The sequence below is a fragment of the Diabrotica undecimpunctata genome, chromosome 1 (assembly GCF_040954645.1).
Source record: "Diabrotica undecimpunctata isolate CICGRU chromosome 1, icDiaUnde3, whole genome shotgun sequence".
NCBI lineage: Eukaryota > Metazoa > Arthropoda > Insecta > Coleoptera > Chrysomelidae > Diabrotica > Diabrotica undecimpunctata.
In genome coordinates, this window is record NC_092803.1 from 35683932 (window position 1) to 35750517 (window position 66586).

At 32.5% G+C, this 66586-nt stretch overlaps 3 protein-coding genes across 8 annotated transcripts; all 3 read left to right on the forward strand.

Moving 5' to 3' along the window:
* The first annotated feature begins 14029 nt into the window (after positions 1 to 14029).
* Positions 14030 to 37861, forward strand: Ir11a (Ionotropic receptor 11a). Its single transcript, XM_072528032.1, has 4 exons — positions 14030 to 14313; positions 21252 to 21393; positions 26939 to 27220; positions 37634 to 37861. The coding sequence occupies exons 1-4, from the start codon at positions 14030 to 14032 to the stop codon at positions 37859 to 37861; spliced, it is 936 nt and encodes a 311-aa protein (XP_072384133.1).
* Positions 37862 to 44400: 6539 nt separating this feature from the next.
* Positions 44401 to 55529, forward strand: LOC140438572 (uncharacterized). The gene is made up of 3 exons (XM_072528235.1): positions 44401 to 44562; positions 46725 to 46945; positions 55187 to 55529. The coding sequence occupies exons 1-3, from the start codon at positions 44467 to 44469 to the stop codon at positions 55425 to 55427; spliced, it is 558 nt and encodes a 185-aa protein (XP_072384336.1). The 5' UTR covers positions 44401 to 44466; the 3' UTR covers positions 55428 to 55529.
* Positions 55530 to 56948: 1419 nt separating this feature from the next.
* On the forward strand, positions 56949 to 65282 carry LOC140447747 (uncharacterized). 6 transcript variants are annotated; one of them, XM_072540583.1, is made up of 4 exons: positions 56949 to 57184; positions 57948 to 58073; positions 58151 to 58267; positions 63223 to 65282. In XM_072540583.1, exons 1-4 carry the CDS (start codon positions 57064 to 57066, stop codon positions 64662 to 64664), a joined length of 1806 nt encoding a protein of 601 aa, XP_072396684.1. In that variant the 5' UTR covers positions 56949 to 57063; the 3' UTR covers positions 64665 to 65282. The 6 variants fall into 6 exon arrangements, with proteins under 6 accessions (XP_072396684.1, XP_072396700.1, XP_072396692.1 ...); XM_072540599.1 differs by having other exon boundaries at positions 57948 to 58058; XM_072540591.1 differs by having other exon boundaries at positions 57957 to 58073.
* The last annotated feature ends 1304 nt before the right edge of the window (positions 65283 to 66586 follow it).

Below are 66586 nucleotides of genomic sequence, written 5' to 3' on the forward strand. Positions count from 1 at the left end.
ATGTGATTAAAATATTGAAAAGATTTATTGGGCGATAGTTTTTTAGATATCATTAATCAATATTTCATATAGAATTTTATTTATTGATGTATTTCAGTTGTCGAAGAATTTTTCATTCAACACAAAAATAAGTTTGATAAATTGAAAAATTTTATTGTATACTCATATTATCCAATTATTAAAATTCTATTAACCTATATTTAAACGTCAAGAAATTGTACAATACAGATCTTTGTTGACTACTAGTAACGGAAATGGAACACCACCCATGTGATTAATACTTTAGTAAATGTAATATTTCTTATCTATTTGCAACAATTTTCGTTGCTGTTGTATTTTTATTTGACAAATTTAATACGGGAAATAATAATATTAAAGTTAAACTTTTATTTAATATTTATGCCACATTTGAGGATAAAAGCTTTCAGTATAATTGATTTATCTTCCTTGCTCGTTGGTTAGATTTTGAAATTTTATACGTAAGTACCTATTCTAAAAAAGTAAGTCGATCTGTACTCGTTTTTGTAGCTTGTTTTTTTACATCTATTTTAAGATAAAACTCAATTTCGCAAATTTTGTCTTCTTTTTTCTGCTGTACCGATTTTGCGGACTTTTATATGTTGTATACATTATAGTTAGAACTAAATAAAATCAATATTGTTCTAAAGATATATTCTTGCGACTTTTTAATGAAATTTTACTTTAAAATGAGGATTTTATATAATACCTAGCTTACCTGACGAACATCGTACCGCCCTAGAATTAAATAATTTGTCTAAAAAATTAACAGAAAATAAATCCAAAAAAAAACATTCAAACATATTATGCTGAAAAACGCTAAAAATCACTTTAATACTATCTGATAATTTTTTTTATTTTTTGCGTTGCATAAATATACAACAATGACGGTTTTCCGACACGCTTTCGACGCTATAACGATTTTTATGCGCGAAACGTTGAAAGTTAATTCCGCAAACTTCCAACGGTTGGCTTTTTGATTTATTTATTGTCATTGCAAAAGCCAAAAGTACGGGAAATTGTGAACGTTTAAAATTAAATGAAATTAACAGGAATATTTTTCCTTAATGATCGTTGCCTTAATGATATTATTTATCAGCCTTTTCACACTCAGTTTCGTTTCATTGCACAGTCGAAGTCGATTAATGTTAGGCAGAATATTGACAACTGATTCTACTTTTAATTGTAAATTGTTAGGTAAGGGTCCAGACAATTCCAATTAATTTAAAAACTCTGTAGAATAGTTGACTACGTCATCCTGATTTATAACTGTGTCAACTGATTTGAACGAAAACAACTTTCCTGGAAGAAAATTCGGAGTAGTATGATCAACCGATATAAAATTTCTAAAATAGAGAGGTAAAATTAAGCGTTTTATGTATTTTTTTAATGTCTTATGATAAAAAATTTTAAAAAAATTGTCCAAAAAATAAAAATAAATGTTTCTTCTTCTTGTAGTTCCTTCTCCTATCGGAGGTTTGCTATCATCACAGCTATCCGTACCTTATTGACAGCTGCTCTAAAAAGATCTACTGAGCTGCAACTATACCACTCTCTTAGGTTTCTCAGCCAGGAAATTCTTCGTCTTCCTATGGATCTTTTACCCTTGATTTTACCTTGCATTATGAGCCTTAATATCTCATATTTCGCACCTCTGGTAATGTGGCCTAAATATTCCAGCTTTCTTGTTTTGATGTGCTTTATGACCTCGCAATCCTTTTGTAGCTTTCTTCTGCGTTTGTGACTCGTTGGGTCCATGGTAATTTAGACTCACTTTTCCTAAATCCTAAATAAATGTTTGGGATGGACTTAATTTCGACTCACTTTTGATTTCTTTTATTTGTTTTCTGTAACCAATATTTAAGATCGTAAACTTGCGGTAAAAGCGGAGAGCAATATGAAAATCGTATGTTCAAAACCCTTTTCATCACCATCAATGGGGTCAGGGCCAGCGTCAGAGTTTCAGACGTTTTTTTATTCGGTATCCCTAGTAGGACTAATCCACGTGCCGTTGCTTTTAAGTTTTTGCGACTTCTGCCGTCTTCTTTCTTATAAAAGTTTTTTGCAAACACGACGTTTTTTCACTGTGACATTATTTTCGGTTGTAGCTTCTCCAAATATAAAATAATGCTCTATTTTGATTGCAATGTGTCTGATCCGAAGAGCGTCGATTGACAAACTGTTTATGACCTGCTGCTGATGGCATCAGCACCTAGGGTTCGTTAATCGCTTGTATCTCGTTAGGATTGTCATAGGACGTTAAATGTTGAATGTAGTACAAAAAACCAAAAGTGTATAAAATATAGTTTTCTTCATTTTTGTTTATGGACAATGTTTATGTTGTAAAATTAATAATAAACGATATAATTCATAATTTATGCTTAGTCAGTATTTTTCTCCTTTACTTAGAAAATATTGACATCACGAAAAAATTTACAAAGAAGAAATTGTAGGCAATTGCATTTGCAACAATTTCAGTCTTACCATTTTGTCGAAGAGTTGAAAATGGCGGAGATATTTGAATCGATATCAACAAAAACGTTCTGTCATGAAAACCATTTTTGTGGAAAACTGGAAAAAACTGTATAATTTTTTATTAGTCTTTTAAATAAATACCAAAAAATTTAGGAGTATTTTAACACTTTTAGATGTAATGTTTAATGTTTCTTAGTGCAAAATAATTTGTCTATATATAATACAAATATTCAAATTTTGTCGACTTAGAACTTTTTTGTTTACATTCCTAAATGTAATGACAAAAAAAACCTTCATTTTGTTCAAGAAAAATGTATTTAACCTACAAAAATACAATTTTAAGTAAAAATTTTAAATTCAAATAAACATTCAAAGCGTTATTTTTTGAACGCTTCAAAATGCCATCCTACTGGATGTCGTGTTCATCTTCTCCAGCATTGGGATTATCAGTTGTTGGTAACTTCATTAATTCGTCATAAAACTGTCTGATACTACCAGTTATATAAGGTAACAACTTACCAATATCTTGGATCTTTTTTAAGTGTTATTTTACCGTATGGATAACAAAATATTGTGAAAAATTCAATTAATTGATTGACTGTTCGTGTTCATCTTCTCCATCATTGGGATTATCAGTTGTTGGTAACTTCATTAATTCGTCATAAAACTGTCTGATACTACCAGTTATATAAGGTAACAACTTACCAATATCTTGGATCTTTTTTAAGTGTTACTTTACCGTATGGATAACAAAATATTGTGAAAAATTCAATTAATTGATTGACTGTTGACTTGAGAAAGTTTATAGGTTTGTTCCGCAAACCCATTAATAAAAGACCTATAAACAATCATGGCTTTAGCTGTTTCATAAGTAAACTACATGAAGGAACATTTCAAAAGATATCTTATCCTTAGCAGGAACACGTTTTACTCGAAGTAATAATAATTTCGGTTATCTCGTGTAAGGTGTAACCCTAACATGTCTTTTTAGTTTTCTCTTGATGATTAAAAAATCCTTGTCACAAGGTAGGTAGGAGTGTCATTTAATGGGGTAATACTGCTCAATTCGATTAAACATACCACTGTCGATAAGGGCTAAAAACACTGTTTAATGTATGGTTCCTATTTTGAGCAGTTATCTGAATAAATGTGGACTTCCGTAAACTGAGGAGGAGCAGACTTTAAATAATTATATAAAATGGAACAAACCTCATCAGGACTTTTTCTAGCGGTCCCTTCGTGGTATAGATAACTATTAGACTTATTGCTTTTTGCATCATGAATGCAAAACACATTCACCGTTAGTTGCCTCAAATAAAAGGTTCCCTGTACTGGAATCATAGACAGCGGAATATTTTGCGTATAATCGAAATCTATTGCTAGCACAGGGGGCTCTTTTGCTTTTGTTTCTTGGTCTATGAGTGTTTACATTGTTGCAGGTAATCAGTGATTGTAAAAAAATATCCTACTCGTTCTAAGTTCCAATGTTCTCAAATGAACGAATGTCTCTTCGTCTTGGTTGTGCAAGCTGTCTGTACACTTATGCTTACATCTGAAATCAAAAAAAAGTTTCGATAAAATAAGACTTAGTTTATTACGTAAAAAATCATCAATTATGCAATGCCAACATAGGCTATATTCATTGAACGTTATTTTAATACCAATGTCATAATATTTTATTATGGAGCTATACAGACTGCAAAACTTATTTTACCTGCAATCAGGGCAACAATTATAGCTAGTACAACTCTAACTTGTAATCTACGTACTCTTCATCTTTGAGTATAGCATTTCTCACGATATTTCTTTTCCATTTAGTTTCATTTTTTACTTTTCTTTCGTCGCTAGTACTGCTTTGTTCTTCATCCGTCGCAATTTTTACAAAAATACAATAAAATTTTGGTAAATACAACTTTATCCTCACAAAAACAATAAAACATGTGGTTATTTAATTTTATGAGGGACTCACAGAACACAATAATACAATACACAGATGTTGATAGTGTTGTCTATAAAAATATTCTGAGTCACTGAGTTTACAATGATATATTTCAGCTTTCTATTTAACATGCATGGAGAGTACAGACTTACTACTACTACTACTATCGGTTCACAGCGTTCTCCGACGCCTTCCGACTCCTAACCGCCATTCTTCTCTATTTAATTATAGGCCTGGGGGGATTTCTCTTTCCTCTAGTTCTTTTTCAATTCCCTCTCTCCAGCTTCTTCTCGGCCTTCCTCTTTTTCTTCTTCCTTGTGGTGTTAACGTCAAAATCTGTTTCGGAATCCTGTCATCTGGCATTCTCTGTACATGGCCGTACCATATTAACTGTTTCGTTTTTCTGTCATTAACTATTGTATGCTTGACTCCCATCATTTCTCGTATTCTCTCATTTGGTATACGATTTCTTCTTGATTTGCCTGCTGCTCGTCTCCAGACTTACAGACTTACTAAAAGATGCAATTTTATTCATAGAACAATTTTTGATCAACATGTGAAAAATGGAAAAAAAAATGACTTAAAACGTTTTTGTTTACACCGATTCATTTAGCAAAAATAGTTCTCCTTTAAATTCAAGAAGGTAACTAACGTGGAGAAGGATTTTAGTCGCAATTTTAAATTTACACTACTATTGACCCCACCACTCTAAAGTTAGGATAAGAAAATTTGGGGTAGCTCGCTATGCAAGTTTGGGCCTTTTTCTCGTGTAATCCGACTGGACTATTATTATTGTTTAAATGAATTAACTTTTTATCTATGCCCATTTCAACTGATGATTTAAACGTAGTTTTTAAATTTTCATTAGATTTGGTTTAATATTATTGACATGAAAATAATGATTTTGGGTAAATAAAATGTAAAATGGGATGTTATTCTTGTACAGACAGTAAAAATATTAATAAATATGTTATATATGGCAATAAACTATATTAAAGTTGAAATTTCAAAAATGTCATTTTTATTGCAATTTATTGAATTTTATTTTAATGCATAAAATATTTATTGAAAAACATGCCACAAGAAAATAGTTTTAAAACCATAACAAACATTATTTACTATTACCGTATTTTTTGCTATGTAAGCTTCATTTTGTTAAACATATGGCTAAGTATACACAATTTTAATATTTTTTTTAAAAACGTTTTAATTTTAGCTCAAAATAATGATAATAATTTTATTACTTGTGTCGTCGTCCTTAGCTGCTAATTGGTCAAACTTTCCTGATGTATATCCTGAACGTGAAGCTTCGACCAGGATGATAAATATAATGACAAAATTTAATAACTACGGTAAGATCTTTCTAATAGACAACTTCACTGCTGAATATTTGAATTTCTTTATGGGAGGCATATCATCCCATTTAACAAGAGGTAAGTGTTTAGCTCATACTTTAAGTAAGTAAGTCGACTGTAATTAGTACAATCCTTTTTTCACCTTTATTCTTATACACAACACTCACTGGCGCGAAAAACGGGCACCCTTATAGTTTTTGACCTTATAATTCTTGACGAAAAAACCTTAATATTTTAATTTATGTTTGGATTCTTTTATAAATCTGGCAAACAATTAATACAGTTTAGCAGGAGATAACCACTTAACGCTAATCAAAACTTGATTGTAATCAAATATTTAATCGCAATAAAATACGTCACAGCAGCTGTCAAAATTATTAAAAATTGCTTAATATTATTGATTTGTAAATAAAAACATGAAATTAACATCACAAAGAGTTTAATTATGGTTTATTTTAAATTATAACTCAAAATCATAAAATTGGATAAAATAAATCAGTCAACATAACCCCAAAATGTGACGTATTTGATTTTAAATAAATATTTGATTACAATCAAGTTTTGATTAGCGTTCGAACAATTGGCCCCTACCTTACACAACCACGCAATAAACTTAACCTTGTTGACAAATGTAATATTATCACTTGTAACCAGAGAAATAAATTCTATAAATATAAAAAAATGCAAAATACGATTATATGGAATTCACCACACAGCAGAACAACTAGTTGAGCAACCAACATTGGAAGAAACGATAAACGTCATAAAACATCTAAAAAATAACAAAGCACCTGGCACAGATGGAATAACTGCAGAACTGATAAAGAATGGTGGACATGCGCTATGGAGGCGTATCCATAAACTAATCGACCGCATATGGACACTAGAAGTCATCCCAGAAGATTGGAAAGTGGGAATCATACTTCCTATGTACAGAGGGGGAGACAAACGACTCTGCAAAAATTATAGGGGCATAACAGTTTTAAATGTCATCTACAAGATATTATCAGGAATTATATATAGCCGCCTGGAATCGTTTTCGGAGGAGATTGTTTTTGAATACCAATGTGGCTTCAGACCAAAGAGGTCAACTATAGACCAAATACATATGTTAAGAGGTATACATGAAAAATGTGTTGAATATAACATACCTATTTACAACTTGTATATCGATTTCAAACAGGCGTTTGATGGAGTAGATCGACAAAAGATGTTAAAGCAACTATCTATGTTAGGGATACCCAATAAGTTGGTTAAACTTATACGAATGACTCTGGAGGGTTCCAAAGCTATGGTGAGAATAGATGTGAGATATGACGCAGGCCTTTGATATTGAAAATGGAGTTAGACAAGGGGATGCCTTATCAACAACACTTTTTAATCTCACTTTAGAAGCTGTTGTTAGAAAACTGGATATAAACGGCTGTATTAATACAACAACACAATACAAGACAACAACAACATCAGTCAGGAAATACAAGCACGGATTCTTAGCGATAATAAGTGCTTTTATGCATACAAAGACTTAATGAAAAGTAAGTTACTGAATCGTGAGTCTAAGCTGAAAATCTACAAAACAGTAATTAGACCAGTGGTCACATATGGATGTGAAACGTTTACCCTCTCAACCACTGCTGAAAATCAACTGAGAATATTTGAGCGCAAAATACTAAGGAAGATATTTGGACCAACCCAATGCAGCGATAGTTCGTGCAGAATTAAAATGAACCACGAGCTGAATGAACTAATGCAGAGCGCAGATATTGTCAGATTTGTAAAATCACAAAGACTAAACTGGCTTGGTCACCTAGAAAGAATGCCAGATAATCGAGCTGTAAAAGTAGTCTAGAGATGGAAGCCCCAAGGAAACAGAACAAGAGGAAGTCCCCGTAAAAGATGGATAGACGACGTAGAGAGGGATCTTAAAACCATGAACATCAGGTAGTGGCGAAGGAAAGTATCCGACAGGGCAGAATGGAAGAACATTGTTAAGCAGGCCAAGACTCACAAAGGGTTGTAGCGCCATTAGAAATTAGAAGAAGAAGAAGAAGAAGGAATTGAATTAACTCCAAATGTTTATAAAAATAACGATTTGTTCCGATATTATGAAAATCAAATGTTTTAAGAATTTCAAATTATAAGAATCAAAATTATCGAATATAATTAATATCAAAATAATCACGATATTAGATTTGAATTAGCAGTAGACAAAATATTACTATTTTAAGTAAAAAGGTATGCAGAATATAAATATTTCAATTAAGTATTAACAAATATGGTTCTAAGCATTTTCTAAAGCTCCAATTTTCTCGTGTTTATACGCTGTGGAGTTTAATTGTTCTACTTGGGCTAATACGCATGTTTCCTTAAAGTTTCTTGCCTTAAACTGTATGCCTTGGTCTGTTACTATTCCTCTGGATACTCCACACATCAAAATAAATAAAATAATCATCCTTCCAGCAGACAAGGGGAATGCAACTGTGATAATGGATAAAATTCAATATGAAAACAAAATTAAAGATCTAATAATAAACGAACCTTATACAAAATTAACAAATGATCCAACAAAGACTTTGAAAAACAGAATAGATATATAGAACTTTATTCAAATTTAAAGATTGTTTAACAAGTTATCAAAGAAGATTAATTACACCTTATTACAGTAAGACCCCTCCGTTTTATGGAGCACAGAAAGTTCATACAACGAATATACCACTTAGACCCATTTGTAGTACCATGAATTCTCCTTATATAGAACTATCAAAATTTTATTAAATAATATACAACCACTTGCAAATAAAAATGACACATTTTTAAAAAATACCCATTAAATAACATTTTTTAAATAAATTATCAAAAATATTGAATTTAATTCAAATAATATTTTGGTAAGTTTTGACATAAGTAGTTTATTTACGAATGTGCCATGAGATAAAACTTTAAATATTAGTCAAGACAAAATTAGAGAGTGATGATACATTGGCAACTAGAACAAGACTAAACATATCAGCTATAATGGAGTTATTAACATTATGTACTGATAATACATATTTTCAACTAAATAATGAATTATTTAAACAAAATTTTGGTCTAGCAATGGGCTCTAGTTTATCTCCATTATTAGCCAATATATTTATGGAAGATTTTGAAACAAATATTATTTCTAAACAAAATTTAAAACCCACAGTATGGTGGAGATATGTAGATGATATATTCTCAATATGCTCTCGTAGATCAGAGTTGTTGAACACATTCCTGAATGATATAAACGATAAAGAAGAGACAATAACATTTACCATGGAAAAGGAATATAATAACACACTACCTTTCCTGGATGTTTCAATCTCTAAAAACGATACTGGATATGACTCTCAGGTGTATAGAAAACCAACACACACCAACAAATATTTAGATTTCAAATCAAATCACAATATTAATATTAAAATGGGAATCATCAAATTCTTATACGATAGAGCCAAAATTCTTGTTCTAACGAAAATTCGTTCTTGGAGGAAAAACATTTGTTAACATATGTTTTATCAAAAAATGATTATCTTTTATTGTTTATAAATAAGGAATTTTCAACAATCGACCGAATAGAACAGAACAACTAAGAACGAGATTCTACAGCATGCACATAAAAGGATTATCAGAAAAACTTAAAAGGATAGGAAATAAATTCAACATTTGAACGACATTCAAAACAACAAACACATTGAGATCTATTTTATCTAAAACCAAACCTAACAATGAACAAGCAAAGACAAAGAATTGTATTTATAATTGTAATTATAATCGTGTCGCAAATTCCTCGACAGAATGTAATAGGATCTGGTTACCATATTAAAAGAGGAAGTTATTAAAAGGAAAATATCAGTATTAGTAAGTCAGTAACATATCGAGGATACATAATTTATGTTTTTTAAATAACAAACATATAAAATCGGAATTTGGTGTTTATTGAGAGTAAACTAAATGTACAACCAAATACTTACCATGTCGGAATAGAATTATAAGATTTTTTCCTGGTTTTTCCCTCATAATTTACTATGTAATCACTAACAGGTGATTGTCTTTTTAAAGACGAATTACATGCTATGATTTTTTCTGACGGATATTCTCAAGTTAAAGTTAAATTCATGTAATTGAATGAACTATCTTACAAGTAATGTCGTCCCAGGAAAGCAGCTCAACAATATCGGCAATATCATTTAAAAGTCGTCTTCTACTTTAAAATGTATAATGTATGTCTGAATTGTCTATATAAATGAGTCAGTTAAAATTAAATTATTAGAAGAATTTTTCACCAAGTAACAAAAAACCAAATTTGTTTAATTTACTAATGTTTGTATTTTGAGAACGATTTCCGAAATGGAAATTGAAACGTCAATAAACTTACTTTAACCTTTAATTGTGGCTTATTTCCATTTAAATAGTAATTACTTTAAAATCCCATAAGAAAATAGCTTCAGAACAATATCATAATGAAATTTTTTACTAATAATAATAATATTAATTTGGTTACTGTTCGGCTTCTTTATTTTGTATTACATATGTGTATTTGCTTAACTCGCACTGTAGTGTCAATACATATGTAGTGGTCCCATTGTCATCCATATCAGATGGGCCTAGCAGGTCTATAAATATCGTATCAAATAAGATGGTGGATGTCGATATGATAGTCAGGGATTCTTTGGTCATGATAGAGTGTTTATGCCTTTGACAATTGTCGCACCTTTTCGCATATTCTTCAAGATCTCTCCGTAAACCATTACTTCTTCTTCTTCTTCCTCTTTATAAGCAATTCTGCTTGTTCATTGGCGGATTAATGCCTCTATGGAAGGTTGTCACTCCATCTTTTGCGCGGTCGTCCGATACTTCTTCTGCCAATTGATGACTTATCTCTTGCTATTTTGACGATACGGATCTCCTCCACTCTGTTTATGTAGTTATTCAATTCTTTTTTTCTATTTTGTGACCATTCATTTATACACTGTACGTTACATTTCCTTCTAATGTCTTCACTTCTCGTTCGATCTTTCAGCGTATTTCCAGTAATTCTTCTCAGTACTCTCATCTCTACCGTTTCCAGTAGCCTTTGCGTTGAAGCTGTCTCGGGTCTTGTTTCTGAGGCATATGTCATTATTAGTCTTACACTGGCTTCATAAATGCTTGACTTCATCTCAGTGTCAATGTGTCTGTTTCGCCTTATAGTATTATTTTGGCATTTTTCTACTTGATCTCTCACTTCTTTGTCCAGGTCTCCATAGCTAGACAGTGTAATTCTCAGGTATTTTATTTCCATTACTTGTTCAATACTGATGCCATCAATTTCTATTTTACATCTGGTTGGTTCTTTGCTGACTATTATTGTTTTAGTTTTCTGAAATGAGATTGTCATATTAAATTCTTTTGCTCTTATGTTAAATATGTGGACCAGTCTTTGCAAACTATCCTCATCTTGGGCTATCAATATTGCGTCGTCTACGTAACAAAGTATTTTGATTTCTTTGTTTCCCATTCTATATCCTCTTCCTTTGCTAACGGTTTTGATGATTTCATCCATGATCAAATTTAGGAGCATGGAGCTCAATGAATCTCCTTATCTTATTCCGCTGCCTATTTCTATAGGTTCTGTAAGTTGTCCATCTATTCTGATTTACATTTTGTTGTTTTGGTAGATGTTATCGATAGTTTTTATAATATTTAGAGGAACTTCTCTATTATGCACAAGATGATTACATATTTTAGTCTTACTCTGTCAAACGCTTTCTTTAGGTCAATCAGACACAGAAATGCTGGTCTATTATACTCTAATAGGGTCTATTATTGCTGCCGAAATACTTAAAACTGATCCGCATCTACCTGCTGAACTTTTCCTCCCCATAATCCGAGAGGTGTGAGAAACAAACCGCATATCAGCGGGCTGGAAAAGGGGTAACATTATTAAGCTTCCAAGAAAGGGCAACCTTACACTGTGCAAAAATTGGAGAGGAATAAATACTTACCGCAATAAATAAAATCTTCACGACCATCATACTTAAAAGATTAACAAACAAGATTGAATTTCGAGCTTTTGAAGCAAGCTTTAGACCAGAATCCTCCTGCATAGACCACATTAATACTGGGTAATATTGGAACAATCAGTTGAATGGAACACACCCGTATACATGGTTTTTGTTGACTTCGAGCTTGCCTTTGACAACTTATCTCATGCTGCTTTATGGAAAATTTTAGAGCTAAGAAACATCCCGCATAAAACAATTTCCAATATAAAGTTACTGTACACTGTAGCGAAATGCAGCGTGACACACAATGAAATCAACAGCGATGAATTTGACATACTTACTGGAGACAGACAGGGATGAATACTTTTTCCGTTTCTTTTTAACTTAGCAGTAGACTATGTTTTCTCCAAACTAGACTCCGACACAAGAGGGATACAATGGACGTTAACCACATGCCTAAGCGATCTGAAATACGCCGACAATATCTGCCTGTAAGGACAAAGGTTCCAAGATGTGGATGATCAATTGGAAACACTTTCCACTGAAGCCAATAAACTAGGTTTGAAAATCAATATTAGTAAAACCAAATCCGTAAGAGTAAATGCAAGAAGAGGTCGCCCAGTACAAACTTGCAGAAGATCCATCATGGACGAGATAAGAGGTCAAGGAAAGTCTTGGAATGAGTTAAAGGCCTTAGCGCAAAATAGAACCCGATGGCGCATTTTCACTGAAGCTCTATTCTCCATTTAGGAGTTCAAGAACCTTATATATATATGATGCTGTTTATCGGTCTTAATTTTGTTATCATAGCTAAATTGCTTCTTCTTTCTGTAAGTCTTCTTATTGCGGCTCTGGCCGTTGTTGCTTTCTGGACTGTCGCGTTTATATGTGGTGTGAATGTTAGACCTTGGTCTATTGTGACTCCTAGGTATTTAGCTTCGTTTTGCTACTCCATGGGTCTATTTTCTACTGTTAGCTGTTCTTTTGGGTTATCTCTTCTCTTTTTAAAGTTGGGTCTTTTCTGGACTTATTGCTATTTTCTATAGGATATTCCATTCTTCTATCGTATCCAGTGCTATCTGTAGATTTGTTACAGCCATATCCAGGTTACTATGTTTTGTCGCAATTGCAGTGTCGTCTACATAAAGGCTGATTAGTGTTCCGGATGTTCTTGGAACGGCTGCTGTATATATGTGATTCATAAGGGGTAATAAGACTATCCCCGTAGTACTTAAGGTTCCGGTATTCTAGAATAGATAGAACTGGTCCTATCTGGACCTTGAATCTTCGGTCGCTTAGGTACGAGGAGATGAGTTTCGTCATGGCCCCGCTGTATCTATAATCTCTCATTTTGTATGTCAGTCCTTCATGCCACACTCTGTCGAAGGCTTTGTTTACATCCAGGAAGCCTGGTCCTGCATATTTCTTGTCATTGAATCCAGCAGGTATGTATTCGGTAAGTCTGAGTACTTGTAGTTAGCTGAATTGTGCTTCTGGGATTAATCCCAGCCTGTCTGTATCTGACTGGAGTCTGGTTTGAATGACTTGCCCTACTTTCTTACGGGCTTATGGAAGTAAACTAATCGATCTGTAATTTTTCAGAAATATGTGGGTTTTTCCTGGCTTTGTCATCATGATTACATGGGCTTCCTTTCATCGGTTTGAGAAGAGCCTCTATTGCGTTTGTTATGTTTGTCAGATATACAACTGCTTTCGAAGGAAGATACCTTAGGACTCTGTTAGTGATTTCGTCTGGACTAGGTGCTTTCTTTGAATCTTTTAACTGAACTTTTTTTGATAAGTTCAATTATTTCTCTTGGTGACGTGCGATTTATTATTTCTTCTAGTTCTTTGGTCGTTTTAGTTCTGTTTCTTCGACTTCTTCAATAAAGTATATATCTTAGTCTTGCAAATATCTGACTGCTTACAAAAACAATTTAAATTCTCTTGCTTAATGATTATTTTACTAATATCATGTTTGGGATTGAACCAAATTCGAGTCGAACGCATGTAAAATAATTTAATTCGAATTTCTAAAATTTCTGTGTTTTCTTATACCATACCACGAATAGAGTAGATAAAGTATTATCCCCATTTTAGGTATAGTTATTATCAACCTAGACCATACCAATATTCCTTCGAGGCCAAAAGATAGAAGCTACATTCACATAGTCCTATTATATGAGTTTCGTGACTACGAGAAGTTTGCAAACATTTCCGGTAATTTGTTGAAAATGGATATGGCATTAATAATAATAGATACAGTATCACCAAAACATTGCAGCCTTCGAGGAACGCAGATTTTTCCTACTTTTGTTTATGATTTACAGCAAACAACTCTTTATTTCTGCGGTCATAGTAGGAAATATCTAAAAAATAGTATACGCTTCGATTCAAGAAAAGATATTCATGACGTTTACAAATTTATGAAAACGAAAATAGTCAATTATTTTCGAAACTTTGAAAATCGAAAACTAATTGTAGCTTATGATGACTCCCCTCCGTATATCTCCATAAAGTAAGTTATGTTTATTATATACACTATAACCTAAAAATATTTTCCAAATTTCACAATTTCGGTAAAACATCAAGTGCAGTATAAAGACCAGCTTAGTATATAAGGTGTCCCCCTAAAAATAAGATATAAAATAACAGAAAATTTTCTGCTTCAACATAAGACGTTCAAACAAAAGTTTTCGAAATGCAGAACGTTTAATTTGAAAATTAAATAAATATTACTGGCCCTATTTTATTTAATACTTGGTATAATTTTTTTTTTAATTTAATAAATGTTTTCTATATCCTAGTCGTGCTTGATCGACTATGAAAAGGCATTTGACAGAGTTCAACATCAAAAGATGATAAACATTTTAAAAGAAGCAGACCTGGATGACAAAGACCTCAGAATAATTTCGGAACTATACTGGAATCAGACCGCATACATGAAAATTAACGGAGAAGAAACAGATCACATAAAAATACTACGCGGAGTTAGACAGGGATGTATCCTATCGCCGTTGATATTTAATATGTACTCAGAGAAAATTTTTAACGAGGCTCTTTACGGAATAGACGAAGGCATCCTTCTAAATGGTGAAAGAGTAAACAATGTTAGATATGCCGACGACACCATGGTGATAGCAGATAGTTTAGAGGGACTTCAGAGGCTAATGGACAGAATAAACGAGTACAGTCAACAGTACGGACTAAACATTAATACCCACAAAACGAAACAAATGATTATCAGCAAGGAGAATATAAATGGGGCTCATCTTTACATTAATGGGACGCAGATAGAGCGAGTAAAACAGTATTGCTACCTGGGAACTATTATAAACGAACAGTGGGGCAATGTACAGGAAATAAAGTGCCGCATAGGAAAGGCAAGAACGGTCTTTAACAAAATGAGCGCCATCTTCAAAAGTCACAACATATCCCTAGATACAAAAATGAGACATTTGAGATGCTATGTTTTCTCTGTGTTCTTGTACGGGGCGGAGGCATGGACGCTTACAGACACCACTATTAAAAAACTTGAAGCATTTGAGATGTGGCTTTATAGAAGAATGCTGAGAATATCATGGACAGCAAGGATCACGAACAAGGAAGTTCTAGAAAAAATGAAGAAGAGATTGTGTTTACGATCAAACGCATAAAATTGCAATATCTGGGATACGTTATGAGAAATCAGCACCGTTACTCCCTGCTGCAGTCTATATTGCAAGGTAAAGTCAAAGGTAAGCGAGGACCCGGTAGAAGGAGAATATCATGGCTGCGGAATTTAATAACATGGTTTAAGAAAACCTCAACGGAGCTGTTTCGAGCCGCAGCGAGCAAGGTCATGATTGCCAATATGATTTCCAACATCCGAAACGGATAGGAACCAGAAGAAGAAGAAGAATATCCTAGGTTAAACCCTTTAGTAATAAAATTTATTATTTTTACTTTCCACGTGGAGTATAACATGGGTAAGCCAACCCCTTTGATCCTTATAAATGTTGTTCTTCTTCTTTTTCTTCTTCTTCTTCTTCTTCTTCCTCTTTATAAGCAATTCTGCTTGTTCATTGGTGGATTAATACCTCTAAGGAAGGTTGTCTCTCCATCTTTTGTGCGGTCGTCCGATACTTCTTCTGCCGATTGGTGACTGAGTTATCTCTTGCTATTTTGACGGCACGGGTCTTCTCCATTCTGCTTATGTACTTATAAATGTTACGCCATTTAAGTCACATATTTTTTTAAGGAAATTATGTAATTTATTTACAAACGACGTAAAGCGATGACTACATAAAAATCTCCATAGTAAAATAAAAGTAATAAAACAAGATACTAAAGACAATGCTCAGGAGTAATTTTGGAATTAGACTACAATATTATAACTTAAAACTGATAAAAAACTTGTAAGACGAAAATATATAAAGAAGCTATTTAAAAATGAAAACACCAATTCTACGATGACAACGAAAGGTGAGAAAGGACACACCATTACACACACAGAAGTGGATTCAGAAATAAAAAGACTGAGGATAAACTCCAGAAGAGTCAAAGTCCTAATGGACACCGGCACTTCTGAAAATTTCGTATAGAAAAGACTGATCTAGACGGGAGAATTGCAGACACGATTAGTGGTGATTCAGCTGGCCTGTACGGATAATAAGTCGCAAAGCTTAGGGACTACGACAGTCAAGATCATGGTAGATTAGAAATTTCATAGCTGAAACAAGAAGAGGCCAACGTAAACATGCCGCAAAAATGTCTGCATGTAGAGACTGTATCCATATCCACGTTATACTGGAAAATCCATGATATCCAGCAGAACCGTTCCAATCTTTGCTTTCGATGCGGTGTAATAATTAATACAGTAATACAATAACGTTTTCAGCGGCCGTCTATGCCGGCCAACTATAATGGCACTTAAAATGAAAATTGAGCAGAAAGACAACCGACCAATCAACACCAAGCCCTACAAGTGCTCCACGGCAAAGAAACAAATAATGTTTCAGGAAGTCCAGGAAATACTCACAGCAGGTGACGTCCGACCCATCAAATCACTTTACAATAGACCGGTGGTTATTGTGACCAAGAAGGATGATTAGGTTAGTTTCAATATGAGTAGGTAGTTTACCACCGTTCAACTCAGCCTAAGGGGTCTATTGCGGCTCATCTCTAGGTTAACCTTAAGTGACACTTCTACCAAGTCGTAGGGCTCGAGTTGATAATGCTTAAATGTATTAAACCTTATCCTTTCCATCCATGGGTAGAACGTTTTCCGCTGTCTCATCATTAGCCTGACAGAATCTGCAATTGGCACTTTCTACCAGCCCGATTTTCTTCCTGTGCTTCTTGAATCGACAGGGTCCTGATAGGAGACCTACGACAATGCGCATATCACACTGCGTCCTAGATCCATATCTAGTTGATCTTTGGATCTCTTCTTCGAATGTTTATGTATAAACGCCTTCTAGTATTTCAGACGAACTTGTTGGTATCAGTGGTTACGTTTCATCCATTCCACCCAGTCCGATAACGTTTTTTCCCTCTCCTGGTAAGTAGGTTCGCTTTTTCGTTGCCTTCAATACCAGTATGTTCAGATATCCAGACTAAACTTACTTTATTTCTTTTTCCAATCCGAACCAAATTCTGAAGATAATTTAAAACTAACTTGGAGTCAATTTGATTCGATTCAAGTGTCTTAAATGCCACTGTCCCTGCAGTTCCTTGGGATTAGTTCCTGTAGGCACATTTATATAGCATATATTTTTGCATAGAAGATAGTAGAGTGATTACATAGGCTTTCACTAAGGATTAGCCTTGGTTTCTCTCCATATACTCCAGCTCCAACTTCTTTATCGGTTTTAGAGCCGTTTGTGTATCAGCATTGATCTAAAATTATGAGATTTGTTTTATTTTGAGATTTTTCATTACCTCTACAGATTTGATTTTGGTATTCTTTTGCCCTACTTCCTTGCATCTTATTTGCCTTCTGTATGCTCCTATCTTCGCCTCCTTCTCCATCTATATATGTAATAGAGTGAGGTCAAGCATGACATGCATGGAGGCTGTTGGGGTGGTCGATATCGCTCATGTTATGATCAAACATGTATGTCGTTAAAGCTTATTCAGTTTCTCTTTGGTGCTTTTTTGTTGGCATTGAGACCGCCATATTAGTATTTCATACGTAATCATAGACCTAACTACAATCATATATAGCCAGTACATCAATTTTTGTTTCAAACCCCATGTTTTCCCACATATCCTTTGAAATGTCCAAAGAAAAACTTTCCTATTGGTTATTCTTATCATTCTATGTAAGCCGTTTATCTAGAATTACTCCTAGAAATTTGGAGCTTCTCCATACAGAGCCATCCAGATTATCTAGGTTTCGTCTCCTTGTGAAACTGATTACCACTGTTTTACTAACATTAACAGAGAGCGTTTCCCTGTCGCACCACATATCCTGGTAGTAAGGATATTTAATGTTCTTTGGAGTATGCTGAATCATTACCATCTTTTCCTCTTACAATAATTACTAGATTATTTACATAGGCCTGCATTTCTACCCCCTGTGCGTCAGTGTGGACGGTATATAAAACATGAAAGAACATGATCTACTTATTTTGTCCAAGACCAACAGCATACCAGTTATGGATGTTTTTACAAAAGTTCCATGTGCTTAAGATAATCATCAGTAAAAATATCTTACAAAGTTTAAATGATGGTTTCGATTTCTTTATCTTTTATGGATTTAAGGTATGTGTACATGTGTAGGTAATAACGCCAGCTTGGTAATATCGCCAACTCTTAATTTCTCAGAATGTACGTTTGCTAAATAATAAATGGCAACATGTATATGTTCCTCTTCTTCGTCTAGCCGTCACGTCCACATCTGAACATAAGCCTCTGCAAGTCTTCCTTTCCATTGTTTTTTATTGTACGCTACTTATAGCCAATTTTTCCCGGCAGTCCTTTTCAGATCATCTGTCCATCTCATAGGAGGTCTGCCTCTGGGTCTTTTGTGTTGGTATGGTCTCCAGGTTAAAATTGATCTGTGCCATTTGTTTAGATCGCTCCTAGCTACATGTCCAGCATATTCCCATTTTAACTTTATTGATTTTTGCACCACATCGGTGACTTTGGTTTTCTGTCTTATCCATGTGTTTGTTTTCTTGTCCTTAAGTGATATACCTAGCATTGCTCTTTCCATCGCGTGTTGAGTAACTCTAAGTATATTCATATTCTTTTTTGTGATTGTCCATGTTTGTGCCGCATAAGTTAATATCGGAATAATGCATGCATCAAAAACTTTAGATCTAAGATGTAATTGAATTTGTTGATTCAATCGGTGTTGGGCCGTTTAAAATACCGAAAGGTACAAATGGGTCTACTGATTAAGTAAGTAAAGTAAGTATATGTAGAACATAAAATAATTAATTAATTTGTTACTTGAACACGGAGTATGATTATGACCATAATATACTACTATGTTCTATGTACTATATTTATTGGACTTGGCGATATTACTAACATGCACAAAAATTGTTTGTAATTTGGTTTCTACATATACTTAACTGACCTTTTATGATTATACTTTAATTTTTATTTTTTTATTGTTAAATATTCCATGTTCTACATACGTATACTTAGTTAGCCTTTTATTTCAGCAGTTTGAATATGCCTAAATTCCAAAATCAAGGAATAAGAGGAAAATGAAAGGAAAAAGATAAGCGAAATGCCATCACAGCCGGTAAAGATGGTTGGTCTGTTAACAAGGCAAGCACTCACTATGTAGTTCCTCGTAGAGCACAGAGATTACTTCAAAAACGTAATACCATGGCCAAATGTACAAAGAGAATGTAGAAGGATAGTTCATTTAGCAGAGATCGGATATCCGTTAACAACTAAAGTGTTCAATTCAATGTATTCAATTTTTGTTAAATAATACCAAAAATCCAGGATTTCTACAACGAAACCAAGAAATTAGGCATCGTAGAGCACAGAACATGAATCCTGCAAGAGCGTAAAAATCAAACAAATTTAGGAAAATACTTACTGATAAGTGTTTATTGGATAAGCCTTAATGCACATATAATATGGACGAGAAAGGATGTCGCCTAACGTTACATCAACAACAAACAGCTTTTGGAAAGAAAGGTGCCAAACGAGTACACATAGTGGCAAATGAACATGCACAGAATATTACAACAGTATCCTGTGGTAACGCTATGGGTACCGCTATTCCTCCTTCATTTTACTTAAAGGCATATGACTTAAACCAGAAGGGTCAGATTCATTACCTCCTGGTGTAATTGTAATGATGACACCTAAAGACGGTATGGCATTTGAGACTTTTAAAGATTGGTTCCGCCATTTTGCAAAGTACAAATCAGCTGTCAACTGTCTATTATTGTTTGATAGTGCTTCTTCTTATCTCGCATATTCTATTGTTCAAGAAGCAGATAAGCTTGATATTACTCTATGTTGCTTTACCAGCAATACAACACATGAGCTCCAGCTCATAAATAAAGCTGTTTTTAGATGCTTCGAGCATTCCGGGGACGATGCGGTTTTAAAATACCGGACTCAAAACATAGATCGCTTAATAATAAAGCCACGTTTCGGAACCATTTTCTTCATAGTATAGGATGAGTCCGTGACACCTGATAACATCAAATCGAGAATTTTGGCAACAGGCATATACAGGCAGTACAGTAACTGATCACAATATTGGACCCTATGAACCATTATCCAGGAATTATCCACTTCGAGCACATTCTTCTCAAAGGCAGACACCCAACAGAAATTAAAAAGCGCTCTACCGCAGGGTCATCGACAAGCAACAGTGATTCTGATGATATAGAGTTCAGTGAGAAGGAACCATCAGATGAAGAAAAACATAACACTTTATTTTCAGATATGCTAACCACTCCAGATATGGCACAAAAATCTACACGAGCAAAAACAAAGCTGCTGTCAATAGTCGGTAGACAGCAAGTTGTGACAAAAGATCTGTCCGACACCGATAAAACCAGTACCACTCGTAAGAAACCCAATTTACCTAAAGTATCTAAGAAAGGTTCTTAGAGTACCAAGGAAAACTGGTATTGTAAAATATGTAACGAGGATAGAGTAGCTGATTATGCAGCGTTTGCTTGTGTTACTTACATGAGGGCTGCCTACCAAAAGAAGACACTGCTCAATCATATATTTGTCCTTATTATTCTTAAATACTTACTTATTGTTATTTTTCAGCAAATATATCATTTTTAAGTATACTGTTCTATTGTTAGACACTATTGCATTCGAAGTAATAGGTCGGCGATATTGCCAACAAGGATTGGAAACATTACCAAAGATGACTTTTTTAAATTGTCCAGTAAATTATGTTCAGAAAAATGCTTAAATATTCTAAAAGTATGATATATGAATATGTGCTAATTATATTTTAATGTATTATTGTAGAAATGAATCTGAAAAAATGGTTATGTGGGGTACCGACTACTTCCTCTTGAACATTTTGAGAAAAAAGCTTAATTTTAGGTTGGGATTTAAACAGTTCAGAGCAGAAAACCTTACTGGAGCGAAAACTCTCGGGCTCCGTGAGGTAAGTATATTTTTTTAAATTTTGTATAAACGGTTATTGAAGTTTTTTTACCCTTTGAAAGCAGACCAAAATTACCAAGCATAAATTTGACTTCGAAAATATCAAAATTTTAAAAATCGGACAAAACAAAAAAAAAGGATGAGATCGCAAAAAAAAAGAAATACCAACGCAATTATTGACAAAAAAGATATACAGAACCTAAATAAAATATATTTCAATCTGATTTAAATCATAATAAATATAACACCATAAAAGACTCTTAAAGTCATAACATATCTCCACTTTACCTTTTACGAAAACACCAACGATACGCCCATATAAAAATAATTATATACTAATAATAGTAAACCATGAGATATCAGATATCAAGTTTTACTTCTGTCAATTCATTAACGTCAGTGTCCCGTTTTACGTTTTGGTTTTTTATATATTTTACAATAACTTTTTGTTTCTAGTCTTGTACATTTTAGAACCTTGGCAAAGACATGGGTTTCCTGCCGACGTAGCTCCAATTTATTATTACTTATTGAATGTAAACCCAAGAAATACTAATTTTATAATAAATAAAGTACGGTTCAGGATGTTGACTGTTTTGGATGGGTTGGAGTCAATAAAAGGGCTATTGGTTAACTATTTTTTATCTCGAGCTTTCAATTGTGTTTACAATTATTATCAAGAGCTGCTAAAAAAGACAAAATATCTTACAAAGTTGAACTAGAAAGAAAAAACAATTTTTGTTAACTCACCAAATAAAATTAGTTTAGTAAATAAAAATTGCTGCTTTTTCCAAACGAGTCACAAGTACTTCTTTATATATATATATATATATATATATATATATATATATATATATATATATATATTGTTATGTGTTCTTTTGTTTGAATGATGAGCAATGAGTATTTTTAATAATATAATATATAGGGTTTTTATCGCGGTTCTCAAAGAATTAGCTTGTAAGTACTTTTTTAAATTATCTTTATTATAACTATTATGAAACACACATATATATCTAACCTAGCCAATGTAAATTTAAAATAAACTATCTTTAAATTGATATTCTTATAAAACTAATTAAATTCTATAGACAATGTAAAATTTAAACAAACTATCTTCAAAATTGAAATTGTTATGACACTAACTAAATTATATTAACAAAATTTTGTACCTTTCTTTCACTGAATGCCTAAATGAACTGTTTTCCACTATATAGATTCTAATCATCACTGAATGTCTTCGTACTTCGGTTATCCTTGTTTTTGTGAAATTACTTTTTCCAATTATCAGCTTCTACCAATTTAAGATATAGTTTTCTTCACCAGCATTTATACACCACCAGCAAACACCATTTATATTTATTCTTCTTTTCAATATACCAATATCCAATTATTATAAGTTGATTTATACTAATCTCCAATCATAATATAATTTTAATTCCTTCCAATGTCCATCCAATATTCTTCTAATATACTTTTATAATCTTCAATAATTATTTGTGTATTATTATAAATGTGCATTGAATCTATGTATAATTTTTAATCTTCATTTAACTCACTATATTAAACAATTTGACTATTTGTAACTGATTCACTGACTCCAACTAACTTTCATATTTCTTACTAAACTTTTCTGACTGACTTCTTGAAAATTCTGAACAATTTACTTCACTAACTAAATGTGTCTACTAACTTTCATAATTAACTGGCCTGACTTCTGACTAAAAACTGCCATCTTGAATCCAAATCACGGGTATTTATATCTTTTTGGATATTCTAGAACCATCTGGTAAGAGATCATGTTCCAATTTGTTCTATTAAATACATGTCTGAATTTTCTGGAACAAACCATTTCGCAAACATGGCCATCTCCGGTGATCCAGAGAATTCCATTCTTTTCTATTAATAATTTTGTTGACATTTAGGCTTTTCAGATCAGAATAAACATTTAAATCATTAAATATATATAAATTAAACATTTTAAACTAACATTATTATTATAACCCCATTTATATTCGTATTATGATTAATTTCTATCTGTCAATTTACTGTATAGTTGGTTGCCTATGCACATGGCTCACTTAAATATATTTACAACATTAAAATACAACTTTTTACACTTATTATATGCTAATTTATTAAAAATGCCCTCACATAAATATATTTTTATAAAATTCTCTAGTATATAATTTATTTAAAACAACCAAATATTTGTTATATCTAAAATTATCTAGTATATAACTTACAAATTAATTTTTTAAACAATACCTTTCTTTCTCCTATATCATATCAATATATATATATATATATATATATATATATATATATATATATATATATATATATATATATATATATATATATATATATATATATATAGCTTTATATATACACTTCTCCAAGAAATTAACGCACCACTTTGAAATATTAAAATATTTTATTAGCGTTAATAAAAATTTCCATTGTAATGTTATATTTGGAAGCCCCTTGTATATGCTATTCGTATACTCTATATTTATTGACTGTATTTTATCACTATAGTTTTTTTTTGCAACAAAACAAAAAGAAGCAAAAAATGTACTACTTCTATAAATATACTAATTTCCAAGTGTTCACGTATTTTATTCGGCTACTGTTTAATTGTTGATAATTTTTAATTGTTTTTATTATGGAGCGTCAATGACGTAATTTAACCTGAGATGAATGTGCTCAAGCAGTGATACTGTCGGAAGAAGGTTGGAGTTACCGAAGAATTGATCGTCGGTTTAATGTATCCCACACATCCGTCTCACGAGTGTTAGAAAGATTTCCCGAAACAGGGGATCATACTCGCAGACCAGGGCAAGGACGAAACCGGGTAACTACCCCTATTCAAGATCGATTTTTAAGAATTTCTGCCCTTCGACAACGTTTTGTAACACATCGAAGTCTACAAATTTAGCTTCGAGACGTGCATGCTATACAAATTAGTACTGAAACTGTTCGCCAGCAACTTAGGGAATACAACTTAACACCTAGGATTGCCACCCGAGGTCCTCTATTAACTGCAGAGCATCGAAGGGGGAGACTACATTTTGCCAGGGAACACGTTAATTGGTTAGAGGCTGACTGGGAACGGGTGCTATTTACTGATGAATCCCTATTTTGTTTGTACAATAACGACAGACGTGTTCGTGTGTTGCGACGACCCAACGAACGATATGCTCAATGTAACTTCTCTCATACCACATTTTTTGGTGGAGGATCCGTTATGGTGTGGGGTGATATTTCTTTGACCGCACGTACGGACCTAGTGGTCATACAAAATGGAACTGTTACAGCTGAAAGGTACATATTGGAGATCCTGGAGCAACATGTAGTACCATTCGCTCCTTATATCGGTGAAAATTTCTTACTAATGTAAGATAATGCCAGACCTCACGTTGCACAGATCGTCAGAAATTATCTAGAAGAGGTAGAAATTAACACTATTGAATGGCCAGCACATAGTCCGGATTTAAATCGCGGGTAGGCGATTAAGAGCGACACCGATCCAACCAAACAGGAAGTGGGAGAGAGGTTGATCCAGATTTGGAGAGAACTAGACCAAAATGAAATACGGCAATTAATTTTAAGTATGGGCCAACAATGTGAGGCTGTTATACGTAGTAGAGGTGGAAAAACTCATTATTAAGACTTTTTTCATATTTTAGTTTACTTTTCTTATCATTATTTTTTTAGAATTTTCCGTTTTATTTTATTTTTCTCCTGTAGTTCAACATTTTCTGATGATTAGACAAATTGTTATAATTACTAATAAAATGTAGAATAAATCTGGTAAAGTTTTATTTTTTATTCTTTGCTTGTTTAGAAATAAAATTGATATATTGAAGTGGTGCGTTAATTTCTTGGAGAAGTGTATTTTGAAAAGTTCTTAAATCTTTAAAAAGTGTTTCGTCTTAATTGTTTATTCCCGTCTGTACACTTGTTACAAAAAAAGGCTTATTTTTTACCAACTTTATTGGTCTATAAAGCAATTTAATCACTAATATATAAAAATTAAAGAAAACAGTATATTCTTGAAATAATTAATTGAAACTATTTGTTTAAAGTCAATGCTTAATTTTTTTGTCAACATAGAGTGTTCCGTTCTTCAAGAGCAGCTTGTACTAACTGTGCGGTGTTTTGTGGATTGTCCCTGTGAGATCTAATCATTATTATTTTAAGAACAGTGATATCTTCTGTTTCAAGGACGTCTGTAGGTACCTACTCGGCTGGGGGCATTATCATTCATGAAAATTAAATTTTCTCCTATTATACCTCTCTAGAGCCTAACCCCAGGTGTCTAACCAAATACATAATAACATATCTGCGAGCTGTTGTTAGCTGGTAATTAAAGGAGTTTTTTCACCCATCCTAATGCCACCCAAAAACATGACACTTCCACCAAGACACCAATTTAGGCGATCAATCTTGTGCTGCTTTAATAATTCTGGAACTCGTGAAAGTCCTTCGGCACGAAATATTTTTATTATCGTTTCAATTTAAACATTTACACATATATCTTTCAACACTGCCTTTGGAGCCACGGGTAAGAAATTGTTGGGTCTCATCTCGCTACTTGGACAATGAAACAATCGTGGCGAGCCGCTGTTACTTTTTGGCGATTTTGTCTTGGTCTATTTTTGAGCGTTTCTACTTCCTGATACCTAACAAAGTTTTTTGCTACAACGCCCTATATTATGCCTACCACTGCAGCTATATCTTTCTACGATATTTCGCAAGACCAATAATATTTCCCCATTGCACCTCACATAGGCATATTTTCGTTTTTGAACGCAAAAGTTAGTTTATTTATTTTCGTTTAATTTACAACCAACGCAAATAATCTAGAACATACCAAGCTGTGTTATCTTTTTGTTTTATCGGTTTGTTTATTTTCAATAAAAACCTTTATTCTTCACAACAATAACAAGTTTTTTCAAAAGAAATAAATATTAGTGTGAAATAGATGATGATAAATATGAGACAAATAGGTTATTTATAAAAACAATAAACAGAATAAGATCAAACCACGTACTCACTCCTGCATACAAACAGAGCATAGGTATTACTGATAACCCATATTGCTCCTGTGGTAAAGTGGGAAATCTGCAGCACTTTATATTGGAGTGTGGACAGTACAAACAAAGTATAAAAATGATGTATGAAAAACTAATTGAGCTAAATTGTTCACTGCCTGTCAATTTAAATACAATTATTTTTTTCAAATAATAAGCAGATATTAAAATGTATCTACGAATACATAACATCCTGTAAATTTAAATTATAAGTAGTTTTAGGTATTCAAATCAAAAATTGTAAATATGTCAAAAATTAAATGTGTATACGAACATACTACTTCCTGTAAATTTATATTATAAATAGGCTTAGGTAATAAAATCAAAAATTGTAACTACCACAAATAGTCTGGCTAATTGGCTATGCCAAAGCCATTATACAATAAAAAAAAATTGATGGTGATTCCAAATAAGTTTGGTTGTGTGTATATATTAATTGGGTTATTTTAGATTTCAGCAGGACGTGTTGATATACTGACAGGAGGTTCAGTGATAACGGAAAGTCGATCTGCAGTGTATGATTTTATGTGGGGTTACCGATTTGCGACCTACGTCTCCATATTTTTCGCCGAAAATGATTCTTCTTTGGGCATCAGTCAAATACTAATTAATCAGATATTAAAAACATACTATCTACCCATTTTAATAGTTTTTACGATACTCATTGGGTTTATTTTAAATATATCAACAAGATTGTATAAAAGTCAATATTCACTTCGACGTGATATAGAGGTATGTTGTTTCCTGATATATTTTAACATATTATTGATCGCTACATGTAATTTCTTAAGAATTTCTAGCGGGCCACATATGTACATATTTTGATTAATTTATATATTTATTTATTTAATTACTATTTACAGAAATTTTGAATAGATTAAGCAATAAACTTTTTAAATAACTTGTGGTTTTATATAAAAAACGAAATGGAATAAAACAAAGATGATTTTTATAAATTGACATGAAATTTACTTTTTTCGAAAGATTGTCTTTTGACATTATAATTTAAATATAATTTATGGCATATGACCGTCATGGCTGGATCTGACGTATATAGCAGTCACCATTGACTGTAAAATTGTGGCTAGCATCGTTTTTGAAGAAATACAGTCCAATGATCTCACCAGATCATAAAACATATCAAACAGTCAGTTTTTCTGGATGTAATGGTTTCTCTAAATCGCTTCTCAACTGGTAGCGACCATAGACTAGTCCGAGCCAAGCTGATCATTGATAATAGATTTGAAACAAGAAAGAAAATGAAAAATAATCAGAAATTAGACATGGAAAAACTAAAACAAGAAAAACAGACGTACGAGGAGAGAATAAAGGAAATATTGCCGACCAAGGAAGATATAGAACACAAACATATCGATGAAATAAACATGATATTTCCTGAAACTTAATGAGAATGGGTAAAGAAATAGCACAGACAACAACAAAAAAAAGAAAGTTTCATATCCCATGAAACAAAGATTCTTATAAACACAAGAAGTAAATTACTAGAACAAGGAGACAGAAATAAAATGGAATACAAAGAAATAAACAAAACTATTAGAAAAAATATCAAGGAGTGTAAACGGAGAGTACAGGAAGAACAGGTAGAGAAAACAATTGAAAAAAATAGAAACATGAAGTGCTTAAAGCAGAACCTGGGAAACATACAAATTAATAGAATAAAGAACAAAGAAGGAGTGGAGACCAACAATATAAAAGAAATTTTACAGATAACGCACGAATATTATACAAATTTCTATAAAACAGAACAAAAACCAACCCAAGAAATCCGTAATCAGTTACAACTGAAAATAAAGAACTTTAACTCTGACCTACAACCAGAAATTAGTAAAAATAGAAATAAAAAAGGCACTCAAAGAAATAAAGAATAACAAATCTCCTGGGAAAGATGGAATAACTGTGGAAATGTTAAAAATGGGGGGAAAACTACAGTGGAAGTCCTTTATGTACTAATGAATAAAATAATGAACACAAAACAAATACCCACAACATGGAACGATGCAATACCACTATTACTATTTAAGAAAGGCAATAGAAAAACTCTGAAAAACTATAGGCCCATAACGCTACTGAATGTAATGTACAAACTGTTAACTAAACTACTAACAAACAGATTAACAACTAAGTTAGATAACCAGTCAAGAGAGCAAGCCGGTTTTAGAAAAGAATTCAGTACAGGCGACTATCTGCTTACGATAAAAATATTAATTGAAAAGACCAACGAATATCAAATCCCAATGTATATGGCATTTGTAGACTTTGAAAAAGCATTCGATAAGGTGGAATATTGGGCAGTAAAGAAGTCTTTAAAAAATGGGAGAATAGACTATAGATATACGGACTTAATTTCCAATATATATATATATATATATATATATATGATCAAGCAACAACATCCATCAAAATAGTTGAACAAACGGAGCCCATTAATATACGGCGAGGAGTCAGACAGGGTGACACTATATCACCCAAACTATTCAGTCAAGCTTTGGAAGACGTTATGAGGAAATTACAATGGGAAAAACGGGGTATTAACATAAATGGCCAATACTTGAATCACTTGACATATGCAGACGACATTGTATTAATAACAGATAAAAGGGAAGAATTGCAAAATATGATGGATGAATTAAATAGCGAATCAACAAAAATAGGTCTACAAATGAATTATAATAAAACGAAAGTTATGACCAACCAACCAGAAGAATCAATAATTAAAATTGCACAAACAACTATACAACAAGTAAAAGAATATGTACATTTGAGACAACGAGTTAAATTAAATAAAGAAAATCAGACCGGAGAAATAAAGAGAAGGATACGGTTGGCTTGGTTATCCTTCGAAAAACTTTTCTATATACTGAAAAATAGAAAATACCCCCAATATTTAAAAACAGGAGTCTTCAACCAATGTATACTTCCTGTTCTCACCTACGGTTCTCAAACTTGGACGTTTACAAAGGAAATCGTGGAAAAAATAGCAAAGATCCAAAGAGCCATGGAAAGGCAAATACTGAACATATATATTAACTGAACCGATATGTATGACCGATGTATTATCGCAAATAGCTAAACTTAAGTGAAAGTTCGCTGGAAATACCATAAGATAGAAAGACGACAGATGGAATAAGACGATTATACACTGGAGACCATATAGTTACAAACGAAAAAGAGGAAGGCCACAAATGAGATGGTCAGATGACTTGAAGAAACACGCATGCCCGAAGTAGGTATAAACTGTCTACAATAGAGAGACGTGGAAGAAGGAAGAGGAGGCCTATGTCCAAAATTGGACAGAAAGGGCTGTATAGATAGAGAATAGTATGTTGCTGTATGTTTCTCAACATACATTTGAGGATTATCTTTACTTCAAATAGGGCAGTTTTGTTTGTTGGCGTAGCCATTCATCCAAAAGTGAGCTTCATCGCTAAACAAAATTCGCTTATGCAAATTAGAATCAACGGGAATATCGTTTTGGACCCACTCACCGAATCTAGGAATCTACGATTTGCTAGGTGATGATGTACCTTAACATAAATCACTTGACAGCTATCAAAATGGCCGACAATTAAAAAAGTGTTACTAACTTACACTTCTATACGTCTAAAAAACACTCTTTATATACAGACTGGACCAGCCAAATGAAATAAATTCGGTAATAGATAAATAGGGGTGTACCTACTCAAAAAACGCTCGGAAAAGTCTATTGGTATTTTAAGTTGGGTATTTTTTTGAGATAGAACCAATCCTGGAATATATCTACCTAGGCCAAATCCTGAAACTTGACAAAGAGAACCAAAAAGCGGAAATTACTAGAACAGCAAGACTAGCATGGGCAGGATTTGGAAAACTTAGTTGGATACTTAAGAACCGCAAAATACCCCAATACTTGAGGAGCAAAGTGTTCAACCAATGCATCCTTCCTATCATGACATATGGATGTCAAACCTGGACCCTAACCAAGGCAAACATGAATAAACTAGCCACAACAGAAAGAACAATGGAAAGAGCAATGTTAGGTATACGACTGTCAGATAAAAAGAGAAACGACTGGGTAAGATCCAAAACAAAAGTCGAGGACATAACAACAAAAATTGCCAAACTTAAATGGAGCTTTGCGGGCCACACTGCTAGACAAAAAGACCAACGTTGGAATACTACAATACAACATTGGAGACCTTACGAAAGTAAACGACCAAGAGGAAGACCACAGATGGGATGGGTTGATGACATTAAAAGAATAGCCGGAACAAATTGGAAATATGTTGCTCAGGATAGAAACCGATGGAAGGAGTTGGGAGAGGCCTATGTCCAAACATGGACGACAGAAGGCTAAGAAGAAGAAGAAGATGATTTTTTTGTAACAAAAACTTTTTATGCAGGGTGTGTCACCTAACAGTGGCCAATGCCGACTTTCTTATTTCAAATACAACACCTTATACCTATATTATTTAATTTTTGAATTCCTCAGTATATTCTAGATATATCTCATGATAATATTGTTTACCCATTGTTAACTGTTTTGGAAATATTAAGTGTTTTCAGATTTATTGCAAAAATAAACATTAAAAAAATTATCTTGGTTCAGAAATTTTATATTAGTTCAGTCGTCAGAGATTTGACCCCTAAAAATCATACGAACAAGCTGAATTTTGTCGAGAATATTAATTTTCGGACCTCAAAAAAGGGGCAAAAATACCGCTTTTAACCCGTATTTCCTCCTAACCCCCTCGTAGGGGGTAACAAGGCAAAAAAATCGATTTACCAAAAATTGTAAGGCCGTAAAAAAATGTTTAAAATAAAAAATGTAGCTGAGATAATTTTGAACAAAAATGTTAATACGCACTTTTTGTGTGGAATGAATCGTTCTCTCAGAAAGTCGACGGTAAAAATTCGATATCTTTTGATTAGAGTATCCTATCGACAAAAATCAAAATGCGTTTTAAAGGTAAAGAGTTTAGCTTTCGTATGAAATGTTTGTATTTTGCCGCAAGTAAACTTAGATTTTATAAAGGTATTAAATAAATACGTGACGCGATTTTTTCCATTTTTTATGATTATCATGAGGTCAATACAATACATTTTTTCTTTTATTGACTGGCCACTATAAAGTTTTGATTAATAGAGCCTAACCTTCATTACATACAGCACGAAATTTTAGTTTGTAGTTTTGCATCGAGTTAGAATATATGGAGAGGGCATCACGTGACTAAAACGACCTCACTTCGGCCATATTGTTATGATCGTTTTGACAGATCGTGTATAATTGTTTACGTTTGTTGTTTTATGTGATAGTGCATAATAATGGTTTCTTGTTCTCAACGTAGTTGCAGTAGCAGAAGCAATGTTAATCAAAAATCTTCAGGAATAACGTTCCACAGGTAAGTATACAAATATGTAAACAAAGTAATGTCCCGTACTTCAAAAAATAAATTAACAGTATTCATAAAAAAATCTTATAAGGTAGATTATGCTATTCTTGAGAATATCTTCATCCTAAATATCTAAAATTTCTCATTAACTACTGCAACATGATTCTTTTTATTTCTACACAGTATTTCCATTGTGATATTCGGCAGATATTCAATTTTGTTTTTTTAATAATAACTTTTCTAACTTTGTTAATTGAACTAAATTTTTAAGTGTCAGTTAATTTGTATTTATCAAATATATAAGTTGTAAAACGAACGTATTTCTTTTATTTCATACCGTATATTTATTTTACCCTTTAAAATATTATTTATATTATTATCTCTTTCAGATACAACTTGTTATTTGACTGTATTAATTTATCTTTATGTATAATATGTCGTGTTTTTAGTGTTTACCGAGGGATAAATAAATCATAGTTTATTAAAAATGTATTGCACTTTTTTAGATTATGATTAAATCTTCTGAATATCTACTCATATTTGTATAGTAGTTTTAATATTATTGAGTCAGGCCCTGATCCCACCGCCATATTGGTATGGACGTTAGCCACACCTACTGACGCCGTTTTTAATACACACGTTAATATGCTCATAGCTTCTCCATAGATTCTAACTCGATGGAGTTTTGGCAACAAATATGACGCATTTGAAATATGTTTAAAAAGCGCTGGAATTAAACTTTCACGTAACAAACAATGTACAACGTTTAAAACTTTTTTTCAGTAAAACTAGTACGTTTTTCAAAAAAAAAACAAAACTTCTGCTATAAACTACTTCCTAAATCATCTACTTGGAGGCATTTCCCATGCGATCGTTTGAAATGTAAAGCAGTAAATTCTTCGTTTTTTATTGATATTTCAAATACCTCATATTTGTTGCCAAAACTCACAATTAAAATTTCATGTCATAGGTTTTAAAGATTAACCAGCGGCGGCCGGCCAGGTGAAGTAGGTGAAGGTGAGGTTCACCAAAAAAATATAATTAAATTGAGACAAATAAATAAAAAATGAAAGCAACATTATTATATCTAAATTCTGAAATCAATTATTTATTCTCTTTTAATTATTCTAAAAATTAAAAAGACAACTAGCTTTATTAGCGGTACGTACTTGACGGTCAAGTCCTGACCTGTGTCACTAGCCGTGTACTGAATCTTAGTATTTAGGAATAGGTGAATATAATTTTTGACATTCGGAATGCATCTGCATGAGCGTTCACGGTTGCCATGGCAACGTGACGTCAGCCTATCCTTAGTGATAGCTGAGAAAACTGGTGAGTGCAGTTCCGACTATAAATATATTATTCGTCTTCACCCACTGTTGGATGTGTATTTGGTATTCCTATTTTTCGGAAATTTCTCTCAGCGACAATATTTTGAAATTTAGTATATTTTATAGATATTTTTTATATAGTATAGTGTATATGTAGTATAGTATTTATTAGTTTAGTTTAGTCACAGTATTAATTTTATTTGTTTAGTGCACTTTATTAATACATTTCTCTGTGGTTTGTTTCGGATTTCGGAATAAAGTGTTCTCGTGGATTTCGTTTGAACAAAAATAATTTTAGACAGACATAAATCCAATTAATGACTTCTTTTTCTTCTTCCTATGCCGTCTCCATTAACAGAGGTTGGCTACCACGTTTCTAAAAGTTTCTCTGGCTTTTGCAACGTGGAATAATTCGTCTACAGTCATGTTTGTCCAGTCTCGAATATTTCGCAGCCATGATTTCCTCTTTCTACTTATTCCCTTTTTGCCATCGACTCTATCCTGCATGATTACCTGCAGAAGACTGTATTAAATGGTGGCTAAATTAATGACTTGGTGTGTAATATATTAGAGACTCTGTTTAGGCATTGGAAAAATGAAGATAAAAGGGATGTTCTTTTACATGGTCGACCAACCAGTATTTTAAACATCTGCGTCTGATCCAGAGTGGTCGGCTGCAATCAGCATCTGACTCAGAGTGGGCGGCTGAATCGAAACTCACCAACCCGTTTAAGCAGGCGTGGTGATTTAATCGCCAAAAAACCCTCAATGAAATGTCAAGGTTCAGAACTAAAATACCCCAGGCAAGCAGAACGAATCGTATCTAGTATAAGTGGCCTAAAAAACTGTTTTCAAGTTATTAGGGCCCTAAACTCTATACATTTTTTTAACAAATTTTTAATGAGTTTTGGGCGCGACGTAGGTACCAAACCTCCTTTTGGTCCGGCAAGCTTTCCTCATCTTCACCACTTTTTTATGCCACGAGCCGCCGCTGAGATTAACCTCTAAAAATGAAAATACTACGACTGGTTAATGAGAGTGATCAATTTTATTGATCTCCAGAGAATCTCAAAAAATGTCAAAAATCGCGCCACATTTGTTTATTTAACACCTTTATTAAAACTGAGTTTATTTGCGGCCAAAAACAAAAACTGCATACAAAAGCCGCACTATTTACCTTTAAAACGCGTCTTGATTTTTTTCGATAGGACACTTGAATCAAAAGTATCGAATTTTTACCGTCGAGCTGATACAAATTTTATTGATCATTGATTTCGCGCACGTAACTGACATTCAAAATCGACGGTCGCTAAAAACGTTGCCTCTGAGAGAACTGTTCATTCTACACAAAATGTCATAATAAACATTTTTATTTAAAATTTTTTATTTAAAACAATTTTTTCTACGACGTACAGATTCTTGATAAATTGATTTTTTTGTGTTTTTACCCCCCTACTAGGATGGTTTTAGGGGGAAGTCCGGTGGTAAAAGTAGTAAACCTTTTTGCATCGATTTTGAGGTCCCAAAATTAATATTCTGGGAAAATTCAGCTTGTTCGTATGATTTTTAGGGGTCAACTCTCTGACGACTGGACTATTATATATTATAATCACATAATCGTCAATTGCGAAATTATTTTCATTCATCTCTTTATCACTTGACTTTTAGATTTCTTTCTAGTGTCTCTAATTTCTTTTCTTCTCTTTTTCGTTTTCTTTCATTTTTATTCTGCTTCAATTCTCTCATTTTCTTTTCTCAAGTAATATTCCTTCCATGAATCATATGTTTTTCCTTCCATGAACCACTGAAAATTTTTTTTCTTCTTTGTTATAGTTTATTTTTATGAACGAGAGAGTAATTAGCATAATTTTAACTGGTAGCTCCGACCACTCCATGGGCGTGCTCAAGATTAATTGAAAAATTACTTTGAATAATTGTAAAAAAAAAATGAATTATTTCAGTGTTATAAAGTGTTATGTGTATGTAAACAAAAGTGACCTCTTTTATCACACACTATATTAGAACTGACTGGCCTACATTAAAAAGGGTTTTAAAAAATTCACATTTTTTTTAATTTTTAAAAATTACAAAAGAGAAAAAGAGTTTTTAAAACCGTCTAAGGTATGTTAAATAGATGAATAAAAATATTAATATAAAACTTACAGCTACTTGTTACAAATCCAAATCAGATTCAGAAGATGAACTTTCAGAACCAAGATTTATAATAACTGGCTTGATCATTTTATTAGTAATATTGTCCAGCTTCCACATTTTTTCCTCTTCTTTAATAGTGTAATTTACTGCCTTTTCCCAGTTTTCAGGTTTTACATTATTTACGGCCTCCAAAAACAACTGTTTAACATCATGAATTTTAAAAGTGGTATTTTTTCTTGAAACTTCACTCTTTATCTGTGCCCATACCAGTTCAATCGGGTTTAATTCACAATTATATGGTGGGGATCTAAGTACTGTCATTCCACGATTTTTGGCAATTTCACCAATTTCGTATTTTTTAAATTTTTCTTTATGAAGGGCACACAACGAATAAAGTTCCTTTCTTATAGATCCGGGATGGTACGTAATATTTTTTGAACTCAGCCAATTCTGCAAGTCTTTTTTTAACCACTTGGTTGTGGGCAGTCCTTCTATAAGTCTGGAGTGATAACTTGCATTATCCATTACTATTACACAGTTCTTAGGAAGAAGATCTATCATTTGTTCGAACCATTCTTGAAAGACATCAGCGTTCATGTCTTCATGGTAGTCACCGGTACGAGTTGATTCCAAAGTTAATAAACCACCTTCAACAAAACCGTCTGAACTGCCAATGTGTACTATTATCAGCCTGCGTCCCTTTCCTGATGGTGGGTTTAAACCATTAGATAAGTTATTTACAAAAGCGTGCCTTTGACTTGTAACAGTTTCATCCTGCCAAAATTTATTTGGTGTATGACCCTCGTTGATCCATGTTTCATCAAGATAAAATATTTTTCTTTTTTGGTTTCTCATTTCCTTTATGGTTCTTAGAAAATGTCTTCTCCATATGACAATATCGCTTCTTTCTAATAAAATAGACTTTCTGGGATTCTTTTTCCAGCGGAAGCCTATTTCTTTCAAAAGTTTCCATAACGTACTTCGACTCATTTCTAGGTAATCCTTATCATCTCGAACTGAGACAAGAACTTTATCCAATGTTAGAAATTCTTGTCTAAAGAAGAATTCATGCACTTTCCGTCGAAGTCCTTCTTTAAAATGATATTCTATTTGAAATTTTGGTTTCCCTGGAGCATTACGTGGCATTTGAAAACTACCACATTTCTCTTCTTTAATAACTCTGTAAATCGTAGATTTCTCAACACCAAGTGTACTGCTAACTAACTCAACGGTCTCATCAATACTTTCACATAAACGTTTGTCTGTAAATGATTTAAAACAATTAAATATTAATGGTTTTTCATTAACTGTCAGAGGACCAATTTTTCGGCGTTTACACGGCACTTCCAAATTTTCCATAACACTAGTATACACAATAAACTGCACCTTGCAACTGAAGTACCTACTTTTAGTAAACTGTTAAGAATTTTGAATACGCCAGTTGGACCTTCCTATATACAAAATGGAAAAACCCAGTATCACATTTTCTGTGGAATAAGTTTAGAAGGTAATTATCTAGTCAATTACTGTCGTAGATTCCTGGAATTAAAGAATCAAATGTTTGATTGTTAAAACCCTGACTTCGTGGAATGCACTCATTTCAGATAAAATAAAACGTTTTATTTTATCTAAAGAATTAAACTTTATTTTGCAAATAGGCAAAGAATTAAACTTTATTTTGCAAATAGATAAAATAAAACGTTTTATTTTATCTAAAAAATTAAACTTTATTTTGCAAATAGGTAGGTACTTATTAAACTTTTATTGGTTATATATAACCAATAAAATAAACATCTTACATTTCTTGCAAATTCATTAGTACCTGTTAACCTCCATCACTCCGACACTGGCAACCTTATTTAGGGATTAGTAACCCTCACAACTATTGTATTCTATTCTGCTCCAACCTTTATACCTGGTGGTCATACTCAATTTAAAATTGTTTTTCTATATACTTCTGTAAACTTGTTGACAAATATCTGTTTTTCATTGAGTCACCCGTATCAACAGTTTAGGGATTTGCATACATAATTTATTGTTTTATTACTCTCTCATACATAAAAATACACTATAGAGGTTTTTTTTCATCGTGGTTCGGCCAAAACAATACTTATTGAAAAGGTGATGGAATTAATTTATTATAAGGATTTTCATTTAATTAAAGTCTCTATGTTGAATATTGAACTGTAAAAAGTGTGAAACTAAAATGTCTATCAAACACCATGAAGAACTGTGGCACAAAATAAAGTCAATTACATATTTGTTTTTAGGTGTCTATCGGAGTGTTAGCAGATCGACCACTCAATGCATTGGCAAACTTTAAGAAAATGCCGTATAGAGGTATAATTAAATTATTACTAGCAGCATGGCTAATAGCAAATGTTACGTCGGATGCTTACTTTAATGCGATTATTAAAACTTACCTCACTTTTGGCAAATCAACTTCTACAAAACTTGAAGATTTAATAGCCAAGGGATACTCTTTTATCGTAAGTTAATTCAGATGTTTAAGTTGTTGGGGAATCCGACACCCTGTTAGGGTAAAAGGAAGGGGAGAAAGAAAGTTGTTGGGGAGTTATTAGAAATTTTGTCATTTGAAACAGGAATTAGCAAGGTTAGAGATTGCTCCAGTTCTGCACTGGAAATAACATTGATATTGTAAATACTATCTTCTAGCCATACATATATGAACAAGAGAGTCCTAGCCATTTGGCATAATATGAAAATATGGACAGACAATCATATGAAAAAAAATGTGGAGTTTATAACGTTACTAGCCTTGCTTCAGGCCTTTGATTACTTTAATGATTCCTGATAGTTTTTTCTTTATTTTTACTTGGGACTGTTTTTTGTGGCATGTTTAAGTTAAATACTATTTTGTATGGGATTAAACCACAATTAATTGTAATTAGAATTACGTTTTACATTTGCTTTAAAATTTCGATTTCCAATTCGATTTTTCGATTATCAATCCGGTTTCTAATCTAAAAACGATTTCCGGATTATCTATTCGGAAAATAGCATTAGAAGAGCCCAATAGGAATTCTCAGTTAAAGTGCACCATGTTAGAAAATACATAACATCAAGAAAAAAATAAATGAAAGATTAAAAAGGGATAATTTTAATGTATTTGTGATATCCTTCCCTTTCATTTAACGTATCACACGCTCCAATTGAACCAACAACAAAGAAGATATGATGTAATTCCCTCTTAGTAATACCGTTTGTTCTGTCTCAACATATTTGCTACCCCTCTCTTTCCCAATGATCCATCATACGTCACGATCCGACGAAATATTCTACTCCCACCACAAAACGCTCAAAAAATGAGAAAAAAATGAGGAATAAACCTTAGCATTTTCTTATGGGATTTTACATGGGAAATGAATCAGAAACGGTATATAGCATTTTTCATATAAAAATGTTTGCACGTCATTCAAGATTTACGACATCAGAACCCCACAGCGTTGCCAAAACATCAGAATAGTTAGTAAGTGAGGAATTTTTAAAATGTCAACTATTTGTCAAACTATTATATTAACAGTAAATACACTTAGTTTTAAGACTACTGCAACACACTAAAATACATAAGAAAACATTTAAATTCAAAATTATAATAGGGCTTTAATAGTAAAAACGTCCCGCCATTATTTTTTGTTCAAAATAATCTATCTTATATAAAACCTTATCAGCTTTCTACAGACTAATTAGTTGTTTTGGCATAGCACAATCACAATACACAACAATAATTAGTTTTTAAAGCTATTAATCTAAATTTAATATGTATTTATAAATACAATTTATTAATATATATTATATTATGATCAAATTGTGTAAGAAATCAAAACATAAACAAAATTCTTACTCTAAATTTGAAGTATTCCCGTATCAGTTGCGTACAATTGTCTAATCTATTTAATTAAAATTATTATTTTGTGGAATATTAGACTTACAGAGTTATTTCATAAAATTTATAATATTAATAATAACAAATGACTTTGGTTATTTAATCAATATAATTCTAAAATTTCCATTATATGGATGATTACATTTTTCTGATTATTACACCATGTTGACGCCTATAAAAGATCGACCAGTTCTGTATGGGTTTCGTATTATTAGCTGTGTTAAGAAAATTTGAACTCTAACGTTGACGTTCCGGAAATTTTAAATATAAGTGACGTCACTTTATATAAATTGTGACGTGCAAGCATTTTTATATGAAAAATGCTATAGCAGCGTTTTTACAGACAAATTAATTTTACTAATTTTATTTAATTGTTATTTAATTTTAGGTAATTCTGTTTAACTTGATTTAATTTGATTTATTTCTATTTACCTTTATTTGATTTTATTTTATTTTATTTGATTTTATTTATTCTTATTTAGTTTTAATTTTATTTTATTTTGGTAAAGCTTTGTTAAACGTAATTTTATTTTTATAGGAAGTGTATGTTTATCTTACCCAATGAAATATAATATATATATATATATATATATATATATATATATATATACATATATATATATATATATATATATATATATATATATACATATATATATATATATATATATATATATATATATATATATATATATATATATATATATTATACGTCATTGATCTTACCTTAAAATTACAGTAACCTATATTTTTAGCAATTTAGCAATTGTACAAAAAAGGGTGTACATATGTGAAATTAATAATATAATTTCAGTGTATAAGGACTGTATTAAGTAGGGCTGGTATAAAGTAATTAGAATAGGTAGTAAAGGGTTATACGAATAATAGCCAAATCAAGTTTATAAAACGTCTTACCAATACTGCTGTCTCACACACACTCGCGGTATTTATAGGCTTTCACTTGCAATTGTTCCTCATACGGGGGGAGCTGTCTTTGTCGGTTTATAAACACGTGTCTTGCGGTGCTAATACTAAGATCAAGAGATAGAGCACATTTGTGTTTGTGTCTCTACGATTCAAAAGAGTATTCGCGGTATTTTTTGCCTAACCATCAGATAGAGAGAGAGAGAGAGAGAGAGAGAGAGAGAGAGAAAGAGAGAATGTCTGTTACTAGCGGCAGTCAACAGCCGAAATAGAGAACGTCTGTTGCTCTCGAAATTCAACAGTCAAGAGAGTGCGTCTATTGCTGGGGGCAGTCAACAGTCAAACGAGTGCGTCTGTTGCTAATTGCAGTCAACAGTCTAGAGCGAGGACGTCTGTTGCTAGCGAAAATCAACAGTCAAGATAGTACGTCTGTTGCTTGCGATAGTCAACAGCCAAAAGAGTACGTCTGTTGCTGGTGGCAGTCAACAGTCGAGAGAAAGTCTTTTTCGTTTGCTATTTTAAAACTGTCTGTATTTCTAAAGGAGTGGGGTTGAAGTGAGATTCGGAAGGGTTGAAGAAGGGTAATGATTTTAAAATTGAGGTGAAGAATGATAGGAATTAATACAGCGAAAAATATGACATGGTTTTGCGCATGTGAAAAATTGAACAGCAATTTTGCGAAAAAACTAATAACTGTAAGACTGACTGACTGAATGTTTTAACCTTGTTTAAGCTATGTGCTTCTTCAAGGATGATTTTTTTATTTATTTATTAATTGGTGCTTAATGCTTGATTGGTTCGTGCGAGGACTAAGACCGGGTGCCGCCGCTGTAGGCAGACGTGTCAGAAGAACTGTCTCCGCGACCGATGAGCAGCTGGGAGCCGCGTGACCCAAGTATAAGTTCCGTGGAAAACGGTTCCTTTCAGATTGTTGGCCATTATTTGTTTGTTTGGAAATCGCGTGGAGGATAGCTGTGGCTGTGTCCTCACCTAGGATCAGGTGTCATTGTGCAATGACATTGGGAAACCACAGAAAACCAATCTCCCCCTGTCCTTGTTATATTTATTCGACTCTTAAGGAGTGTGTGTGGTGCTCACTGTGTGTGGTGTTTGTGTTAGGGTTTGTGTATATGTATGTTAGAATGAGTTTCTATGTTTATGAATTGTGTTGGTGTGAGCGTATTAGTAAAGTGTAATGTGTAACTGATAAGTGTATGTATTCTGTTTGTGTGTGTAGGTGTGCATGTGTTTTTAGGTGCGTAGTTGGGTAAATGTTTGGTTTATGCGGTTATTGTAGTGGGAAGTGGTAATGGCATATTCGTATAGTGAATTGGATATTTGGTTAATAACTCGGATGGTTGTGCTTCTCTTTTCAGGGTTGCGCTTCTCTGTAAGAAAGTAAAATTTCTGATTAACAATATTTGAATTATCAATTTGTAGAATAAATTAGCAATAACTTAATCGTATTGTTTCAAGAACAGAATCTGATTAAAATGTCAAATGCGATAGTTCAGATTTCTTTCCTAGGTGGCGTCGTTACGTTACTGGAAAAACAGTGTGACTTGTCATCATAGCCTTTTATATAGATAGATATTCCCCAAATGTTTTTTCCGATATTTTTAACAGCATAGCTTATTTTTATTATTATTATACTTGCCGTAAAGCCGGCTTAAAACGGCGCTACCGTCAATAAACCGGCAAAATTTAAGGAAAATCGTTATTATTATCGCCATAGATTTATCATATTTCTTTTAACTAAACAGTATCTGCAGAATATTTACAAAAACTATAAAAATTTTAAATGTTATTGTGACATGTGCAATGAGTACACAAACAAAACGAAAAACTCGGGTTCGTTCGGAAAAATATTCCCATGAGATCTTTTTGCATATTCACTTTTATGAGATACCTCAAAATAAGGATCAAGAGGGCGCCCAGGTTAAATTAAAAAAAAAAATTGAAACAAACTGTAACAATAAATATTTTCAGCCCAGACAATTTTTTTTAATCTTTTTGCCAGAATAAATTCTTGTAATTTTTTGTAAACTTGATCTTTTTGCGTGATAAACAATTTAAAACTGAAAAAAACTCAAAATTACGCTTTTTAAAAAAACTTTTCTTTGTTTTCTTTAATGTAGTTTATCAACCAATAATTAACTAGATAGTTATGGATATTAATAATATCACAAGAGAATAAAAAATTGAGAATATCTGAAGCAAATTGGAACATGTATTGTAATTTAGCCAAGCAATTATACACTCTTGGATAGAGCAGAAAAAATTATATTTGTATACAGTGTGTCCGTAAAGTATGGAATAAATTCGATATTTCCTAAATGAAAAGCCTTCTTAAAAAAATCTAAAACACGTCGATTTTTAAATTTAATGTTTTTACATTTTACAATAAAATTTCATTATACAAGGTGGTACACATTACAGTGATGACGTCATCGGCTCTTTTTTTAAAAGTAACACTCTGTATTTTAGGACATTTTTAGATCGATAAAAATAAGCTGATTTCAAAAAAGTATAATACTCGATTATAGATATAATTTGAAAGATATGCGCTTAGAAAATAAATTATTTATAATTAATTGCAAAAAAGTAACGTACTTACTTCTAGTTTATGGTAAACTGTAATTATTTTTAGTAACGTTCAATAACAATTAAGTAGTACAATAATTGTATTAATTCGTGAATGTTATGTATTATTGCTTAGAATTAATTTTAAGTAGAAATGAGTTTGAGTGTAAAGCAAAGAATTCAAATACGATGATTGGGTATGGAGACAAATCGCGAACTTGGATGGAAACGAGTAATTTATTTAATGATAAATATCCAGAAATACCCATCACGCAGTCAAGAGTAAGATTAAAAAGAAATTTCGAGAAACTGGTACGCTTGAAAATGCACGCAAATCAGGTCGTTCCTCCGTAAATTATATTACATTAGATGTTCTACTTGCTTTTGAAGAAGATGCGCACACTTCTGTTCGTAAGGTTAGTAGTGATCTCGATGTTTGTAAAACAACGGTACACAAAGTACGTAAAAGTAAGAAAAGTAAGTAAAATGCACAGTTGTACAGGAATTAAATGGGGATGTTCCAGATAAAAGAATACAATTTTGCGAAATAATGATGGATAACAGCCACCGAAACACTCTCTTGGTTCAAAATATTATTTTTTCTGATGAGGCCAGATTCAAATTAAATGGCGAGGTCAACCGTCAGAATTGTAGATACTGGGCAAAAAAAACTCCAACTGGATGCGGGAACATCATACACAATACCCGCAAAAGGTAAACCTATGGGCTGACATTGTAAGAAATAAAATCATTGGACCCTACTATTTCGAAGGTAATTTAAACGGGCCAGCATACCTTCAGTTTTTAAGTGGGTATCTCGTACCTACTTTAGTTAATTTATTCCCCAGTACAATTAATCTTGGAGGTTTTGATAAAAGTTTATGGTTTCAACAGGATGGTGCGCCTCCGCATTATGCTTTAGATGTTCGAAGGTACCTAAACGAAATTTTTCGGAACAGGTGGATTGGAAGACGTGGACATATTGAATGGCCAGCAAGGTCGCCAGACCTCAATCCTTTGGATTATTTTATGTGGGGTCATTTAAAGAATGTTGTTTATAAAACGAAACCTGCAAATATTAGAGACTTAAAAACAAGAATTCGTAAAGAAATAAACAATATTTCTCAAGAAAACATAAACAAGGTTCTACAAGAATTTGTACAAGATTTGAGTTACTGTCAAATACAAGAAGGGCTTCAACTCGAACATTTAAGATTAAGTCATGTATTAATTACTGAATTACTTTCAAGCTATTTATTATAATTTATTTATAATTTATTAATATTATAAATCAATAAAAATTAATTTTCTAAGCGCATATCTTTCAAATTATATCCGTTAGACCCCCCAGTATTATGCTTTTTTGGAATCAGCTTATTTTTATCGATCTAAAAATGTCCTAAAATACAGGGTGTTACTTTTAAAAAAAGAGCCACGACGTCATCACTGTAATGTGTATCACCTTGTATACTGAAATTTTATTGTGAAATGTAAAACAATAAATTTAAAAATCGACGTGTTAGATTTTTTTAAAAAGGCTTCTCATTTAGGAAATATCGAATTTATTCCATACTTTACGGACACACTGTATGTTTAATTCGTTTAATTTAACTGTAGGTTGATCCCAACGACCATGACTTTCTTAGTTCCTACTGTGAGCATTCCAGTGCTTTATTTTGTCAAAAAATTATGAACAATATAGAATATTCGAACAATGTGTGCGAGAATTTGGCAAAACCTAAATACTCAATTGTAATGGACGGAATAATGGCACTCTTATTTACAGTAAGTAGTAAATTTAAATTGTTTATATATTTGTGTACCCTAAATTAAATTTAACAGTTTTTTCTGTTTATTTAGAGTTAACTGAAAATGCAGTCTCGTCAAAAATTTTATATTCACGAGAAATTAACATGCCACACGATTATTGGGCGTGTAATACAAAACTGGATAAGAGATTTTTGTACATATTCTGAATATGTCAAAGTACAAAAGAATATATAAATATATAAGGAGTTTTCAAGCAATTAAGAGATAATAGCATTTGTACTAAATAGTTTCTTCTAATCGAACTAACAATACTAAAAAAACTTAAAGAGCGATCAGACTACGTATTTCGAAGCAACAGTAGCTCTTTGATCCATGATGGGCATATTTGGAAAAATTATTAAAAAATTAAAGAATTGGAAACATATAATATTGTTAATAAACTATTTTCTCGCAGTATTGACCATTGCTGCATCATTCAAATTGTTTGTTTCAATTAATCATAATTGCATCATCATTCTACAATCGTATCTTCTTCTTCAAGTGCCATCTCCGCGGCGGAGGTCGGCAATCATCATAGGTATTCGGACTTTTGAGACGGCTGCTTTGAAAAGTTCACTTGATGTACATCCATACCACTCTGTCAGGTTGCGCAGCCATGACATTCTACGCCTCCCTATACTTCTCTTTCCTTGGATCTTTCCCTGCATAATCAGTTGGAGCAAGGTGTATTTCTCTCCACGTGTAATATGTCCAAGATATTTCAATTTTCTTGTTTTAATTATATTTAAAACTTCTATTTCTTTACACAACCGTATAGTAGAACCTTAACCTTTCCAATTATATTTGGCTAGTACAGCTAGCGAAGTTTCTGCATTCCAATTAATCACCATTTTCGTGTAACAGGTAATACCACGTAAGATTTGTGAAAAGTCAAAGACTGTCATGGCTGGGACATGTTCAGTGACAAGAAGACACGATAACAACAAAGATGTTACAGTGGAAGCTGGTAGGAAGGCGGAAAAAAGGAAGGCCAGGACAAATTGGTTGGATGACGTGGAAGACGACCTGAAAACCATGAATATAAGACAATGGAGGAGAAAGGCCCAAGAGAGATCTGGATGGAAGGACATAGCCAGAGAGGCAAAGACCCATTCAGTATTATGATGCCAAAATAAGAAGAAGAAGAAGAAGAAGGTAACACCACATTCCAGTACGCCACTCTTCCGGAATTTGTTTTTAAATTTCAGACTTACTAATATTCTGGTATTCTGTTTATTCTGGTATATTCTGGTATATCTAATATTCTAATATTTGGTTAGTAAGACTACTGCCCTCACAATAAATAAGTTCTACTAGTACATCATCACTTCCTGGAGATTTGTTATTTTTAGGTATTTTATGGCATCATGTACTTCTTGAATTAAAGGAGGTATTAATTCTTAGTCCTGAAAGTGTTGGATTGCAATTTTCTACTTCAGTGGAAAGTAGTCCTTTATAATGTTACACTCACCTATCGAAGGCGTCTTATTTTTTATTAAGTACATTAAAGTACTTCTAGTACTTCAACTTAAAGTAGTGAAGTACTACTAATAGAAGAGATGATTAAAAGAAGAAGAGAAAAGTAGGAGAATCAAAGAATCACGGGAAAGCCGAAATCACAGAGAAAGATATAATTGAAGTACTAAAGAAAGCCAAAAACAACAAAGCACCAGGATTATTGAACATAAAAATGGAACTGCTAATATATGGAGGCGCAAGGATAATATCATTCGTACGAGTGTTGTTCAATGAAATCCAAGCAGAGAAGAAAGGAGTGGTATCTATCATACATATCCTCATCTATCGTAGATAGAGACCTTAGAGAAGGTGACTTCGAAAATAGAATGCTGTGGAGGACGAAAACGGCGAACTCCTAATGGGAAAAATGAAAGAAGTAGAAGTACTTCTTTCTCCTTCTATTTCGTTGTTTTTACCGAGTTCTTCTTCGCTGCACAAGTTTAGAGTCATTATTAGAGAGTCATAAGTCTTTATTAGAAATCCTAAGATGCAATACCAATTACGCTACAGTTATCAGTACATTTGTGGTTAAAAATATTTTATTGAATTGAATGTTGAAACCAAAAATTTATTTTTCCCTTCAATACACAAGTGGTTAGCTAATATTTTTTATACTTTAGGCGCCGATGATAATGTACCCCCAAAATCGTTCTCATACTACCGTATACAACGACATTTCAAAATGCAGCTTTTACGAAGACACAAACATTAGAATTGGTCTTGCCCATTTACGAGCAGGAGAAGGATACAACACGTTCTTTTTTTCTAAATCTGCACCGTTTGAGCCTTCTTTTTCTTTTATTGTCTTGCGCCTTCAGGAGAGTGGTATTATTGAGTATTGGTAAATATACATTTTATTTTTTTTTTTTTTGTAGTATATTAGTATATATTTTGCACAAACTAATAAAAACAGTGTAGAAATTTAAATTTTTAAAGTAGTCATTTGGTCCCCTGGTGCAGATCCTATATCCTATATTTGTGTTTAGTTTAAGATATCTGAGCCTGTTATCCGTATCAAAAAAAAAAAATTTTGTTACGTTTCAGTTATCTAAGAGTTTCGACAAAGAACCGTTGAAGGTATTGATGGTATTAATAGATAAATGCTCTGCGGTTATAGACAATATATTCGTCTGTTTTCTTTGCATTTTCTCAAAATTTGTATGTGGCTTTGTCAACTTTGCCCATTTTACAGAAATGATCTCTGTAACGAAGGCCAGCGCTAGCGCTAGCCGTCTACCTGTCGATATGTCATTTCTCCATATGTCTGCACTCTCACCAGATGCTCACCACTACCATTAATGCGCGCTGGAGATGGAACATCAGCAGCGACATAAAACAATGTCCACCGCAATAGAGATTGAAGGTCGAACCGGAGAACTGATCTGGTAAGAGCTCCAACCCGGGCCTTTGAGTATTAATTATAACCAAAGTATTGATTGGTATTTCCGATGTTTGGATACTGACCAATAAATTGATTTTTTATTTCTACTTTTCTAGCACGTCAATATTTATTTATTCGCAGGTGTCAACAGCGGACCATAGCCCCGACGATTTATTCGTTAGGATTCATATTTTTATTTATATTAAAATTATGTTTTACTGGTGTCTAATAGCGCTACCCGTCACAAATTGGAATCGATTACTACTCAATACGAACAAGGAACGGAAAGCGACCAATCAATACTTGGTCGCCGACGGGTAGCAAGGTTTAACCTTTGATCAATACTTTAAGATCCGCGTTAGGAGCTCTTACCAGATCAGTACTCCAGCTTGAACTCCCAGAGCAGTTGGTCTTTGTTCAATATCCAAAGACCAGGGTTGAAGTTCTGACCAGATCAGTTCTCCAGTACGAACTCGATTCTTTGTTAATAATCTGAGCGTTAATGCCTTGCTTTTGACAGGTGCGAGCAACGTTAGTTGCAAGTGGGTATTTTTTGAAGTGGTATGCGGCTATAGAGCGGGGGCTTTGATAGTGGTGGTGTAGAAAAGAAGCGTTATAGGGGAGAATATAGCCTAGCTAACCAAGCCATGAGCAGAAGGTACCTCCAGTGTTACCAGCCAAACTAGGAACGGCTCTGAATTAGCGTTTTTGGCGTGCACTTAGTTTATCTGCAATATTAGAGGGGGTTTGCTTCGAAGTAATACTCATCAGGAAGTTCGCTAGCAGTTAGGTAAAGAAGCTTGGCTAGAGCAAATGGAACTTTTGTTTGGGGGAGTCTGTTGAGTATATGCCCTTGGCGGTGGCAAGGAGTCCTTAGAATTTGCTTGGCTCCATTGTTGAAAGACGTATGTTTTGCTGAGGGTTCGGACTCTATCCTTTATTGATGGAATATTTACAATTTGGTGAATACGTGCTGGCGGATAATATGCACGTTTCCTTATGCACTTTATAAAGATTTTTCTTTCTGTTGCCACAATGGCTTTGGTTTGGCGATGGTTTAGTGTTTTAGTAGTTTTGTTTGGGGGAGATCTTAGATGGTCAGAGCACAGTCAGAAGAGAAACGGAGCAAATAGAAAAATTGTGTAAATAATAGGTCAGTGTGATATACAATAAAAAAAGGACTTTTAACCACACTCGTAACGATATCATAACTAATTTGATTCTTTCAACATTTTGTTCAGCTTCAGCTTCAAGAGATCTTCTTTTTGAGTACAAGTCATAATAAGTATTGATAATTTGTGTATGAACATTAGAGAATTTTTAAGTTTAAAAATACGTATTAAAGCGTAGGTTATATGTTTGGTTTAATTATAAAGTTATTTGATTTAGTAATTTGTTAATAAAGTAATATTTAAAAATTGTTTGATAATTTATTATCACAAATTTATTTATTTTCAGTTATTTTCCCATTGAGCATCTTTCCCTCAAAGGCAATAATATAAATATTACTTTGAAGCCACGTAGAAAAATTAACGATAAAAAATAGCCCTGAGATTAAAAATTGATTAAGAGAAATTTATTTACTTTGCAAAATTAAGCCTTAAATTAAATAGGTAAAAGACATTCATGACAACACATTCATGATTTCCTTAAATTAAAGTTTAAAAAACATCATTAGGGTCATTATTTGCAATTCATAATAACAGTTATTTTACTGTTATATATACTTATGTTAATCAGTTATGTAACTATATACACAATTTTTCTATTGGCTCCTTTTCTCTTCCGACTGTGCTCTGAACACCTACTGCTCGTAATCTTGGATGCTTCACACACCCTTGTTCTCCTCAGCTAGTGAAAGTTTCTCACACACACTAACGCCGCTACAGTTTCTACAAAACACCTCCTGGATAAACACCTATCCCACAGGAACACACTCTCTTACTAATCGCAAGGACTTTCACTTCACCGATTAGCACTACATATATCCTACACCTGTTTTTCTTACTACAGGCTGTAAATTCCGCTTTGAACTGCTACCACTCCTTCTTGGAACCAGCTTCTTCAGAACTTCAGAACACAGTAAAATCTCCTCCGGCATCGCAAAATCGGCTTCGCGTCGTTTCCCTCTACCTTCCGCTTCTACCAATCAGATTCCAGCATCATACACTCCACACCTTAAATTCCAACCAATCATATTCAATAATATCTCAATAAATAAACTCGCTGTCGTTATGACCTTATATCATTTGGTATTTCCTATTTCATGAATAATTCCTTTCTTTTTGTTTATAAGTCTCGATATAGCAATATAATTAAACATCAAGATTATTATCTACCCTCATCTTTTAATAAAAGCTTTCTCCTTACTTTCAAAATTCTGTGTACAAAATATATCTATTTTGTGTTCAAAGAATTCCTATACCTGTTACTTTGACATAATTGTTTATTAAAAACCGACTATTGCTATCATATCGATATCTATCTGCTTTATCATAGCTTAGTCGATGAGTTTATTGGTCGATGAAATTAAATTTATATTATGATATTTTTCTTTAAAGATAATCACGTTGTAGATTATAAAGCCAAAGAAGATCACCTACTTCATAGCTTTCATTCTTGCATCGAAAATCATATTGATCTTTCATTCGGTTCATCCTTTTGACAATTCCATCTGATTAAGGATGCAGGGGTGTCGTTCTGGTCATATTGACACCAATCAATTTACAAACGTTTTGGAAAAGGGTTGACTCGAAATTTCGCCCTTGGTCGGAGCAGATCTCCAAGGGAACACCAAATCGGCTAAAGAATTCTTTAACAAGTACCTCTGCAATGGTAGCAGCTTCTTAATTTGGTATCGCATAGGCCTCAGTCCATTTCGTAAAATAATCCATGGCTACCAGGATATATTTATTTCCATCATTCGTCTCTGGAAGTGGACCTGCAATGTCAATTGCTACTCTTTCCATAGGACTAAAAACATTGTACTGTTTTATCGGTGCCCTCTTTTTATCAACTGGACCATTACTGGTTGCACACAGTTCACATTTCCGGCACCATCTTCTTACATCATCTTTACAGTTCACCCAATAGAACCGTTCTCGAACCTTTTGCAAAGTCTTCGTAATACCAAAGTGTCCACCTGATGGACCGTCATGTAACTGACGCAATACTTCTGACACTTTATTTTTAGGTACAATCAACTGAAGCTTAGTTTTTGTACCATCGTCGTTCTCAAAAGTTCTATACAGAAGATCATCTTTTAGCACTAGGCAATTCTATTGGCTCCAGTAACACTTGACTTCGGGACTACATGCACTAATGTCTTGCCATGAAGGTCTTTCACTTCGACGCATCCAATCCAATATTTTTTTATACATGGATCATCTGCTTGAGCGTCTTGTAGCTGTTGAGGCTGCCATTGATCATTAATGACGGTGGTTCGTCTCAAGGGGCAAATCGTTCTTCTAATTTAAGACAGTGATTACAATTTGCACTGCACGGCCCTCTCGAAAGGGCATCATCATTTAAATGAACTCTTCGAGCCCTGTGTTCGATCTCGTAATCATATTCGTGTAATCGTTTTAACCATCTTGCCATCTGGCCCTCTGGATTACGAAATTGTAACTTCTAATTTCGTGTTTATCTCTTGGTACTGGCCAATCCTTGATTGCTGCAAGTTTTTCAGGATCAGCTGTTACACCATTACTTGCTACAATATGTCCCAAGTACTTCACTTCTCGTCGAAACAAGTGACATTTCTTCGGACTTATTATATTACTTATTATATAGGATCTATATATATAATAATATATATAGTTAATCTGCAAATTTTTTCTCAAAATCCTTGTTTAAAATTGAATACATCCAAAACTCAGGGTATCATATCCATAGGAAAATATTTTTAAAGAATTATGTAAATCGAATTATCTTAGAAAATGATAATTTAATTTTTAGCAAAAAGATTAAAATCCTAGGGGTTTGATTAGAAGAAGATTTAAGGTTTATATATTATATATCACGTAAGTATTTGTTTACAAAGAGCTTACACCGTATTAGAATTACTGTATCAAAGCCGCAATTTATTAAATAGGACCACCAGTTATTATTATGGAATGATCTGGTTTTATCAAAATTGAATTATTGTAACGTGCTTTACAATGCGTGTCTCGCTGAATTTGATTTATACAGGAATTGCAAAATTCTTGTTTGCGTTTGATTTTTGGCATCAGGAAATTTCAAAGGATAAGTCATGTCTTTACCGTAGTCAAGTGGCTAAATATAAAAAATCGTTGAAAACTACATGCTTTTTATTTTTATTATACTCTATATAGGTACTATATAAATCATTCAAGGAAGAGTTTCACCATGTCTGTACAATCAAATAACTTACAGGACTGATGTTCATAATCTTAATCTTAGGCAAAGAATACCCTCACTTAACCTAAACATACAACATATTTTTAGACGTTCATTTTCGTATTTAATTGCTTGCAATATAACAGTTTGTCCTACAATATTAAAAATTTGTCTAGTGTTACGTTCAAGAGATTAATTTATGAGCAGTCGTTAGCTGAACAGTAATTTAAAAATTCAATAGTTTATAATTTATAAAACTATGTAATATTTTTATAATCCATTGTAAAATACGTATTTCATTCTTTAAATATAGTCTGTCTATCCTATCTTCGAGGAGTTAGGTGGAAGAGCAGTTGCAAGTATGCCGCTATTACAAAGTGGTATGCAAACTGAATCTCGCCCTACTGATATAATATTTTATTATAAAGGAAAATTAATTTGTTCGTTGATAAAGACATTTAGTATATCATTATTATTATTATTACATCGTTACTCGGGTCAAGTTCGCCGGAGTAAACCACACACAACTTCTAAACTCTACTTACGTTTTAAGATACTAATGATACCAAAGCTGCTTTTAAACACGAAATATATAACACATAATTTCTGCTGACTCTACAGAGAGGTTTTGATGAATGTTTACTCACGTTTTGTTTATTTGACAAATTCCCGTCAAATCAAGCGATGCTTGATATGAGAGGAATATTGTGTCAAAGTTTCTAGCAATAAAAAAAATATACCTAATACAAAGAACCTCAGAAAACATCGTTCTATAACACTAATGTCTCATACTAGACAAGCCCTTTTTAAAAATAAATCACAATATATTCTATATAAAATTATTCTAAAGATATCGATAGTCTGCATTATCTTGAATTCAGCTTCTTTGGTATTCATATAAATGTCGATTATAACATTTTTCTGAGGATAATTCCTGTGGCATAAATTTTCTTGAATATTCTCATAAACATATTCAGGTTGTTGTCATTGAATAGTTTTAACAACTCACTTCGTATTTGGTCCCTACTAATTTTAGCACCAACTTTATAGGATCATCAGCAAGTATTAGATATTAATCAGTCATTCTTCTTCTTCTTCTTTTTGGCTTTTATTCTTCTGAATAATCAGCCAGTACATTTGTTTTGTTAATTTTTGGGTCACTGTCGTGAGTCTGAGAATATCTCATGCCCTATTATCAATTACCATTGACATATAGACATGTTTTCTACATATCTACATTTTATTTATGTTTTCTATTTTCTTATAGTTGGTTTAAATGTTAATATTGGATAGGTTATTATTAAGGTTATAATTTTATATGGTTGATCTGTAGGAATCTGATAAGAATTTTGATAATTTTACGGTTAATCTCGCATAGAAGCATTGGTATGTTAATTGGGGTTTTAATATTAATTTTGATCAGCTCCTGATAGACATCATAATCTTTTATTTTGTTTATTGGGCATTCCCAAAATATGTGTTCTAGTGTATCCATTTGCCCACATTCACAGTATGGGTTATCGCGAATGTTGATTTTATATAAATGTACTCCTGTCAGGCAATGACCACTCCTCATTCTAATAATGGTAGTAATATTGGGATTGTGTCAAACCATGGTTTATTAGGAAAAAAATTTTGTATGTTGTTATACCACTTGCCTTTATATTGAAAAGAATTTAACCAATTATTTTGATGCATAGAACATATTTTATTTTTTAATAATGGCATGATATCCAAGTTACTTAATCGAATTTTAGCAGGAATATTTAATTCAGCCCCAATCTTTGCCAGTTTGTCAGCTATTTCATTTCCCTTGATATCATTATGTCCAGGAATCCAACATAATATAATATCTTTCCCATATTTATTTAAATAGTATAGTTTCTTTTTAACTTGCAAGACTCTGTAATCTTTTGTTGCAGTTATCATATTGTTATTAATGTTGTCTATAGCGCTCTTTGAGTCCGTAAATATTATAGCTTTATCAAAACTTTTTTCCTTACAAATCATTAGACCCTTTTGAATAGCTATTATTTCTGCTGTACAAATATTAATAAGTGAAGGAATTTTTTCAGAAAAGGAATAATTTATACTAGGTATGTGTATTCCTATGCCCGTTTTGGCTTCCTCAAGGTTTTGATTTTTTTGGTTTTTTGAAGCATCTGTAAATATTTGTATGTAATTATAGTAATACGAATTTACAAAATTGTAATATTCCCAAAGGTTATGGGAACTATTTTTTTTTTAATAATGTTTTTATAATTGGTACATTATAAGTGTAGATATCATATTCATTTGAGTAGCAGGCATGTCACTTGTGTTCATTGATGGTAAAAACTTTTTAACTTCTGTTAGAGCGTCAATCAATGTTGGATTTTTTCCCTTCCAATATCCTTGTTGATAACCATGATATTTTTTGTCTAGAAGCATATTTAATAATGAGTGATTTGGAGTTGTGCTAATCTTTGCTATGTATTTCGTGGCAATCCATTTAAATCTATGGTGTACATCGATACTAATCGATATTAATCAGTCATACGTAATCGTAGGTTAACAGCTCATAACTAATACCATCTTAAGAATAGATAGAAGTGTATAACGCGACGCGATGCAATAATGTGGATAAAAATGGGTCTGCGATGAAGAAGTTAACCTTGAATAAGTTATGTAATAACAACATTTGTTAAACGTAAAAAATTTCCTTTGAGCCTACAATCTCCTACTTATACCATGTATTGTGAGGTTCTAAGGTTAGCACACTGAACCGTAATAAATCATTTTAAGTCTAAACTGTAGAGACCCAAGAAGGAAATAATATTTTTAGCTCAGAAATATAAAAAAAATGTGTTACATTAAAGACTTGTCCACCATATTTCAAAGATCTTAAAATAGCACACTGCAATTAGTTTGAAGAATACAGTCAACCACCAACGTATGGCTAAGCACAAAACATAACAATAATAAGATTAGTTATTAGTAGATTATGTTCTTGGCATCATTTTATTGGTCCTACTATTAACCAGTACCTACTTACATTTGCCGATTTTTGTTTAACATAATCTACTATTAACCAGTACTTACATTCGCCGATTTGTTTTAAAATCATCTATGCCTACAGTTATATTTGTCTATTTTGTAAGGTCTAATGTAAATTTAATTATTCATAGGTAAACTATAATTGTACCAATATAATTCTTTCTGATATCGATAAAATCTTGTTAGCAATTTATATCTTTTCACTAACTATACTAGGGATAGTTGGGAAAAGACCAAACTTTTATGACTATTCTGTATTATTACTTCCATTTAGAATTATGTCTAAATTTATTTACTCTCTTTCAGGACAAAAGAAGAAGCTGAACTTTCTAGCAAATACCTCCAAACCACATTGTTTGTATATAATCCAACAGCTCTAGCATTGGAAAAATTAAAGTTTATTTTTTACGTGTGGTTTGTAGGATTGCTAATTGCATTGCTTGTATTTATAGAAGAGAATAGAAGATATTACGGAATGAAGAGGATTCGAAAAGAAATTCGAAAGAAACTTAGGACCATGTTTAGAGAATTGTATCATAAACTATGAAATGTTTATATTGATAAAATTTTCTTCTTGTTAAAATTAAGAAAACTAAAAATACACCTAAGTGATGCAGTAAATCCAAATTCATTTAGCAACTTTTCAATAAATTCCTTTATTAAGAAGTTAATTATGCATTAAGTCGTAAATATTATTGTTAATTATAAGTCTATCAAATTGTCACTGTCATACATGCCAAAGTTTGATAACGTGATGAATAGCTTCGCTATTCCCAGTCCGAACTGTCTAGTGAATTTAGTAATTATTTTTTTGCGAAATTAGTTACTTTTTGACAGACTAAAAGTGTCTGGAAATTACTATACAGCCAAGCACACCTACTCATATCCAATATTAATGTAAACAAACGTAAATAAAATAGATCTTTACGAATTACCGACAATCAATATTTATTTATTTACACCATATAATGTATAATAACAAATAATAAAATTATAAGCGTCATTAATACAAATACTTACTGGAATATGTTAAATTACACCAACTGAAATATATTTTTTAAATATACACTACCCAAAATTTTATGGTTGTAGTATACACTTCTACTATTTATAATAATTCTTCTTTTTTCAATGAAGGAAGTCTGTAATAAAAGTTTATTTAAGCTGTAATACTGTGAGCTAGGAATTTTTGTGTTGTAGGTTTCCAGCTATGAATCTGTCAAAATATGGCCGAGTTGAGCGAATGGACCTTATCTATATCATTATAGTTAGTGTACGTATATCAAATATATCTTGTTGGATAATACTGTTTTATTGCCAAAACCAGCTAACTCCACTTTTTATATATTGTGAGTTGACAGTCCATCTAATTTACTTACCGTTGCACGTCATTATTATTGACCATTGAGTTAGAATCTTATAACTCGATGTTATTGACAGAGAACGAGGTTGACATAGTTGCCAAAGTAAAAAAAATCCTGAACCCATTTTAAATCAAATAGGTCACATAATTATTGCAAAAGTGGATTATATAACAAAACAAATTAATATTTAATGTAAATAAATAGAAACAAAACAAGAGTTAAAAAATAATCTTGTTAAAAACAATTTAAGCCGCTTGTATGCGTCGTATAAAGATGTAAAATGGAATACTTAAACAAAAACAACACTTTCTTCATTACTTATTAACATTAGTCAACACGTCAACACCGCAACTGTCAAATAAGTGTTACCAATTTATGCGGAAATATCACCTTCGTTCGATTACAGTTACAGTGTGTTCCGAACAAATGTTCTTCATAAAAACGCTTTGTAATGTATTTATACAAATTAAATGAAACATATTATTGTGTATTTCTTTAAACTAACATTAATAGAAATCTTTAAATATTATTTCTACGCGTATATAATAAAATAAGTCTAGTGGCTGTAATGCCAGTGTACTCGGCAAAGTGATTCTAAAAAAGAACACACCTACCGCCTATATATTTCGTGTTGGTATCATGTGACCTCACGGACTATGACATGACGTGCAACGGTAAGTAAATTAGATGAAGTATATGTGCAATATGAATAATATGCGTCATATTTCATATTTCTTGATTTTACAATTTTTATCACTCGTAAATATTCTTGTATGTTTCAATAGTTTTTTTTGTTGTTTGTTATGTTATTAGTTAGCTATGGGATCTAAAACTGAAATTAAAGAAGAGTTTGTTGAATATAGCCAAATATACATAGAGAATCAGCTAGCCACACCAACCGATTTGGCCTACTTAAAGAATGGACTAGAATATACCTCAGGTAATACAACAAATTACTACACTAATCAGTGTGATCTAATTCCGGGCATTTCGCATTTTAAGGCACTCTAACCTAACCAAATATATTTCATCAAGGCACCGCGTCACAGTGTTGCCGTATTTATTTTAGTAAAATATGTATATGAATGTTACAAATATAAAGTTACTTTTACGAAATAATAATTTGTGTTATGAGAAGCTACAAATTTTAAATAAGTATAAAACTTGCCATATTTTTTTTTGTAAAATGTATACGAAGGTGTAAAATATAAGTTACTTTTACGAAATTATAATTTGTGTTATGAGAAGCTACAAGTTTTAAATAAGTATAAAACAAATATTATATACGGTAATTTAATTAATACTATTAATTTTTTATATCATTGTAATCAATTTTATTGTATATGCATTTGATTATCTTTAATTTAACTAAAATCTATGAATTTTTATATAATTTCAATGCATTTCTACTATATACGGTAATTTAATTAATACTAATAATTTTTTATATGATTGTAATCAATTTTATTGTATATGCATTTGATTATCTTTAATTTAACTAAAATCTATGAATTTTTATATAATTTCAATGCATTTCCTATTAATTTTTATATGCATTTCTTTAATATTATTTGAGAGTATGAAAAAACTGGAGACTTGGCAACTCTGACACCATTTAAGAGTATGTTAACTGTCATATAAAAGCTTGGCTAGGTTAGAGTGCCTTAAAATGCGAAATGCCCCTAATTCCTATTTTTTATTAGATATTGCAGTAAAAGCAGGCATTCAGGAAGAGCTTATTAAAGGTGATCCAGTATATATAGAGAGTCAGGTAACCACCACTCTTGATCTCGGAGACCTTAAGAGTGAACCAGGTGAGTATAACTCAGGTAATACAAGTAATAATTATTACTAAAAAATTATAATATTACTTTAAAAAATTTGATGTAATTTATATTTTTTAAAGGTGGGAGAGTAAAAATTGAAATTAAGGAAGAGTTTATTGAAGGTGATCAAAGATATATAGAGAGTCAGCTATCCACATCTCCTGATCTGGGAGGCTTGAAGAATGAGTGTACCTCAGGTGAGATAAATAATAAAAATATGTAAGATTAACTTAGTTTTATATCTTTGTTTTTTCTATAATATTCAATACATGAAAGGGATTTCATACTTCAAAGCTTATTTTTTCTTTTTGTTTAAATGCTACTACAGATTTACATGTTTCGTAATTTGTGTGTTAGTATAATGTTTTGATTTGTGACACTTTAAGTTATTGGGCCCTAATTTTGTCTGTGTGGTGGACTTCTAATCCTCCACAAACTACATACTTTACACAGTCAGTGCAACTTATTTCATCTTTTTCACACACAATATAGGCTTTCAAAATACTTATATACTTTGTGATCTATTTCCTTTGCTTATTCTATTCATTCTATCACTTTCTTCAGCAATTCTTATTTTTGTCCATCCTGATATGGCCAAACCACTGAAATATTCAGTTGTTTCTCTAATATATTAATTGTTCTGTCTACTCCACATTGTTTTTCTGTTATTACAGGTAACATTAAAAAGCAAATTTTATTTTATATTGCATTTAAATGAGCAATGACTAGTATTGTTTCTGTAATGATTTCGTATTCACTGATTGATAAAGTACTGTAGTTATTTGTTGTTTTTGTTTCCATTGCTATTGGTTTTTATCTTTCATTTAGAATGTTTTTCAAATTACAAAAAATTATACTATGACTATAATCAAAATAACATAATGAGCAAAAGTTCATTTCTGTATTAAAAACAATTGTAATTTAACAAAACTGACAGCAACACAGGGTTGAATGCAGACAGAGAAACAGGGAAATATGGGAACGGATTTGGCATATGCTGGCAATCTCATCCAATGCTAACGAGCATAAATAAGGACTAAACTCTTAGCACTAGTGCAATCACTTCCACATGAAATTTATCAGCCTCTCCTACACCTGTCCTAACATTTGTTACTCCATTTAGCACTTTAAAGGGTGAAATCTTTAATGTTCTTCTAGTTGTATTGGGGATGCATCTTAGAGTGGTTAGATATTGTCACAGCAATAAGTGTTGTTTATCTATTGTGTTTGTTTATTGCAACATAGTATCACACACATTTATAATAATGGAAGACTCAGTTTGGGGAAGCTGCACTTTGAACCAGCTCGTGATAATGAATCAACCTAATGAATCATGCATTCAGTTGAATTAAATGCCTGATTTATGTAAGTGAGTTGTTTGACCCAGTATGACTAGTATGGTTCTTATTTTTTTTCTAGATGTTTAGATTCTTTTCTTCCTTCTTATACATTCTGGAAACCTTTTACTTTTATAATTGGTGTGATAGTAAAAAAATTATTCTCAATAAATAAATGTTTCAAGTTTCGATAAATGATGCATTAAGACCCTGGAATGTGCATGCATCTGTAGGTATAATCCAGAATTTTTTTCAGAGAAGGAATCTATTTCATTTACAAATCATATTGCTTGATTATGTATATACATAATATTATTTATGTTGATTTTAATCACAATCGAAAGTTCACATTTTATTATGAAAATAGAAAATGTAAGGTCTACTTCCAAAATTACTAATTTGATTGGGCTCTCAGCATGAGTAGATGTTTTGGAGAGAAGTTGCATGCATAAAGGATACTACTAAGCAGGCCATGGACCTGATAGAATAAATAAAGTCCCTTCGAAGTGAGCTGGACTCTTTAAACAGTTCTTTTCATGCAAGCTTTAATGAACTTGAATCTGAAATATCCAGTCTAAAACATATAAGAATGCCTTAAACAATCCAACAACGTTATGATTTTTAATATGCCTGAGTGTGGTGAGGATGACAATTTAAACAAAGCCAAGTCCCTCTTATCTGGATTAATAAACTCAGCCATTGATATTGTTGAGCCTGCACGAATTGGAAAAAAAGAACAAAAATGAATATTGTTCATACAGAATTCCTTCGTAACCATCAAGACTATCCGTCAATATTCAGAAACAGAAGAAATATTGACAGGTCATTAAAGATTTTTTATGGATCCAGGTCTCACCCCATACCAGAGAACTGTTTTAAACAGGAGAGAGGGAAAGGAAAGAGAGAGAGAGAGAAATGGTGAACAAAACTTATTTATTAAGTACTTAAATGGCACTCCTGGAATAATGCCAAAAAACTAACAAAGTCTTCAACTGGACTGTGGGTTTATTTTCAAAATGTAGGAGGTCTAAGAACTAAGCTCAACAGTTTATTTATGAATGTATCCTATTCTCATTACAGTATTATCATATTCAACAAGTCTTAGTTGACATGTAACTATGCCAATGAAGAGCTGCAGTTGTTTGACCTCAACATATATAGAACTGATCGTGCCAGGGAAATAAGTTCATCCTCAAGAGGTGGTGGAGTCCTTTTTGTAATTGATAAGAGCTTAAGCAGTAGATCTTTAATAGTTAACCAGACAATAGAACAATTTTGTCTTGGTGACTAAAGGTGCAAATCAGTTTATTATAGGAACAGCATATTTTCCCCCAGAGTCGACACTTGACAAATATTCTATATTTTTTGAAACATTGGAACAAATAGCGGAAGGTTATCCATCTGGGCACTATTATTTGACTGCTGACTTCAATATACCAAACTAAATAGTTTTCAAATGATATGTGCTCTACAACAATTGCTCTATCAGCTGCCCCAGTATCTGACGTTAAAGTCCTGCAGGCTGTGTCTGGTATGTGTGTATACCACAATTTGTTTCAGTCAAACACTATTGTGAATGCTACTGGTAATATTTTCGAGTTGTTGCTGGTTTATGATGCTGATATAACTGTGTCCAGGGCAGATGAAGTTCTTTTGAGGGAGAGTATGTATCACCCATTCCTGGAATTTGAGATAAAGATGACCAAAAGGACCCCCAATGATAGTGGTTTAGTTAGTGATGGTTTCAATAAGAACTTTAAGTCGGCTGACTATGTGAAAATAACTTATTTTTTTGTCACAGTTTTGTCGGGATAATTTATTTTTAGGAAAAGCACTATCAAATTGTAAATATTTTTATGATATAGTTTACTTAGCTGTAGAATTATTTATCCCCTTAAAGGGTATTTAAAACTTAGGTTCTCTTCAGAGTTGAAGGACCTAATAATTGAGAAAAAGTAAGCTCACAAAAAATATCTTTATCTAAATCACTTCTGGATTATTGGACTTTTTCTCAGCTGAGGGTCAACTGTAAATTGTTAAAAGCTGAGGGTTTCAGAAATAATATTTATTTAACAGAATTATCACTAGGAAATAATTTGAAGGGATTTTGGTCGTTTGTGAATTCACGGAGGGGAAAGCCCTCCATGCCCGCTGTGTTGAGGTATAGTGGTGTTGAATCCAGACACGGACCAGATATTGTAAATCTTTTTGCAGATTATTTTTCTACTTCTATTCCACTCAAATGTGTGACATACCCAGTGATTCACCTTCACTTGGTCTTACTAACTTGACTGATTTCAATATAAGTATATCTGATATTTATTTAAAATTATCAGAACTGGATGCGAATAAGGGTCCTGGTCCTGGTGGATTCCCTCTCATCTTTCTTAAGAATTGTTGTTTTATATTATCCAGACCTTTGTTTCACATTTTTAATCTATCCTGAAATATGGGTGAATTTCCAGAATGCAGGAAAAATAGTCTTTAAACGCCCATTTTTAAAGCGGGAGATAATTCATTGGTGAATAATTACAGCCCTATTATTATAATTAGTGTAATACCAAAGATATTTGAATGATTTGTAAGTGACTATCTTGAAGCCTCGCTTGAAAAACAGCTACTAGACCAACAATAGACCAGATCAACCAAATGTAACATACTAGTGTTTGTGGACTTACTGAAGAAGCCTTGGAGAGGGGCTGTAGGGTACATTCCCTACACTGAATTCTCAGAGGCATTTGCTCGGGTAAACCAAAATATTTTAATATTTAAACCCTAAAAAATTGGGTGTTGATGGTCCACTTCTTGGATAGCTGAGAACATACTTGATTGACTGAGTTCAAATGTTCATAACAGGGATTTTGTTTCCAGTGAGATTAAGGTTAATTAAGGAGTATCCCAGGGTTCTCATTTGGGGCCCGTGTTATTTAAGATATTCATCAATGATATACATCACTGATTCCAGCACAGTTCACCTCTTCTTTTTGCGATGATGTCAATAATTTCCAAGCCATTACAAAACCGAAGCAGTGAACGAATTTGTATATATGGGAGCGCTCGTTAACATTGTAAATAATACTACCGCAGAATTTATATGGTCAACAGATGCTATTTTGGGCTCAGTCTCCTTCTTAAATCCTCAATTATATTGAGAAATATAAAAATAAAACTCTACATAACAATAATACGCCCAGTCCTAACATATGGTTCAGAAACCTGGATTATAACAAAAAGTAATGAAAACCTGTTAGGATGTTTCGAAAGAAAAGTGCTAAGGCGAATCTATGAAGCGGTGAATGACAGTGGAGTGTGGAGAAGACGATACAACTTCGAACTTTATAGAATATACAAGGAACCAGATATCGTAAAACATATTAAGATAGGACGTCTGAGGTGGATAGGACATGTAATGCGGATGGAACAAAATGACCCAGCTAGAAAAACGCTCCTTGATAGACCCATTGGTCAGAGAAGAAGAGAAACGCCCAGAACAAGGTTCCTTGATAACATCGATGAAGACATGAAAAATGTGGGAATACGTGCTTGGCGGAGAAAGGCGATTGATAGGGACGACCGGAGAGAAATTCTTGAGGAGCCTAGGACCCACGCAGGGTTGTAAAGCCAGAATGATGACAAAACAGTCGTAGACATTCAGGTTACCAATTAGTATTAAGCTATAAACAATAAGATTTAATGGAGGAATAAACATAGCAAGCTCAATCTGGGACTATATTTATATACTTTACTATATTTATTGTATGTATTCCTTTGTTTCACATTTCCAGTAAAATATTTATACTTGGTTTGTATTTTAGGTTTTCCCCAGGAGGAGAAAAAAGTGGAAACTTTATCTGCAGATTCATCTCATAAAGAAAAATGCACGGGTCGACACAAGCAATTTTCTGACACAAACTTTAAACAGTTAATGGTAGATACTAAAGAAAAACTTGACGAGAGTGAACTTTGTTTCAATCAATTTTGGCACAAAGATTCTTTAACTAAACAAATGAAAGCTCACACTGAAGAAAACCCTTATAAGTGTGAAACTTGTTTAAAGCAGTTTACTACTACAAGTAATTTGAAAAGCCATTTGAGAACGCACACTGGAGAAAAGCCTTTCATGTGTCAAATTTGTTTTAAGCAGTTTAGTGAAGCAGGTAGTTTGAAAAAACATATAAGAGTGCATACTGGCGAAAAACCTTACGAGTGTGAAATTTGTCTTAAGAAGTTTACTCAAGCAAATCATTTGAAAATTCATTTGAAAGTACACACTGGAGAAAAGCCTTACAAGTGTGAAATTTGTTATAAGGACTTTGGTACAGCATATCTGTTGAAACAACATATAGCAACACACACTGGAGAAAAACCTCACAGTTGTGAAATTTGTTTTAAGCAATTTACTGAAGCAGGAACTTTAAAAAGTCATTTGAGAATACACACTGGAGAAAAACCTTACAAGTGTGAAATTTGCTTTAAACAGTTTACCCAAGCAATTCATTTGAAAATTCATTTGAAAGTACACACTGGAGAAAAGCCTTACAAGTGTGAAATTTGTTGTAAGCAGTTTACTCGATCGTATGATTTAAAAATTCATTTGAGCGTGCACACCGGAGAAAAGTCTCACAAGTGTGAAATTTGTTTTAAGCAGTTTAGTGAAGCAGGTAGTTTGAGAAAACATTTAAGAGTGCATACTGGCGAAAAACCTTACAAGTGTGAAATTTGCTTTAAGCAGTTTACTCAGAAATGTACTTTAAATGAACATGAAAAAATTCACACTGGAGACAAACCTTACCAGTGTGAAATTTGTTTGAACCAGTTTACTACTACAAGTCGGTTAAAAAAGCATTTGAGAACGCACGAAAAGCCTTACAAGTGTGGAACTTGTTTAAAGCAATTTACTTCTACAAGTAATTTGAAAAATCATTTGAGAACGCACACTGGAGAAAAGCCTTACATGTGTCATATTTGTTTTAAGCAGTTTAGTGAAGCAGGTAGTTTGAAAAAACATATAAGAGCGCATACTGGCGAAAAACCTTACGAGTGTGAAATTTGTTATAAGCAGTTTACTCGATCGTATGATTTAAAAATCCATTTGAGAGTGCACACTGGAGAAAAGCCTTACAAGTGTGAAATTTGTTTGAAACTGTTTACTACTACACACCAGTTAAAAAAACATTTGGGGGATTGCAATCTAGAAAAGTCTTACAAGTGTGATAATTCTTTTAAACAGTTGGAAACAACGTGTGATTTGAAATAAGATGCAAAAACGCCCGTTGTGCTAAAAGCTTAAATTATTTTTGTTCACGTCTTAATTCTTGTAATTACCATTATTACTTCAATCAAATTACTTTTTGTATATTCGGTCCTTTGTAGTAACCTATTTCACTTTTGCTCTCTTAATTTTATCGGTGTTAAATGACTAGAAAAGGGGAAACCACTGACAAACGTTAACTCACGATCCTCAAGGATATACTCGAGAGGTTACCACAGAAAATATCCCTGCCTTCCAATTCAGCTTTCGAGGTCATTTTACAAACACCACGTTGTCTGAAATCGTCACACATCTCACACAAAATGTAAATGACAAAAAATTCGCCCTTGACATCCACATAAAAGAGGTAATTTGAAAATACATTTGAGAGTGCACACTGGAAAAAACCATACAAGTGTAAAATTTGTTTTAAACAGTTTTCTGAAGTCTAGTTTGTTCAAAGAATATTAAGTTTATTTGTAATTTATATGTATCTTACCCTTATCAAAAAATATTTTTTTAGTTAAAGTCTGTAAAAATAAAGTTCTTTACTGTGTATAATTGTTGGAGTTTAAAGAGAATTTCAAAATAATCAAAATTTGTATTATAAAAACAATAAATACATTTCACCAATAAACGTTTTTCATTAGATACTTAAATATTCCATTCCAAAAGCTATGATTTATTAAAATACTCGAAAAATCTAAAATTTTATTGGTACAAAAACTGTTTTAACCATAGTGTTTAAAGGATCAATAGCGTTGTAACATTATATTAAGCGTTTTGTGCAGTGCAGATATATCCAGTAATTATTAACCAGAGGCAACTAGGAAGTTTTTTATATATTGTTTGCTGAATTATGTACAAAAAAATCAAATGCTTACGTGAAAAATTTATATCATAGCTCTTCTTGCTTCAATTCGTTAGATGTAGCGAGTGAATGTAATAGCGCCAACGAGCTGGTCATAGGCGTGCGGCTATTTAAAAAATTATCAAGATTTTAGAACGATAAAAATTATGTTCTTATTTTATAGATGCTTTAGATGAAGAAAACTACTCCTTGTTAAATATATTTTTAATATTGTTAATACACGTGAAAAATTTATATCATAGCTCTTCTTGCTTCAATTCGTTAGATGTAGCGAGTGAATGTAATAGCGCCAACGAGCTGGTCATAGGCGTGCGGCTATTTAAAAAATTATCAAGATTTTAGAACGATAAAAATTATTTTCTTATTTTATAGATGCTTTAGATGAAGAAAACTACTCCTTGTTAAATATATTTTTAATATTGTTAATTGAAACGGATAAAGGGAAAAACCCTTTATCCGTTTCAATTAACAATCTTGTATATAATCTAATCTGAGTCATCTTCAGATTCATCAGTAGTATATTCGCTTAAATCCACAACAATTGGTTCCATGGTAATTTCAATGGAGTTGAATATATGAATCATATTCTGCTCTTCTTTCACTACATGTTCCATACATTTCATCCACGACTGTGAGGTCACATATTTTTAACATCATTTAATTTGAAAGTACCATAATAATTTTAATTATTTACTTAGCGGGCTACCACATAACGTCTTTTTATTTGTATAATATGCAAATGTTTCAAATTTTAATAAAAATTAAGATCACAAAAGTTAACATAGTTTACTAAAATCCTGTTAAGGGTCCATCATGGGCATATATGCGCTCATGATGGACCCTTTGATACGCCCATGATGGATGCGTTGCATTTTGTATAAAATAAGTAATTTTTATTTTAACAAACCAAAAGATATTCTAAACGATAAATAATATTACAAATAGGTATTTTTAAGAAAAAAGTTACATGCACAATTCACACACAAATTGTTTACGTCCAGGATTTACATCTGCACATTTATTGTGACACCAATTCTTACACACTTGGCAACGACTC

Excerpts from the sequence above, each read along its gene's own strand:
- Ir11a (XM_072528032.1), top strand. The coding sequence starts at position 14,030 with ATGGATATGGCATTAATAATAATAGATACAGTATCACCAAAACATTGC. Across the intron at positions 21,394-26,938 it reads AAACTCTCGGGCTCCGTGAG|ATTTCAGCAGGACGTGTTGA; the intron begins GTAAGTATATTT and ends GGGTTATTTTAG. Across the intron at positions 27,221-37,633 it reads CACTTCGACGTGATATAGAG|GTGTCTATCGGAGTGTTAGC; the intron begins GTATGTTGTTTC and ends ATTTGTTTTTAG.
- LOC140438572 (XM_072528235.1), top strand. The coding sequence starts at position 44,467 with ATGAACAATATAGAATATTCGAACAATGTGTGCGAGAATTTGGCAAAA. Across the intron at positions 44,563-46,724 it reads TAATGGCACTCTTATTTACA|GCGCCGATGATAATGTACCC; the intron begins GTAAGTAGTAAA and ends TTTATACTTTAG. Across the intron at positions 46,946-55,186 it reads AGTGGTATTATTGAGTATTG|GACAAAAGAAGAAGCTGAAC; the intron begins GTAAATATACAT and ends ACTCTCTTTCAG.
- LOC140447747 (XM_072540583.1), top strand. The coding sequence starts at position 57,064 with ATGGGATCTAAAACTGAAATTAAAGAAGAGTTTGTTGAATATAGCCAA. Across the intron at positions 57,185-57,947 it reads TGGACTAGAATATACCTCAG|ATATTGCAGTAAAAGCAGGC; the intron begins GTAATACAACAA and ends ATTTTTTATTAG. Across the intron at positions 58,268-63,222 it reads GAAGAATGAGTGTACCTCAG|GTTTTCCCCAGGAGGAGAAA; the intron begins GTGAGATAAATA and ends TTTGTATTTTAG.